This window comes from Halichoerus grypus, chromosome 7, assembly GCF_964656455.1.
Source record: "Halichoerus grypus chromosome 7, mHalGry1.hap1.1, whole genome shotgun sequence".
Classification (NCBI taxonomy): domain Eukaryota; kingdom Metazoa; phylum Chordata; class Mammalia; order Carnivora; family Phocidae; genus Halichoerus; species Halichoerus grypus.
Genome location: NC_135718.1, coordinates 129,568,184 through 129,640,059, shown reverse-complemented (window position 1 = coordinate 129,640,059; position 71,876 = coordinate 129,568,184). Strand labels below are relative to the sequence as shown.

The following is a 71,876-nucleotide window of genomic DNA, read 5'->3' as shown; positions in this document are numbered from 1 at the left end:
GAGAGAGGACACAAGCAGGGGGACTGGAAGAGGGAGAAGCAGGCTTCCCACAGAGCAGAGAGCCCGATGCAGGGCTCAATCCCAGGACCCTGGGATCATGACCCGAGCCGAAGGCAGACGCTTAACCGACTGAGCCACCCAGGTGCCCCTGTTTGTACAATTTTCATGAAGTGTAATTATTGATATGATTGGCTTTAAATGTGCCATCTTGCTATGTCTTCAGTTTGTCTCAGCTCCTCTCTATTACCTTCTTCCTCTTCTTTTAGATTGAGAATGTTTCATGATTCTATTATACCTTCTCTGTTGTCTTGTCAGTTTTTAAATTTTTCTAATTGCTTTAGACCTTTCATGTATACCAATCTTTAAATTACTACATTCTATATTCAACTAATATACAACTTTATGTAGAGGGTGAGAATCTTACACCAGTAAGACTCCCTTTAACCTCCCTTCCTGGCCTTTTTCCTATTGTTATGTTTTTAATTCTACATATATTAAAAACCTCATGCTTAATTTTATTAGTTTTTCCTTTAAGCAGTAATTATCTTTTAAAGAAAACTTTTGCTCTTCATTCCTTTGTATAGCTCCAGAATTCCATTTGGCATCTTTCCCCTTATCTCTGAAGGACCTTCTTTAACACTTATAGCACGAGTCTGCTGGTGAGGAGTACTTTTTGAACTTTTCTGTGTCTGAAGCAGTCTTTGTTTCACCACTGTTTTGAAAGATATTTTTGCTGCGTACAGAATTCGAGCTTTTTTTTTTTCTTTCAGACTTTATTTAAAGACTATTTACTTCTATTTACTTGAGAGACAGAGAATGAGTGAGCACAAGTGTGGTGAGGGGCAGAGGGATAGGGAGAAGCCGAATCACCACTGAGTGTGCAGTCTGATGTGGGGCTCGATCCCAGGACCTGAGCTGAAGTCAGATGCTTAACAGAGTGAGCCACCCAGGCACCCCCCTTTCACCACTTTAAAGACTTTACTCCAGATGCCTGGGTGGCTCAGTCGTTTAAGTGTCTGTCTTTGGCTCAGGTCATGATCCCAGGGTCCCATATCGCACTCCTTGCTCAGCAGGAAGCCTGCTGCTCCCTCTGCCTGTTGCTCCCCCTGCTTGTGTGCTCTCTCTCTCTGCAAATAAATAAAATCTTAAAAAAAAAAAGTTACTCCACTGTCCTCATACTTCCATTGTATCTGATAAGAAATATGCTGTCATCCTTATCTTTGTTTCTCGACATGTAATGTGTCTTTTCACATGACTACTTTTAATATTTTCTTTAATCTCTGGCTTGAGGAAATTGAGTAAATGTGCTTTGGTTTAGTTCCCTTCATGTTTTTTTGTGTTTGGCACAGACTGAGATTCTTGGATCTGTGGGCTTATAGTTGTTACCAAATTTGGAAAATTTTTAGCCATTGTTTCTTGACTTGAGAAGACTTCAAGTTTACATCTCAGGCTGATCCCTGACACAGAGACAGCCCATAACAATGAAAACCAAACCAAACCAAACCAAAAAACCCCTCAAATCACTAAAATAATTTTTAAAAACAGCAAGCCCTGGGAAAGGAGAGAATTAGTGAATTTGAAGATAGGACAATGGAAATTACTGGGTCTGAGGAACAGAAAGAAAAAAGATTGAATAAAAGCAGAGCCTGAGGGACCTGTGGACCAACATATAAATTGTGGACCAACATATAAATTGTGGGAATCTCAGAAGGAGAGGAGAGAAAGGGGCAGAGAATATCTGAAGAAATAATGGCAAGGGCGCCTGTGTGGCTCAGTCAGTTAAGTATCTGCCTTCAGCTCAGGTCATGATCCTGGGGTCCTGGGATCGAGCCCTGAGTCAGCCTCCCTGCTCAGTGCGGAGTCTGCTTCTCCCTCTCACTCTGTTGCTCCCCCTTGCTTGTGCTCACTCTGTCTGTCAAATAAATAAATAACATCTTTAAGAAAAAAAAATGGCTGAAAACTTAACAAATTTGATGAAAGAAATGAAAATAAACATCCAAGAAACTCAACGATCTCCAGTAAAGATGAACTTACAGAGATCAACCCTGAGATGCATTATAATCAAATGTTGGAAAGCAAAAGATAAAAGGAGAATCTTGAAAGGAACAAGAGGAAATTGACTTGTCACAAATAAGGAGCAGATTTCTAAGGAACTTTGGAAGTCAGAGGTAGTGGTATGACATACTCAAAGTGTTCAAAGAAGAAAAAACTATCAATGAAAATTCCTGTATCTGACAAAACTATCCTTCAAGAGTGTGGGAGAAAGTTAGATATTCCTATATAAAGAAAAGCTGAGAGAGTTCTGCCCTGAAAGATATGCTCAAGGTTGAAATGAAAGGATATTAGGCAGTAACTCAAATCCATATGAAGAAATAAAGATCTCAACAAAAATCAACGCACGGAAAATTATGAAAGCTAGTATTGGGGTGCCTGGGTAGCTCAGTCGTTAAATGTCCGACTCTTTTTTCTCTTTAAAGATTTTATTTATTTCAGAGAGAGAGAGAGCATGAACGGGGGGGTAGGGGTAACAGGAGAGGGGGAAGCAGACTCCCCACTGAGCCAAAGGCAGATGCTTAAGAGGCAGAGCCACCCAGGCACCCCTAAATGTCTGACTCTTGATTTTGGTTCAGGTCATGATCTCAGGGTAGTGAGATTAAGCCCCACGTTGAGCTCCTGATCAGCAGGGAGTCTGCTTGAGATTCTTTCCCTCTGCTCCTCCCCTCCATGCTTGCACTCTCTCTCAGGTAAATAAAGAAATCTTAAAAACAAAACAAAACAAAAACAAAAAACCCTAAAACTAGTATTATCTTGACAAGTTTATAACTCCACTTTTTGTTTTCCACATGATCTGAGACTAATATATTTAAAAAATTATTAGTCTAAACACTACTACTATTTAACTTTGGCTTGTAAATCCACATGTTGTTTTCTACATTAAAGAGACTAATACATTTGGAATAATTACTAGTTTGTGTTTGGGGGCACACAGTATATAAAGGTACAATTCTGTGATATTAACAACTGAAATGGGTGGGGACAAAGTTGTAAAGGAGCAGAGTTTTTGTATATTATGGAAATTAAGTTAGTATAAATTCAAATTAAAATGTTGCAACAACAGAATGTTCAACTTAATCTCCAGGTAACCCCACACACCCACAAAACCCACAATAAAATATACACAAAAGAAAATGAGAAAGGAATTTAAACATTTCACTACCAAAAAGATCAACTAAATATAAATGACAGTAATGCAGGCAACATGGGACAAAAAAAGCTATAATGCCTACAGAAAACAAAGAGCAAAATGACAGAAGTCCCTTCTTATCAATAATTAAATGTAAATAGATTAAAATCTCCAGTTTAAAAACAAAGATTGGCAGAACAGAGAAAAACACATGATCCAAAATATGTGTCTACCAGAGACTCATTTTAGATCCCAAAACACAAACAGACTGAATGTAAAAGGATTTAAGATATTCTATGCAAGTAATAATAAAAAGAGAAGGGGAGGTATACTACTATCAGAAAAATAAAAATTAAATCAAAAAAGGTTACAAGAGAGAAGAAAAGGATATTACACACATTAATAAAAAGCACCACACAGCAAAAAGACATAACAATTAGAAATATTTAGGCACCTAATAACATACCAGCAAAATATATGAAGCAAAACCAGACAGAAGTGAAGGGAAAAGCAGACAGCTCTACAATATTAGTTGGAGACTTCAATACCCCACTCTCAATAATGGACAGAACAACCAGACAACACATAACTAAGGAAACACAGGACTTAAACAACACAATAAACTAAGTAGATCTAACAGATATATACAGGACACACTACCCAACAAGAGCAGAGCATACGTATTCTTCTTAGGTACACAACGTATTTTCTCCCACCACAACAGGATAAAGTAAAAAATCAACAATAGAAGTTATATTGGAAAATTCACAAATTTGTAGAAATTAAACAAAATCTGAAACAACAATGGATGAAAGACAAAAGGACAAGGGAAATTAGACAATACTTAGAGATGAAAAAAAAAAAACAACCCAAAAAACACAGCATGCCAAAACCTGTGGGATGAAGTGAAAGCAGTATTAAGAAGGAAATTTATAGGGGCACCTGGGTGGCTTAGTCGGTTAAGCGTTTGCCTTTGGCTTGGGTCATGATCTCAAGGTCCTGGGATCAAGCCTCGTGTCGGGGTCCCTGCTCAGTGGGGAGTCTACTTCTCCCTCTCCCCCCTGGCTCATGCTCTCTCCCTCTTTCTATCTCTCTCTGTCAAAGACATAAAGTATCTTAAAAAAAAAAAAAAAAAGGGAAATGTACAGGTATAAAGGCTTACATTAAAAAAAAAAAACTCCAATCAACAGCCTAACTTTATAATTAAGGAACAAGAAAAGAAGAAACTAAACCCAGAGCTAGCAGAAGGAAGAAAATAATAAAGATTAGAGCAGAGATGAATGAGAAGAGAACAGAAAAAATAATAGAGAAAATCAATAAAAACCAAAAGCTGGTTCTTTGAAAAGATCAACAAAATTGATAAACCTTTAGTTAGATGGACTAAGAAAAAAAGAGAAAAGACTCAAATTACTAAAAACAGAAATGGAAACATTACTACTAATTTTACAGAAATGTAAAAATTATAATAGAGTACCATGAACCACTATATGACAACAAATTAGAAACCTAGACGAAATGGACAAATTCTTAGAAACACAAAACTTACCAAGACTAAATCATAAAGAAATAGAAAATCTGAACAGACCTATAACTGGTATGGAGATTGAATCAGTAATCAAAAGTCCCCCAACAAAGAAAACTCATGGACCTGATGGTTTCATTGGTAAATTCTATGAGATATCTAAAAAATACCAATCCTTCTCAAACATCTCCCCCCAAAATAAAATACAATTATATTATATATATATATATATATATATGGAGAGAGAGAGAGAGAATAGGGAATATTTCTTATGTCATTCTATGTGGCCAGCATTATCCTGATACCAAAGCTTGACAAAGACACTACAAAAAGACTACAGACCAATATCCGATACGAACACCAATGCAAAAATCCTCAACAAAATACCAGCAAGCCAAATTCAGCAGGTATTAAAAGGATTATTCACCACAACCAAGTGGGGTTTATTCCTGGAACACACTGATGGTTCAATATACAAAAACCAATCAATGTAATACATCACATTAACAAAATGAAGTGAAAAAACCCCATCCACATGATCATTTCAATTCATACAGAATAAGCATTTGACAAAATTCAATACCCTTTCCTTGTAAAAACACTCAACTAGGAATAGAAGGAAACAACCTCAATGTAATAAAAGCCATATTAAAAAAAACCCCACAGCAAACATCATATTCAATAGTGAAAGACTGAAAGTTTTTCCTTGAAGATCAGGTACAAAGCAATGACATCCACTTTCACTTTTATTCAACACAGTATTAGGCTGTTCTTTTCTGGGGGGAGAGGAAGGGCAGAGGGAGAGGGAGAGAAAGAATCTTTTTTTTTTTTTTAAGATTTTATTTATTTATTTGACAGAGAGAGACACAGCGAGAGAGGGAACACAAGCAGGGGGAGCGGGAGAGGGAGAAGCAGGCTTCCCGCCGAGCAGGGAGCCCGATGAGGGACTCGATCCCAGGGTCCTGGGATCATGACCCGAGCCGAAGGCAAACGCCCAACGACTGAGCCACCCAGGCACCCCAAGAGAAACAATTTTAAGCAGGCTCTACACCCAGCATGGAGCCAACGGGGTCTCGATTTAACAACCTGGAAATCCTACCTGAGCCAAAATCAAGAGTCAGACACAATGGACTGAGCCACCCAGGCTCCCAGTGCGCAGTTCTAATTAGAGCAATTAGGCAAAAAAGGTATAAAAGGTATCCAGATTGGAATGAAAGAAGTAAAATTATCTCTCTTTACAGATAGGATATTTCATGTAGAAAATCCTAAAGATTCTATAAAAAACCTTTTACAAATATTTTAATTCAGCAAAGTAGCAGGATACACAGTAAACACACACAAAATCAGTTGTATTTCCATATACTAATAATAAACAATGGGAAAGAAAATTACAAAAACAATTGCATTTACAATAGCATCAAAAAGTATAAAATACTAAAAAAAAGAAGTATAAAACACTTAGAAATCAACCTAGCCAAGGAGGTGAAACACTTGTATACAATGAAAATTACAAATCATTGATTAAAGAAATTAAAGAAGACATAAATGAATGGAAACATATCCCATGTTCATTGATTGGAAGACTTAATATTGTTATGGTGTCAATATTATGCAAAGTGATCAGGGCACCTGGGTGGCTCAGTTGGTTAAATGTCTGCCTTTGGCCAAGGTCATGATACCAGGGTCTTGGGATTGAGCCCCACATCGGGCTCCCTGTTCAGTGGGGAGTCTGCTTCTCCCTCTCCCTCTGCCACTCCCCCTGCTTGTGCTCTCTTTGTCAAATAAATAAATAAAATCTTAAAAAAAAATATTATGCAGGGGCGCCTGGGTGGCTCAGTCGTTAAGCGTCTGCCTTCAGCTCAGGTCATGATCCCAGGGTTCTGGGATCGAGCCCCGCATCAGGCTCCCTGCTCAGCGGGAAGCCTGCTTCTCCCTCTCCCATTCCCCCTGCTTGTGTTCCCTCTCTCTCTGTCTGTCTCTCTGTCAAATAAATAATAAAATCTTAAAAAAGAAATACTATGCAAAGTGATCTACAGATTCAATGTAATTCCTGTCAACAACCTGATGTTTTTTACAGAAATAGAAAAAAACCCATCCTAAAGTTCATATGGAATCTTAAAGGACTCTGAATAGCCAGAGTCCTGAACAGGAACAACAAAACTAGACGACTCATACTTCCTGATTTTAAAACTTACCACAAAGCTCAAAACAGTGTGGAACTGCCATAAAGACAGATATATAAACCAATGGGATAGAATAAAGAGCCCCCAAATAAACCCTTGCATATACTATCAAATGATTTTTTTTTTAAAGATTTTATTTATTTATTTGAGAGAGAGAGAATGAGAGAGAGCACATGAGGGGGGGAAGGTCAGAGGGAGAAGCAGACTCCCTGCAGAGCAGGGAGCCCGATGCGGAACTCGATCCAGGGACGCCAGGATCATGACCTGAGCCAAAGGCAGTCACTTAACCAACTGAGCCACCCAGGCGCCCTATCAAATGATTTTTGACAAAAGTGCCAAGACCATTCAATGAAGAAAGGACAGATTTTTTCAACACATGGTGTTGGGAAAAGTAGATATCCACATGCAAAAGTACGAAGTTGGATACCTATCCAACACTATATACAAAAGCTAACTCACAATGTATTGAAGGCTTAAATGTAAAACCTAAAACTCTAAACCTCATTAAAAAAAAAAAAAAGATTTATTTATTTGAGTGAGAGAGAGCACAAATGCGGTGAGGGGTAGAGAGAGCAGACTCCCCGCAGAGTAAGAAGCCCAATGCTGGGCTTGATCCCAGGATCCTGGGATGATGACCTGAGCTGAAGGCAGACACTTAACTGACTGAGCCACCCATGTGCCCCAAACTATAAAACTCTTAAAAGATAGGACAAAAGCTGCATACCATTGGATTTGGCAAAATTATCTTGGGTATAATACCACAGGCATAGGCAAGAAATGAAAATAATAGATAAACCTGACTTGATGAAAATTTAAAAATTTTAGGCATTGAAAGACACCATCCAGGGGGCACCTGGGTGGCTCAGTCGTTAAGCATCTGCCTTCGGCTCAGGTCATGATCCCAGGGTCCTGGGATCGAGCCCCGCATCGGGCTCCCTGCTCAGCGGGAAGCCTGCTTCTCCCTCTCCCACTCCCCCTGCTTGTGTTCCCTCTCTCGCTGTGTATCTCTCTGTCAAATAAGTAAAATCTTTAAAAAAAAAAAAGACACCATCCAGAGTAAAAAGAGTTCACAGAATGGGAGAAAATATTTGCAAATTATGTCTCTGATAAGGGAATAATCCAGAATATACAGAGAACTCCTAAAAGTCAACAACAAAAAACCAAACAACTCGATTAAAAAATGGGCAAAGGACTTGAACAGACATTTCTCTAAAGATATACAAATGACCAATAAGCACATGAAAAGATGCTGGGAAATGCAAATCAAAACTACAAGGAGATAGTCACACCAATTAGGTTGGCTACTATCAAAAAACCAAAATAGGGGTGCCTAGGTGGCTCAGTCGTTTACCGTCTGCCTTCGGCTCAGGTCATGATCCCAGAGTCCTGGGATCGAGCCCCGCATCGGGCTCCCCGCTCTGCGGGAGGCCTGCTTCTCCCTCTTCCACTCCCCCTGCTTGTGTTCCCTCTCTCGCTATGTCTCTCTCTGTCAAATAAATAAATAAATAATCTTAAAAAAAAAAAAAACCAAAATAACAGATATTGGTGAGGACATGGAAAAAGTGGAACCCTTGTACACTGTTGGTAAGAATGTATATGGTACAGTTGCTGTGGAAAACAGTATGGTGGTTCCTCAAAAAATTAAAAATAGAGGGGCACTTGACTGGCTCAGTTGGAAGAGGGTGCGACTCTTGATCTTAGGGTCGGGAGTTTGAGCACTGCATTGGGTGTAGAGATACTAAAAAAAAATTTAACATAGAATTACCATATGATTCCACTTCTGGGTATATACTCAAAAGAACTGAATCTAGGGTCTTTTTTTTTTAATATTTTATTTATTCATTTGACAGAGAGAGAGGCAGCAAGAGCGGAAACACAAGCAGGGGGAGTGGGAGAGGGAGAAGCAGGCTTCCCGCCGAGCAGGGAGTCCGATGTGGGACTCCATCCCAGGACCCTGGGATCATGCCCTGAGCCAAAGGCAGACGCTTAACGACTGAGTCACCCAGGCGCCCCTGAATCTAGGGTCTTGAAGACATATTTGTACAACCATGTTCAGAACATTATTCAAAAACAGCTGAAACACCCAAGTGTCTCAGCAAAATGTGGCATATACATACAATGATATATCAGCCACAGAAAGGAAGGAAATTTTAACACAGTACAACATGGATCAACCTTGAGGACATTATGCTAAATGAAATAAGCCAGTCAGAAGAAGACAACTACTGTATGATACCGCTTATATGAGGTACTTAAACTGGTCAAAATCATAGAGACAAAAAGTAGAACTGCCAGAGGTGGGGGTGGGGTGGGAAGGGGTTTGGAGGAGTTATTGCTTAATCGGTAATTTTACTAACATGTTTAAAAGTTATGGATGATGATGATGATTGTACAACATTGTGAATGCATTTAACATCATCAAACTGTTCACTTAAAAATAGTTAATATGGGGGCAGCTGGGTGGCTCAGTTGGTTGGGCATGACTCTTGATTTTGGCTCAGGTCATGGTCTCAGGGTAGTCAAATGGAGTCCCACGTAGGGCTCCATGCTGGACGTGGAGCCTCCTTAAGATTCTCTCTCTGGGGCACCTGGGTGGCTCAGTTGGTTAAGTGTTTGCCTTCAGCTCAGGTCATGATACCAGGGTCCTGGGATTGAGCCCCGCATAGGGCTCCCAGCTTAGCAGGAGCCTGCTTCCTCTCCCTCTGCCACTCCCCCTGCTTGTGCTTTCACGTGCTCTTTCTCAAATACATAAAAATCTTAAAAAAAAAAAAAAATTCTCTCTCTCCCTCTGCCCCTCACTCCCCAACCTCTAGCTCATGCATGCGCTCTCACTCTCTCTCAATTAGCCGGTCTCTCAACACGTCTATAATCAATTTGACTCACCTTTTCCTTAGGCAAAGTTATAAGTTCTTCCCCTGAGTATATATGTTCCAAATATATTCCTCTCTTACTTACTTTTACAATATACAATGAGAACTATAAAAATGCTAATAGTTTTAAAATATAAAAGCTCACTCAGAGAAATGTATCTTTATGAGATAGAAGAGATAAAGATGTTCACTGTGGCATAACATAATAGTGAAAAAGTTGAAACTAAGGAAATATTTCATAAATTATGATTTGTTAAATCAATGGAATATTATGCACAAAGCCTAAAGGACAGCAGGAAATAGCTACTATAGGAAGCAAGATTATGGATGAATTTTAAAACCTCCAAATGACATAATAAATGGTTTTTAACAATAGAATCTGGAAAAAAGGAACACTCTAGAGTTGAATCAAGGTATAAAGACTGAAGCAGAAAATATTTTTTCTTCTTTAGCCGTCTGAAGGAAATTAACAATAAGAGGAGAAAAGGAAATGCCCTTATTGACCTTCCCTCCAGCCTTTCCTGCTAATTCCCTGACATTGAACCCTAGCCAACACTTTAAAAGGCAGTCTATTACAGAAATGGAACCAGCACTCAGGTTTCCTCTAAGAGGACATGGGAAGGTTATGTATGGAATGATATTAAGTAAAACCCAAGAAAAGCTCTATTCAGTAAAAAACTCACACCTCTTTCAAAAAGAAAAACCCGAAAAATTATTACTAATCCAAAAGTTTAAATTTTTAAAAATTCCTGAGAGAAAAGATGGCATTTCCTAATAGTCACACAATGTGAGTCTTGATAAATAACATTAACAATGTGCTATAGGGCGCGCCTGGGTGGCTCAGCTGGTTAAGCGTCTGCCTTTGGCTCAGGTCATGATCCCAGGGTCCTGGAATTGAGTCCCTCGATGGGCTCCCTGCTTAGTGGGGAGTCAGCTTCTCCCTCTCCCTCTGCCCCTCCCCCTTGCTCCTGCTCTCTCTCACAAAAATAAATAAAAGCTTTAAAAACAAAAACAACAATGTACTACAGGATTTATAACACATCTAAAACTATGACAAAAGTGCACAGAAGAGGGAGGAATTGGAGGTATAAGGTTCTTACATCATACGTGAAACCATAAAATACTATTGATGATAGCTAAAGATGTATATTGCAATCCCTAGGGAATAATGTAAAAAAATTTTTTAAGATTTATCTTATAGAGAGGGGTGCCTGGGTGGCTCAGTCATTAAGCATCTGCCTTCAGCTCAGGTCATGATCCCAGGGTCCTGGGATCGAGCCCCATGTTGGGCTCCCTTCTCATTCTCCCAGTCCCCCTGCTTGTGTTCCCTCTCTTGCTGTCTCTCTTTCTGTCAAATAAATAAATAAAATCTTACAAAAAAAAAAAAAGATTTTATTTATTTAAGATTTTATTTATCTGCCAGAGAGAGAGATAGCGAGAGCAGGAACACAAGCAGGGGGAGTGGGAGAGGGAGAAGCAGGCTCCCCGCCGAGCAAGGAGACCGACATGGGGCCCGATCCCAGGACTCTGGGATCATGACCTGAGCCGAAGGCAGATGCTTAATGACTGAGCCACCCAGGTGCCCCAAGATTTATTTTATACAGAGAAAGAGAAAAAGAGTGTGCACACATGCGTGCACAAGTGGGAGGGGCAGAGAAAGAGGGTGAGAGAATCCCAAGCAGACTCTGTGCTGAGTGTGAAGCCAGACATGGAGCTTAATCTCACAACCCTGAGATCACGATCTGAGGTGAAACAAAGAGTCGCACACTTAAACAACCGCACCACCCAGGTACCCCCATGTAAAATTTTTTAATGGGGTATAGCCAATAAGCCAATAGTAGAAATAAAATGGAATCATTATAAAAATAATCCAAAAGAAGATAGAAAAATTGACAAAAAGACAAAAGAAGAGATACAACAAACAGAAAACAAGATAGATTTAAGAATTGTCAAGTATCTGAAATTTTACCCCACTTGCAAGCTCACAAGTTGGACTGACATAATTCCATGGATATTGGTAGAAGACAGGAGACATCTGGGTCACAGAAGGGCAGTTTATCACTCACATCAACAGCAGTATCCAGAATATCAGCATTTTGTACCAATTCCCCAAATTACATTTCCCAAAGAGCAATGCAACTAGGGCCACATGATACTGACAAATGTAATGGGTTGTGTTATTGCAGAAAAACCTGGTATCGGCGGAAGTAAATTTTTTTATGTGGGCAATAAGCACGCCTGTTCCTTACTCTAGAGGGAGATATTATCTATCTTCCAGGGCAGTTTGCTAAATAAACATCCGTGTAAAGATAGAAACAAAGGACAATCAGTACCCTGCTTGCATGACATACAGAAATGCAAGAGACTTATGAAGAACTGCCTCTCACCTGATGGCAGATTTCAACCAACCATATGAATAATTATTATAAAGGTAAATGATTTAAACACCCAAATTAAAAAGCAGAGACTCAGATTGGACCTCAACTATATGGTATCTACAATAAACCTGTTTTGCTCAGTAATGGAGAGAATGACTAGACAGATAATAATGACACAGAAGATGTGAACAATACTATTAGCCAATTTGACCTGATATTTATAGAACATTTTCATTTTCCCCAACAACAGCAGTACACATTGTTTTTTTTTAAGTAAGCTCTATGCCCATGATGGGGCTTGAACTCATGACCCTGTAATCAAGAGCTGCATGCCCCACTGAGCCAGCCAAGCACCCCAGCAATACACACATTCTTTTTAAGTGTATGTGGAATAGTCACCAAGATAGATCATGTTGTGGGCTACCAAAGAAACCTAACAAATTTAAGGTAACTGAAATCAGATACAGTAAATTATCTGAACACAACAGAAGTATACGAGAACACAGTAACAGGGGGATTAGGTGGACAATTCCCAAATATTTGGAAATTAACACACTTCTAAATAATTCATATATGAAAGAGAAATCAAAAAAGGAAACTGAAAATATTATGAGCTAAATGAAAATACAACATTATTGAAATTTGTGAGACACAGTAAGATGCCTACATCAAAAAATAAATGTTTTGTAATCTAAGCTTCTACCTTAAAATACTATGAAAAGATCAAATCAAACTCAAAGCAAGCAGACAGAAGAAAATAACAAAGCAGAAATTGATGAAATTGAAAATAGTAAAATGAGAGAAAAATTAATGAAATGAAAGGCTGGTTCTTTAAGAAGTTCAATAAATATATTTCTAATCAGATTGATCAAGGAAAAAATAGAGAAAATGCAAATTACCAGTATTAGGAATGAGAGAGAAGGCATCTCTACAGATCGTATAAGCATTAGAAGAAAAAGGAAATATATATAACTTTATGCCAATAAATTTGATAGCTTAGATGAAATGGAAAAATTCCTTAAAAAAACCCAGAACTCCCAAAAGTCACTCAATAAGTATAGATAACCTGAATAGTCCTCCATCTGTTTAAGTAATTGAATTAGGAGTTAGAAGTAAAAACATTCTGCCACACAAACAAGCTACAGAGGTAGGTGGACTTAAGGGATGGTAAGTTAACCATTTTTCAATACAGAGAAGTATTCTTATAGGGGAATCCTGGGAGATAAGGCTGGCCTAAAAAATAAACATTGAAAGGCTAAATCATCAACTTCTTTTTCACGTTGTGCTCCAGGCCACCCCCTGCTCCACGCCCAGCAAGGAGCCCAGTGTGGACTCCAAACTCACGACCCTGAGACTAAGATCTGAGCTGACATCAAGAGTCAGACAGACGCTCAACTAACTGAGCCATCCAGACACCCCTGCATTTTTTAAGTAAACTACCCCCAACATGGGGCTCGAACTCACTACCCTGAGATCAAGAGTTGCATGTTCTACTGACTGAGGCAGCCACGTGCCCCACACCCTCTGCATTTTATGACACTTATTCATTAGTATTTATATATGCCTACACTATTTTCTCTGTTGGATGTATTTGTAATACAGTGCCCTAAGCAAGTCTGTAGATTCCTTAAGGTGGGTCATACCAAAAAGATTTGCAAACTGGGGGGGAAAGTATAGAAACCTTCCAGATCAGATGGCTTCACAGGTAAAACATACTAAACATTTAAGGAAGGAATTACATCAATCCTATAAAACTCTAGAAAATAAAAGATGAGGGAACACTTCCCAATCCTTTGAAACTACTACACTGATACTAAAACTAGACAAAAACACTGCAAGAAAACTACAGACCAACATCTCTAACACATTAAACAAATAAGTGAATTTAGCAATATATAAAATTGATAAACTATGACTAAAGTGTTTACTTGAGAAATGTAAGGTCAGTTTATTGAAAGCAGTTAATGCAGTTTACCTTATCAGACTTGATTATGATCGTCTCAATAGAGAAAAAGGGGTAACAAAACTCAACATACATTCATGATAAAATAAGCAAATTAGACTTAATCCAGTAAAAACATATGTACAAAAACCTTGTATCTATAGCATACTTATAGTATGTTTTCTGCCTAAGATCCCCCTAGTATCAGTAACAAGACAAAGATTGTCTCCCACCACTCATACTAGAGTGGTCCCAGCCACTAAAATAAGGCAAGAAAAAAAAAAATAAAAGGCTTAGTCTGGAAAGGAAGAAATAACTATTTTTATTTGCATTTAAAAAATTTCTTGCATCCTCACTTTTTTTCAGACAAAATGATCACTTATATAAAAGATCCCATGCAATCCACAAAAAATGCTATGAGAATAATAGAGTTTAGCAAGGTTACACGATACAGGATCAATTTATAAAACCCCACTGTATTTCTGTATATTAGATGTAAACAACTGGAAATCAAATTAGAAAAAGACAGCACCATTTACAATAGCTCAAAAAACATTAGTCAGAAAGGGATAAATCTAACAAAACATGTTACAAATTATATGCTAAGAATTGAAAACACTGATGAAATAAAAGGAAAACTAAAACAGGTATCTCATGTTCATCATTGAAGACAAAAATGTCAGTTCTTCCTACAATAAACTACAGAGCCAAGCAAGCTCAACCAAAATCCCAGCAGTCTTTTTTGGTAGAAGTTGACAAGCTGATTCTAAAATCTATATGAAAATAAATACAATCTATATGAAAAAACAAAGGCCCTAGAATATATAAACTAGTTTGAAAAGGAAAAATACAGCTGATTTCAAAGCTTAGTATAAAGCTACAGTAATGAAGACAATGTGGTACTGGTAAAAAGATAGACCTATACAGCAATGGAACAAAGTAAGATTCCAGAAAAAGTGACCCACACAGATGGTCAAGTGATCAAATGATCTGGGAATATTGGTCATCCCTCAGCAAAAACAAAACCCCCCCTCAAAATCTGTATCTCACATCATACATAAAATTAACTCTGAATGTAAAAATCTAAGAATTCTAGAAGAGCTTTACACAGTGGCAGTATCGTAGCCAATGAGGTTTATCTGAGGCGCGATTATTGCTAATTGAAACTAAGAATTCTAGAAGGCATCAGAAAAAATCTTTGTGATCTTTGGTTTGGCCAAGAATTCTTAGGACACAAAAAGCATGAACCATAAAAGAAAAATGTGATAAAATGAAAACTTGAGGGGTGTCTGGGTGATGCAGCTGGTCAGGCATCCAACTCTTGATTTCAGTTCAGGTCATGTTCTCAGGGTCGTGAGATCTAGCCCCTGGGGCTCTGGGCTCAGCACTGAGTCTGCTTGTCCCTCTCCCCCACCTTCTGCCCCTGCGCCGCTCAAATGTGCTCACTCTCTCTCCCCCTAATTTAAATAAATAACTTGAAAAAAAAATGAGGAATTTGTGTTATTTAAAAACACTGCAGAGAAGTGAAAAGACAAGCCACAGGCTGGAAGAAAATATTCACAAAACCCCTATCTGATAAGGATTTTTTAAAAATGCAAAACACATAAAGAACTCTCCCAACAACAACAACAAAGAAATATGACAACCCAATTTTTTAAAAAAGATTTTATTTATTCGAGAGAGAGAAAGAGAGGGAGAGCACAGAGAGAGAGAGAGAGTGAAAGGGAGTGGCAGATTCCCTGCTGAGCAGAGAGCGTGATGTAGGGCTTAATCCCAGGACCTGAGCCAGAGGCAGACGCTCAACCGACTGAGCCACCCAGGCACCCTGACAATCCCAATTTTTAAAATGGGCCTGCACATGAACTTTATAGCAGTTAGTGCATAAGTGACAAAAACCGGAAATAACCCGAAAGTCCATTAACTAGTTTACAGATAAACAAACTGTGGTATATCCATACAATATACTACTACTCAGCGGGGCGCCTGGGTGGCTCAGTTGTTAAGCGTCTGCCTTCAGCTCAGGTCATGATCCCAGGGTCCTGGGATCGAGCCCCGCATCCGGTTCCCTGCTCCGGGGGAAGCCTGCTTCTCCCTCTCACACTCCCCCCTACTTGTGTTTCTCTCTGTCAAATAAATAAAATCTTAAGAAAAAAAGAATACTACTCAGCAATAAAAACAAACAAAATACTGATACAAGGAACATGAACCTCAAAAGCTTTTTTTTTTTTTAGAGAGAGAGAGACAGCAGGGGGAAGGGCAGGGGGCAGGGCAAAGGGAGAAAGAGAATCTTAGGTAGACTCTAGGTCCAACACAGGGCTCCATCTCACCACCAACATCATTACCTTAGCCAAAATCAAAAGCTGGATGCTTAACCAACTGACCACCCAGGTGCCCCAAAAGCATAATATATGAAAAAAGTCAGACACAAGTAACTACATACTGTAAGATTCCATTTACAGGACATTCTGAAAAAGGCCAAACTCTAGGGTCAGAAATCAGATCAGTGGTTGCCAGGAGCTAGGGTGAGTGAAATGGACTAACTATGAAGGAGCTTGAGGCAAAATTTTGGATCATGGAAATATTGTTTGACTGTGTTAGTGGCTATATGAGTCTATACATTTGTCAGATGTCAGCAAAGTACACAGGTGTAAAGTGTGAATTTTAGTATCTGTAAATTATACCTCAATAAGCTTGACTAAAAAAGCCCAAGCAAAACAGATTTCCCAAATTGTAATGTTTTGCTTAATGTCGAACAAGTTTACCTCTTCTCCACATATATTCCTTTTATTAAAAAAAGATTTTATTTGAGAGAGAGAGTGCAAGTAAGAGAGCATGAGAGAGACATCACGAGTAGTGAGCAGCGGGGAGGGGCAGAGACAGACAGACAAGCAGACGCCCTGCTGAGCAGGGAGCCTGATGCGGGGCTCGATTCCAGGACTCCAGGATCATGACATGAGCCGAAGGCAGACGCTTAACCAACTGAGCCACCCAGGCGCCCCTCCAACATATTCCTAAACAAATCTTTTAAACTATAAATTATCCTCATTTGGAACTAGACAAATAATACTTCTTATGCATTCCTAAGGCCTGAAACAGCACTTTGTATGTATTATCTCATTAAATCATTCCAACAACACTATGAAACTGAGGTCGAGAGGTTTGGTTAATTCTAAAGTTGGGATTTAAACCCAGGTATGTGGACTCCCAAGATCTTTCCTTCTATACTTCACTGCCTCCCCAAATCTCCAAAGACAAGGACTAAATTTTATATTCTTTACTGTTTAGCATGTAACATTCAATAAAAGCAGACACTGTTGAAATATAAGAAACACCTTCCAAACTGAGTATCTTATCAAGTAGGATCTAAAGAAGGCTGCTTAGTTGGACAAATACTCCCTTCCCCACTCTCTTCACACCATCTACCTTCTCTCTGGTTTAGCAACATAGTCCACCAGGAAGAGGCACTCATTTGTTTATTTCCCCCAAGTCTCCTCTGCAATTTCCTAGCCCAGCAAAACATCTCTTAACTCAGGATGGCCCTGGGGATGAGGCTAATCTGTTAATACTCCAGAGACCGCAGTTTCTATGGACAAGGAATGATGATCCAAGATCATCTTTCTCAGGAATTATTTTCATAACTAGGGAGGTAAAGATTACTGTTTTATGGAATAAAATTAGTCACATCATTTCATTTGTATTCCCCTATATAGTCCAAGATCATTACTTCAGTTGCCAATTTTCTCAACTATGGCATTTAATAATTCTTCACTGGAACAACTGATCCCCTTCCAAAAACAGCCCTGTTCTGACATTCTTCTCATTTACAATGCTTTAGTTTTAATGAACAGAAAACCAACCATGAAATTTATTCTCTCACATAACAAGTTTGGTAGTAGGCAAGTTCCAGAGGTGATTAATTCAGTGGCTCAAAAATTATCAAAGACCAAATTTTTTCCATTTTTCTACTCTGACATCCTTAGGATGCTGGCAGTTATAACTTCGTAGCAGTCTCACAACAAGCCTGTGAGTTTCATTCCAACTGCTGCTTGATAGTTGGCTGGCATGAAGAAAACAATTTTCTGATATATACTACGGAAGGCAATTTAGAAGTACCTACAGAATTATTTTTTTTCCTATAGAATTATTTTTAATGTGCATATCTTTTGATCTTGCAATTTGACTTCTAAGAATTCAACTCACAGACATATGTAAGTGGACAAAAACAGGTATGAAGATGTTCAGTACAAAATTCTTTTTAACAGCAAAAAACTGGAAACAGCCTAAAATATCCACTAATACAACAGATGATTACTTAAATTGAGAGGCCCATACAATGGAATACATCACAGCTGTTTAACACGGAAGTATGTCCAAGTTTTTTGATAAGAGTCAAGCTTCAGGGAGTATGCTTACATAAGTAAAACTTACCTATGACACCAAAGCACAGGCAACGAAAGTAAAAATAGATAAGCTAGGTTACATCAAAATTAAAAACGGATGTCCATCAAGACATAATCAACAGAGCGAAAAAATCTATAGAATGGGAGAAGATATTTACGAATTGTTTATCTGATAAGGGGTTAATATCCAGACTGTGTAAAGAACTCCTTCAGCTCAACAGCAAAAAAGTAACCTGTTCCAAAATGGGCAAAGGACTTACAACAGACATTTCTTCAAAGAGATAAATGATCAATAAACATATCAAGAGACACTTACCACCACTAACCATTATGGAAATGCAAATCAAAACCACAATGGGACATCACCTCAAAACCATTGGGATAGTTGCTATCAAAAGTAGAAAATAGGGGCGCCTGGGTGGCTCAGTCGTTGAGCGTCTGCCTTTGGCTCCGGTCGTGATCCCAGGGCCTTGGGATTGAGCCCTATGTCGGGCTCCCTGCTTGGCGGGAAGCCTGCTTCTCCCTCTCCCACTCCCCCTGCTTGTGTTCCTGCTCTTGCTATCCTCTGTCAAATATAATAAATAATCTCAAAAAAAAAAAAAGTAGAATATAAGTTTTACCAAGGATGTAGAGAAACTGGAACCCTTGTGCACTATTGATGAGAATGTAAAATGGTGTAGCTACTGTGGAAAACCCTACGATGGTTCCTCAAAAAGACTTCGGGTATATGCTCTCAAAAAAATTGAAAGTAGGGTCTCGAAGAGATATTTGTATACCTTTGTTCATAGAAACGGTAAGACAGTTCCTCAAAAAAACCTTTTTGGGGTCAGGCACCTGGGTGGCTCCAGTTAAGCGTCCGACTTGATTTCTGCTCAGGCCATGATCTCAGGGTTGTGAGATCGAGTGCCATGTCAGGCTCTGCATTGGGCCTGGAGCCTGCTTAAGATTCTCTCTCTTCCTCTCTCTACCCATCCCCCACCTCTTTAAAACAAAACAAAAAATATGTGGGTATACACTCAATTGAAAACAGGGTCTTAAAGTGCATTACTCATGACAGCCAAAAGGTGAAGGTAACCCAAATATCTACTGACAGTTCAATGCATAAACAAAATGTGTTTTATAAACAGACAATAAAATATTATTCAGCCTTAAAAACAGAGGAAGGAAATTATGACAGTCTACAACATGGATGAACCATGAGAACATCATGCTAAGTGAAAAAAGTCCATCACAAAAAGACAAATATTTTATGGTTCCATTTATATGAGGTATCTAGATCAAACTCATAGAAACAAAATAGAATGTTTGCCAGGGGCTGGGAAGGGTTGGGAAGTTGTTGAATGGGTACTTTCAATTTTGCAAGATAAAAAAGTGCTACAGACTGTTTGCAAAACAATGTGAACGTACTTAACATTACTGAGCTGTACAATTTTACCAAAAACTGAAATTAAAAAAATTTTGAATAAAAATATCATATTGAGAAACAAACCAAATTATATATACCTGTAAAGAGCTTAGAAGATTAACGGCCTAACTCCTAATAGATAGTTATATATAGAGAATACTGATAGGGAAAAGAACGACTTCTGTTTTTTTACTTTATATCTTTCTGTACTATTGGCATTTTAATTATAAACATGCACTAAGTGGGGCGCCTGGGTGGCTCAGTCAGTTAAGCATCTGACTCAAGATTTTGGCTCAGGTCATGATCTCATGGGTCAGGCTCCAAGCTCAGTGGGAGTCTGCTTGAGATTCTCTCTCTCCCTCCCCTCTCTCCCCACTTGTGTTTTCTCTCTCAAATAAATCTTAAAAAAAAAAAGCATACACTAAGCTAGGATTTTTAAATTCAATTTTTAAAAAAGTTTAGTGGATAGGGGACAGAGCCTGGGTGGCTCAGTTGTTAAGCGTCTGCCTTCAGCTCAGGTCATGATCCCAGGGTCCTGGGATCGAGCCCCGCATCGGGCTCCCTGCTCCACGGAAGCCTGCTTCTCCCTTTCCCACTCCCTCTGCTTGTGTTCCCTCTCTCGCTGTGTCTCTCTCTGTCAAATAAATAAATAAAATCTTAAAAAAAAAAAAGTTTAGTGGATAAAATTTAAACTCTAGGTACAACAGACTTAAGTTTTTTTTTTTTTAGATTTTTTTATTTATTTGAGAGAGAGAGACACAGTGAGAGAGGGAACACAAGCAGGGAGAGTGGGAGAGGGAGAAGCAGGCTTCCCGCAGAGCAGGGAGCCCGATGCGGGGCTCGATCCCAGGACCCTGGGATCATGACCTGAGCCGAAGGCAGACGCTTAACGACTGAGCCACCCAGGCGCCCCTAAACTTAAGTTCTAATGCCACTTTAAGAAAAGTTACCAACCATATCTCCTCACAAAAACACACCATAAGTAGGTTATTACTATTAGTTCTAAAAGGAATAATTAAGGAAAAGCTCCTGGTGTCATCCAGTTAAGAGGAGATGCTGCCTATTAGGCTTTAGCCCAGGAACTGCCCATGACACTTATTAGCCAATAATGCCTAAATCCAAATTAGATGAAGATCCACTCTCTAATCCTGAAACTAACAAATGTGATACAATGACAACAGCTGGTGCCTGCAAATACAAAATCCTAGGGTTTTCGAACTATTCTTACCTTTCTTCCCTACCTACTACTACTAAAACACCAGGCCTGCACCAGCACTGAACTTTTTCAGAGCCTTATTCTCTTCCCACCCCCACTTCAAGAATGTTACAAGAGAGTTAGTGGGTGGTTAGCAAGACCCCCTCAGAAACCAACAGCCATTCCAGAAAAATAATTGCTCACATACCAAGGGCTGCCAACAAGAGCAGCTTCCCAGCAGCATTTTTTAATAACCTTAATGAAGCAGAGAGCAACGCCTCCCATAATACAAATTCTGGTTGGAAAAAAGATCTACAGATTGTGGAAAAGTACAACTTAAAAAGCAAACACCACAGGCTCCAGTAAGGGAGGAAAGCAAGCAGAGATTTCTAAATACAGAGCTCAATTGTAAGAGTTCACTGTACCTTATTTCTATCATCGTTTGCTCTGTCAAAAATAGAACCTTCCATGTCTTGATCCATTGAGAATAAGCCACAGCAGGCACAGCTTTGCTTACACAGGGCAGCCAGGTCAAAAAGGCCACACAGGGAAATGGAAAAGCAGCCAGCAGGTTTTCTTAGGGATTATACTGCTCCAGCTTTTATCCTTCTTCCCAGCTATTTTGGTGCCAAGAAAGCTGCAGGGAGGTCTTTGCTCTGAAAAAGCTTTTACTAGAAAGGCTAAAGCAGTCCAGGGCTGCAACTCCCTCTGCTGCTCAAGGTTTTCTTTGCATGCTGTAGCAGGTTCAAATGCATTTCAAACTCAACTACGTTAAAAGAGCTAAAGTAGCCCTTTATTTCCAAAATGTGACCAGAAAGGCACAGGTTCAAATAGGAGAGGAACAGCTAGAATGCCAACTTCTGAGCTGGATGAATTTTTACACTTACCTACAAGTCCCCTCTATCTCATGAAGGGTTTCTTTTACTTAGTTTAAATGAAAGTTCTCCACCTCCCTCACAGGCACTTGGAAAAGCAGGAACTAGACTTCTTGTTCCCTCTTCACCCACCCTTAATAATGCCCACTACCAAAATTTAAGGCAGGCCTTATTCATCTTTCAAGTTCTAATTTAAATAGCACTTAAGCACATGGAACTGAAGCAATTTGTTTGCCAGTCTGTTTCACTGCATTTATTAGACTTGGAACCTGTGTAACAGCAGATGCTCAATGATCACTTATCAGAATTCTAACTAGAACTGCCCTGAGATCTTTTTTTAAAGTTTAGGTAAGTAATCCCTACACCCAATATGGGGCTCAAACTCATGACCCCAAGATCAAGAGTCGCACATTCTACTGACTGAGCTAGCCAGGCGCCCCAAACTAGAACCACCCTAAGGAACTGGGGAAGATCTGTTCACATAATTCAATTAGGACGTAAGCAATTACTGGGGGAGGCACCAACATCTTTAGATTAAGAATAAGAGGCAGGTGTTGCAGGTATTGCTCCAACTAACATACTATTATTCTGCTAACAATTTAGCAGCACTGCTTGTGGTCTTTTTCAGATTACCAATCTCACCAAGTCTCCATTCTGGTAACTGTTAACAGAACTCATTTTACATGTACTTTTAGGGCACTTTATTCTTTGCTTATACCCAAACACTTCTCACAGTGTGATCTTAGTGGTACAAGAAATCAGAGACCTCAGAGAGTTACTGTGAGAGTGCTAAGCAGAAACAGAAGCTGATATAGCACGTCCAGCCTACTGTGGTCAGGTCTTGTGTCCCAGCAGCCAGAATGAGAACTGCTGCTGAAGGCACGTATTAGTGCAGTAACCTCCTCTTCTCTACCACCCAGTATCAGGAGCTCACCTGTCAGGTAGAATTCCTACTCTTTGCCATGAAGAATCTATACATCAGGTTCTGGAAAAAAACAAATGCCCAGGGCAACTGCCACCCTCCAGAAAACTTAGCTGCCACTGAGTGAACGGTCTCTACCACTGGACAGAAAGAAACAATGTAAATTTTTAAATAAAAGCAATCCCACAGCATTTATTGTCCTCCGGTAATAACATAAAGGTAATCAAAATAATACGAACAAATGTTTTAGAACTACACTCACAACAAAGGACATCTAAAAAAACAAACTACATGGCCGCCTTAAGAATTTCTCACTTCACAGATCATTTCTAGTTGGAGACACTCTGGAGCAGGGTAATATTATCTCCTTTTAGCATGATCCGACCTGCAACACAAAATTAAAAAAAGAAAAAAAAAGCTATTAATAGCCATTCAGACAAGTGTGTAACCACCATTTAGCCTCAGAATTTTGGATCATATTTAAGCAATTTTGAAAATGCTTTCTCTCTTGAGCAGGTATGTGAAAATTTTCAAATATCCATATATTGAAAGGCTGTGCATATTAGAGCCTATGAACTTTTCCAGCAATAACCTAATGAAGGTAGAGAAATGTTATTTTATGAAAAAGAGTTTCTATAGACTAAGTCAAATGAATAGATCTACCCCAACATATCCCACACTGCTCTGAGTTTGTAGAAGTTGGGGAACAGATTATGTATCAAGTTTAAAAAAATGCAGCATACTGCAGCACCATTCTTAGAATTCTCAGTATATTAAAGACTCCATCCTGCAATTAATAAACCTGTTTGAGCTTTACCCAACATTTCGTAATCTTACTTGAGCAGAGAATACTTTTTTCCTGAGAATGTCCATAAATATTTTTTAATATTTATATTAAATATAAAGTTAGTTTGAGAAATGCTCATCAACCCCAATAGATTAAATGGTTTCACTTCCCGAGACTTCTGCAACAGATAATATTAATCTATTCTATAGGATAAATACTACCATGGGAATTCAACACTGCAAATAATATATAAGTAATAGGATGTCAATAAGGCTAGTTTGCCCTTCTTGGCAAGACAAGTTTAAATGTGAAAATCCAAGCTTTCACAAAAATAGCCTAAGCAGAAAGCAGCATAGCAAAACACCATACCACTTCTCAGATTCTACTTTCCACATATCTACTTTAGGATCAAGAGAATCCTCAGGGTTTGGAAAAAAGAGGCACCTGAAGCCTACCACAGATAAAAGTACTAGTGACCTGTGAACTGGGGCATTAAACAATTAAAAACAAAGTATCTAAATAAACTTCAAATGAAGAGGATTTTAAAAGAAAGGACTCAGTTTGTCTTGTTGAAGTCATGAATCCTAAAGACCCTTTGTTAACTGGGTTAAGAAACTGCATTCATTATTTAAATATTTTTGAGTTTCTACTACATGGCAGGCACTGAATTAGGCAGTGGGCTTATTAGAGAGCAAAAAAAGAAAGGACTTAGGAGCATCTGGCCCAGTGAGAGAGACATTAATAAAATAACCCCACTAATGAGTGTTTTACTATAAATTTGGGAGAACACAGCACACCCTGCCTCCCCCATCCCTACCCCAGTAAAACCAAACCAAACCCTGATATTTGACATTTGAGTCCTAAAGACATAGGAAACAGCATATACAAAGATTTACAGTGGGGTAAATGTGCAGATTCAAAGAACTGAAAGAACACGATGTGGATGAAACTCAGAAAATGAACCTGAGTGCTACAAAACAAGCAGAGGGACAAAAGGCCAGATCATGAAGAACCTTGCAGAATGCATTAAAGATTTTCTTGTCCTCCTAGCAACAGGAAGTCACTGAAGGATTTCAAGTAGAAGGACGACGAGGTCAGACTGGTGCTTTTAAAAGATAACTGCAGCCTGCAGAGCAAACTGGAGGGAGATGAGGTAGTTACAAAGAAATCAACCAGTAAACTGAATGGAGGTTGGTGCCATTCAGTAAGGCAGGAAACACTAAAATAGCTCCAAAAGAGTGTAAGGGGTGGGAAGTAAGTTTGATTTCTGACATGCTAACTTTAAGGAGTCTTTGAGACATTCAGGCAGAAATGTTGAATAGGCTCAGAGAGGTCTAGGGCTACAGAGGTAAATCTGAGGTCAATATATAGATGGTAATTGAAGGTAGAGTCTTGAGTGCCTTAGTAAATAACACCGAATGACAAGAGGACCTACAACTAAGCCTTGAGCAACTCAAAACATTTAATGGCTGGGTCTCAAAGAACGAATATACAAAAGTCTGAAAAGGAATAAACAGAAATGAAAAGTGACAATCTGAGTATAGTACCACAGAGCCAAGGGAACAAAGTGTTTTAAGGTGGGAGTGGCCAACAGTGCCAAATGCTGTTCAGAGTTTGATGAGGACTAATATTGACCATTAGATTTAACATCATTTGTCTTTGGTGACCTTGGTGAGAGCTGTCTGAGTGGAAACACAAAAGCAGAAATGGGAGTGGGGTTAGCTGTAAGTGGCAGAGGATAATTTCAAGAGTGAACTACTCCCTCACATAGTAAATTCTCAAGTGCAAACTAAATTTAAACATGAACTGAGTTGCAACTCATTCAATTCTGCAAGTGAGTAAAAATTTCCACAATTCCCAAAGGCCATCTATATTCTTACCCAGTTGTTTTCTTGACTTTGTTTTAGAATGAATCTCTTCGGCATCATCTAATACGAGGTTCATGTACTCATCAAAACCCTAGAAAAATAAGCCAACTGTCATTTTCAAGTAAAATCATACCCAACCACTCCAGATGAATACACCAACCTAGATACAGAAATGCCAACTAATTTCAGAAACTCACCTCTCCACTGATTTTTAAGCTAAAACACCACCTCCCTCCCTTTTTAAATAACAAGAAAGCCAGAATGTACTACAAATTACCTCTGGAGCCTTTTGGACTTAAGATTTGATTAGCTATGCCTAAGAGCCATGGTCTCTTTCTTTTATAACTTGTCCAATATAGTTATGTGTGTACATATATGAATTAACTTCCACTGCCACCAGTCTTCCCACGTTCCTTACAAAACACTCTTGCCACTACCCATAACGTTTATTTTTCTACCCATAAACAGGGAAGGGGAGATTATTGATGCAATCTACAATATCTAAAGGTAATATCAAAGTGTGCTAATGTCCTAACATAATACTTTTCAGCCATATTTTATGTTTCTTTAAAAGATTACTTAGGGGCGCTTGGGTGGCTCAGGTCATGATCTCGGTGTCCTGGGATCAAGCCCTATGTCAGGCTCCCTGCTCAGTGGGGAGTCTGCTTCTTCCTCTCCCTCTGCTCCTCTGCCCACTTGGGCATTCACGTTCTCTTGCTCTCAAATAAGTAAACAAAATCTTAAAACATTATTTAGAGATGGGATGCCTGGGAGGCGCAGTTAGTTGGGCATCTGACTCTTGGTTTCAGCTCAGGTCATGATCTCACGGTCCTGGGATCAGGCCCCTAGTCTGGCTCTGCACTCAGCTTGAATTTCTCTACCTCTCCCTCTGCCCCTCCCCACCTCCCTCTCTCTAAAATACCCCCCCCCCCCACACACACGCACATTATTTAGGGTATTCTGCTATCCTGAAAATCTTATTTAACTAACCCCACCCAGCTCTATTCAGGTATCACCTAATATAGAACTAACACACCATTAATTTTCACCCCACTCTAATTTTATTTCTTTTGTCCCCTCCTTCAAATACTAACACTGTTATTTAAATAATTTTAAAAAATTAATTTTCCCTCTTTTATGAATGACCCAACCGCCATCAAATAGAACAACGAGACAAGGATAGTGGCCCTGAAGAACTTTGCTTGGGTTGGGTCTTTGACTTTTTGTACACTGCTCTGGCTGGGCATTTTTGTGTAATTGTTTTCTGTGAACAAACTGCTATGAGATAAAACATCCTGGGTACTCACAATGATACAGCCCTCTATTCGCATGTTCACTTGCTCATAAAGCCACACCTGAATTCGAGATCTCTGAAAAAAAAAAATTGTTATGTTAAAAAAACAAGTAAACAAAACCCAATCACTCTGGTCAAACAATAAAGAAATATGGCTCCTAAAGAAAACCCTAAAAAGTAAAAGCCAAGAATTTTAACTACTTGAATCATATCCAAGAATTGATAACCAAGACTAATTATTTGCCAAGAAACATTCTCAATAAATGCTATATTGGGACTAAGTTAATAATTTTCCTGTGATCTTGGGACTCAATCATATTTCTTACTGCTTCTCATCTCAATGCATTTAGACTGCAAATTGACACTGTAGCACAAAGCAGTAATTTCCAATGATCAAGGGCTTCTTTCTTATCTGCTATAGCAAAATCCAGCTTCAAAACAGCTTTCTCTAAGGTTCCTGGCTTCCCTCACATTTAACAACCAGGGGAAGGACCCTCAAATCTGGTGATTAAAAATTACAATGGCTTGGGGCAACTGGCTGGCTCAGTTGGTGAGGCGTGTGACTCTTGATCTTGGGGTTGTGGGTTGGAGCCCCATGCTGGGTGTAGAGATTACTTAAAAAAAAAAAAACTACAATAGCTTGAAATTAACCTGTTTCCAACTATGTTATCACATACTAAAATTTGTCAGAGTAACAGAAACTACATTTTCTTTCCAAACTAATTTAAATACTTTGCCCTACCACCTCACAATTTGAGTTGCTAAAAATCCCCCCAAAGGAAAGCAGGCTGTCACAACAGCCTCTGAACCTATCCCTCCCCTCTTCCTTTTTTGGCATCTTTTCTATATTTAAGTCGTCCCCTCCCACCTTACTACGTGGTTTAAAGTAGACAGGATTCTTCTTCCAATGTTTCATCCCAGGGGAAAGAAAGGAGAGAGGTTCCAATGTTCTAGCCATAATTACTACCAACAAAAGTACCCAAATACCAGTCATGTCTGCCAGTAATTATTTTGAAATTAGTGATTTTGGTCTTTCAAAGTAATGATGACACAATTCTTTCAATGCTTGGGGTTGACATTTCATGACATTAGAGCTTTCCCTGAGCCCCTTCCCCTCAAATACCCCTCCAACCTCTAGTTTCACTTACTATTAATTTTTTAAAGTTATCTCGCCACGCAACGTGGGGCTCGAACTCATGACTCCAAGATCAAGAGTCACTTGCTCTACCGACTGAGCGGGCCAAGCTCCCCAGTTGTACCTATTTTTAACTCTAGAACACGCTGATCAGACAGGATGACACAAATAGCCAAATAAATTCACGTTTTACTTAAAAAGGAATTAAAAAACAACGAAGAACAGGTAACTTACGTACATTTTGCAAGTATCTGAAGATGAGGTTCTGTACCAATGGTTAAGGAAAAAATACACGCACAGAGTAGCCGATGCTCCCAGACACTGGTCGATCCTACCCCCATCTCGCCCTTGTTTTCTGAACACGAGGTGTGGTGCCCATGCAATGAACAGTGTCCAGCTAGGCACTGGCTAGGGGTTCCCGAACGGTTCTGAAGGAATCCCCGCCCACTCTTACTCTCCTGGAACTTCTTGGTGCCGACATCTTCCTCCTCCCCGAGACCGACGACTCCCACTTTCACTCAGTTCCTAATTAAAGCTGTCTTCCTTTCGCTCATCCGCGCCACGCCTGCACTTCCCACCGCAGGGGTCGGCCCAAGCCCACCTCCCACCGGGTCTTCAACTACCCGCGCTTTCTCCCGGCCACGGTCGCCCCGGGGGCTCATGGGATGTGGGTCCGCACTCCGCTCCCTCAGGCCTGCTCTCGGTCTGCTCCTTCGCCCCCCGTTTTCTGGTCCGAACCTCCTAGTCCTGACATCCTGCGTAGGATACGATGGGCTGAACCATCACCTTCTGCACTTTTTGGCCCTGGCCACGGTACGCCATGGTGGAAGCCGACAAAGACCGCACGCTACCTCAGAGAGCAACTTCCGGAATAAAGAACCGGAAGCGGAAGTGTATGGCGCCCGCGAGGCGACCTGGGGCGGCTCCTGGGAAATGCCTCTCTAGCATGGGTGTTGCTTTTCTCTGTGCTCTATATCCCTTGCGGGAAGCCAGAAGGAGGCTGTGCACTTTAGAACGTGAGTCGGTCCTATAGCGCCACCTGGAGGGAGACGGGAGGAGGCGCCGAGGGGCTTCGCTTGTGTGGCCGCCGCGGGAAGCGGCGCGGACTCCGGCGCCATCACGGCTCCATTTTCTGTGTTGGCTTTAACTGGTCACAGTGTGTGCCTCTCTCTCTGAGATGGGTTGGTCTAGTGCTTTTCCTAAGGCCTGTTTCCCTGGAATTTAGGCATGATGGGACGCATCGCCGTCTAGAGGGTATGGCGGCGAGGAGCCCCAGTTCGGGGGGGCCCCACCTGGCACTCACAGCCACAGACAATCCGAATTCAAAAGCCAGGCGCTGTGGTTCGCTGTGTAGCCGATTCCACTCCCGTCTCCTTTGTGGGGCGTTACTGTAAGGTGGCGACAGGGCCTGGCTAGCGGGAAAGCCCTGAAATCTGATGGCTGGGCCCAAATGCAACTCGCTTACGGAGTGTTTGACCAAGGGGTAAGTTCCTCAGCCTTGCCGTGTCTCGGCTTCGTTGTCACCAAGATGGAGATGACAGGGTCTTTGGTCGCGAGGTTGGAGATTTCAGTGAAGGAGTAGCATGTGCGTGGACTCAGCAAGGCCTCCGTGTTGGAACACATCGTTTCCAGGGTAACACAGCTGGAAGGGAGGAGCTGGAATCTGTTAGGTTTTGTCAGTGGCTTGAGGCCTGGCAGAAATGGCATTTGACCAGAATACCCATTTTACAGATGGAGAAACTGAAGATCGGAGTTGAAGGGATTCCTCCAAGGGGACAGGGGCAAGTGGCAGAATCATAACTTGCTTAACTGAGGTCTTCTGTTGAGGATGATATTAATACTGACCTCATAAAAATGTTGAGATCAAAGGATATGAAAGTGAGTTTTGAAATATAAAGAGCTAGAAACTGCATGGGATAATTGTTTTAAAAAAAAAAAAAGTCCCCCCCCAATCCCAATAGAGGGTTATGTTGTCCACAAAGTAAACAGGGGATCAGTTGAATTCAAAGATGGCATGGATGGAAGAAACTATCATACCTGTCTCATTTCAGATGCAGAGATGCTTAGCTACACTTGCAATTTCCTATCTCTGAAGTCATGATTCCTGAACTTTTGGGGATTGATCCCTATAACCAGTCATCTGATTATAAAACTCATGAGATTTGTTTTTTCCTTTATTTTTAAAGATTTATTTATTTATTTTAGAAAGAGAGAAAGAGGGAGAGAGAGAATCTCAAGCCGACTCCCTGCTGAGCGCAGAGCCTGATGCAGGGGTCTATCTCAAGACCCTGAGATCATGACCTGAGCCAAAATCAAGAGTGGGATGCTTAACAGGCTGAGCCACCCAGGCGCCCTTATTTTTTCTTTTAAGTGATTTTGCTTTTTTACATTTAAATCTTTTTCCATCTAAAATGTTATCCCAGTATATCCTAGAACTGATACAACTTTATAATATCTAGACGGCTACCCAGTTTTACCATTACCATTTACAGAAAAAACTATTGTTCCCCATTTAATTTAAAATGGCACATTTATAGGGCGCCTGGGTGGCTCAGTCCATTAAGCGTCTGCCTTTGGCTCAGGTCGTGATCCCGGGGTCCTGGGATCGAGCCCCACATCTGGCTCCCTGCTCCATGGGAAGCCTGCTTCTCTCTCTCCCACTTCCCCTGCTTGTGTTCCCTCTCTCACTGTGTCTCTCTCTGTCAAATAAATAAATGAAATCTTAAAAAATTTTTTTAAAAAATAAAATGCCACATTTATAATATACAAGTGTATGTATATATGTATAGTTTATATTTTGCCCAATTGATCTTTGTGTCTATTTATGAACCAGTGTCACTCTTATAAGTCCTGTATGATATTTCCTTATTTGGTAGGACTAGAAGTCGATAGAACTTTCTTAGCTGTTCTTATTTATTTTTCTTACAAACTTTAGAATTAACTTATCTAATTAAAAGAATCCTTTTGGTATTTTTACTGTGATTACATTAAACTTGAGAAAAACTTAGAATCAGTTTTTTTAAACTACCTGATGTCTATTTGTTCAAAGTTCCCTTTGAGTCTTTGGGAATTTTTCAGTTTTCTTTAGTTTTTAGTTTCTTCTTGCTAGTTTATCGAGTTTAATCATAGACATTGCCTCTTTCTTCTTAACAATTGTCTTTTCCTCAGTTGTATGCTCTCGCTGGTTTTTAGAAGAAAAAGTGATAAATTCAATTATGTAAAAATCACATAAAGTTTTGGGTGACTAAACCACCACCACAGTAAGCAGAGTTAAAGATCAGGGAGAAGTATGTTTGTACCACATCAAACACAAATGGCTAATTTTACTAGTATATAAAGAGCTTTAAAAAAATGCTTTTCTCGTCTCTATTGCTGTGAAAGAAATATTTCAAAACTTGGTAGCTTAGAACAACAACAACTATTTTGTTATAATTCATGATTTTGTGAGTCAAGAATTTGGGCAGCTCTCAGTTGGGCATTTTTTTTTGCTCCAGAAGGCATATTTAAGGGTTTGGGGTGTGTGTGTGTGTGTGGAAAGCTGGTCTCACTTGGGTCCGTCTCCATGTCTGTGCAGCCTCAGGGCCTCACACCTGGTCTCTTGCAGAGTAGGATGCTTGCTTTCTTTTTTTTTAAAGAGAGAGTGTGAGCGCATGCCTGTTGGGGTGGGGAGCAGAGGGAGAGAGAGAATCTTAAGAGAGAGAATCCACCCAGTGTGGAGCCAATGAGGTGGTGGGGGGGGGGCGCACAATCTCATGACCCTGAGATCATGACCTGAGTCGAAATCAAGGCCTGGCGCTTAACCAACTGAGCTACCCAGGCACCCCTAGGATGCTTTTCTAAATGGTGGCCCAGGCCTCCAAAAAACCAAAGCTGAAGCCAACAGTACCTTTTAAAGGCCAGGCTTGGAACTAGTATACAGTTCACACCTCAGGCCAGATTCAAATGCTGGAAAAATAGAGCCCACCTCTGTTAAAGATTAAAGAATTTGCAGCCACAAACTGACACAAAGATCCAAAATAAAAATTGGCAATGGAGGTGGGTGAACAATCAGATTATAGTAAAGGAAATATAGATGGTCTTCCAACATATGAAAAGATGCCCAACTTCACTCATTATGAGGCATGCATGTTAAACTACACTGAGAAGCCATAGACAAAGATCAAAGAGTGGTGGAAATAGAAATTATTAAACTGCACTATTAGATATTTAATCCTACAGGTAAACTTACATGTGTGATATAATGTAATCATTGCAGCATTGTTTAAAATAACAAGGCGGGGCGCCTGGGTGGCTCAGTCGTTAAGCGTCTGCCTTCCGCTCAGGTCATGATCCCAGGGTCCTGGGATCGAGCCCCGCATCGGGCCCCCTGCTTGGCGGGAAGCCTGCTTCTCCCTCTCCCACTCCCCCTGCTTGTGTTCCCTCTCTCGCTGTCTCTCTCTGACAAATAAATAAATAAAATCTTTAAAAATAAATAAATAAATAAATAAATAAATAAAAATAACAAGGCAGTGGGCGTCTGGGTGGTTCAGTCGATTAATCATCTGCCTTCGGCTCAGGTCATGATCCCAGGGTCCTGAGCTCGAGTTCCGCATCCCGCTCCCTGCTCAGTGGGGAGTCTGCTTCTCCCTCTGCCCCTCCCCGCTGCTCATGTTCTTTCTCACTCTCGAATAAATAAATAAAATCTTAAAAAAAATCATAAGAGAAAATAAAATTTACAGTGTACTGTACATATATTCATTGAAAAAACCCTGAGTATAGGCTAGCCAGGCTGGGAGGGGACAGGGTGGTGGCAGGCCTGGCCCCAATATAGTGCTGTTCTGTAGCCTGGAGGCCTTGGTTTAGCAGGGGCAGCCCCCAGGTGGGCCTGTGGGCTGTGACAAGGGCCTGGATGCGCAGTACATCTGCCCCAGTGGCCTGGAGGTATACCACAGGCCTGTGGCCATGGGCAGCTGCAGCCACACGTGAGTTCACTGGCCTCTGGGAGACCAGTGCACAGAGAACTCAGGGATCAGGGCTCCCTATGCAGTGCCATCCCTCCCCTTCGGGCTTTTGCCTCAGCCCACCCTCCTGCCCGCCAGCCTTTGGCACTCAACTTGATCACCCCGTAGGCACACAGGGTGACCTACTGCCCTGCCCGGTCCTGGGGCTTCCAGGGGCTGCTGAGGGCCTCAGAGGCCTCCCGAGGGAATTCAGAGGGTGGCAGCCCTGATGCCTCCATCAGTTGCCTTCTGTTGGGTCCCTTGGAGACCGCGTTGGGCATTTGTAGATAAATGCCTTGTGGCTTTTGCTGTCAACTCTTTTAAAAAAATCCATATATGAGTGGATCTGTGTAGTTCAAACCGGTGTTGTTCAAGGGTCAACTGTATCACCAGTTCCATAAATTCATTAGGTAGTGGAAGGTACTATGAAACTAGTTTTCCTTTTTAAATTACAACTAATCATAACATTCTTGCAAAATTTGAGATTTTCATGACACTCCCAGAGGTGTCTGTAAAATAGCCTTAATTAAGAATTACTGGTCCAGGGGCGCCTGGGTGGCTCAGTCGTTAAGCGTCTGCCTTCGGCTCAGGTCATGATCCCAGGGTCCTGGGATCGAGCCCCGCATCGGGCTCCCTGCTCCCTGGGAAGCCTGCTTCTCCCTCTGCCCCTCCCCCTGCTTGTGTTCCCTCTCTCGCTGTGTCTCTGTCAAATAAAATCTTTAAAAAAAAAAAAAAAGAATCACTGGTCCAAAGAGATATACCGAGTGGCGCCTGGCCGGCTCATTCGGTGGAGCGTGCAACTCTTGATCTTGGGGTTGTGAGTTTGAGCCCCAGCTGGGTGTAGAGATTACTTAAAAATAAAATCTTTAAAAAACAACAACAAATACCAAAGAGATATACCCTAAGAAAAGAGTCAGTTCCGGGCCTCCGAAATACTGAAGAACATCCTTCCTCTTAGCTTGAAGTTCCTTCCATCTCACAGCTTGCTGAACGGCTGTTATTTTTTTTTTTTTTTTTAAGATTTTGTTTATTTATTTGAGAGAGAGAATGAGATAGAGAGAGAGAGAGCATGAGAAGGGGGAGGGTCAGGGGGAGAAGCAGACTCCCCGCTGAGCAGGGAGCCCGATGCGGGACTCGATTCCGGGACTCCAGGATCATGACCTGAGCCGAAGGCAGTGGCTTAACCAACTGAGCCACCCAGGCGCCCCTGCTGAACGGCTGTTATTGATAAGCATTCCAAAGAATGGGGTTGCAAAGACAGGGGCAGTCTAGCAAAGATGGGTATATAGCCCCTGACACGGGTATATGGGCCAAGAGCTTTTTCATTCATTCAGCAAATGTTTATTGAATGCCTTTTGTTATGGGCTGAAGTGTGCTCCCTGAAATGCCTATGTTGAAGCTCTAACCCCCCAGCATCTCAGAATGTGACTGTAGTTGGAGATAGGCCCTTAAAGAGGTAATTAAGGTTAAATGAAGTCATATGGGTGGGCCCTAATCCAAGATGACTGGGGTCTTTAGAGAGCCATTAAAACAGACATGTACACGTAGAGGAAAGACCACATGAGGACAGTGAGAAGATGGCACCTGCAAACCAGAGAGAAGCCTCAGAAAAAAATTTTCGAACACCTTATCTTGGACTTCTAGCCTCCAGAACTGAGAGAAAATAAATTTCTGTTGTTTAAACCATCCAGTCTGTGGTATTTTGTTACGATACTAGGTACTGAGAATATATAGGTCAGTAAGAATCTGTCTCAAGTTTCTATTCTGCTGAGGAGGATGGACAGGTAAACAATTTTAAAACGGTGGGGGTAAACAAATAGTGTATGCCTAGTGGATGGGCACCAAACCCCAATTTGGGGAGAGGAAGAACAGAGTGTTGGGAGAGTAGCCTGGAGGCCATAGGATGTGTAGGAGTTAGCCAAAAGAGGAGACTTCTAGGGAGAAAGACAGCGTTAACAAAGGCAAAGGGCTGGAGAGAGATTAGTGTTCAAGGGAAGTGGACAGCTTGTAGTTTTGAGGCAGGAGGCTGGGAGGACAGGGCCTTGCATGCCATGCTAAGGGACCTGAGTATAATTGTGGAGGAAGAGGGAAAGGTTGGAAGACTTTTCAAAGCAGTGACTCAGATTTGCATTTAAAATCTTTGATTAAAAGATCAGTTTACACTTAAGCCAAGAATGGTTGACAGCAAATTGAGAGCAAGAATAAGACAAAGCAGAGCCTGAGAAAGTACCAATGGGATGGTCAGGGGTCACATCAACAAACCTTCCCTGCTGTGTTGGCCTTGTTAGCAGCTCACACCATCTCCTTTGCCAGGCAAGCTACACAAAACTCCAGCTCTGACACCTCAAGGAAGCCTTTCCTGACCAGTCTCAAACGGACTTCTCATTCCCTCCATAGCATCATCTACTTATACTTGCACCTACTTCATTCCTGATACCTTTCTCTTAAAAGTACTTCCTCTTTCTTGGGCAGGGGTTTGCATCATACTCCTCTCCCTGGTGACAGTAATGTTAAGTGATGGTTAGAATTTAGGTTCTATTTTGAGTCTCTTCAAGGGGTGGGAGTCCAAAATACTTTGTGGCAGTTATGCTGATGTATTAATTTCACATTCCCTTGTTTTTCTAAGCTCGGCCACCCTCCTTGAGATTCCCAACCCAAAGAAGGGACCTCCTTCACCATATACACCTGTCAGGTAAGGATTCCTTCCATTTTGCTTCGCTCTTCCCTTGAAATTTCTCCTCCCTTGTTTCCAGTCTTCTTGATCCAGCCAATTCCCTATTTCACTTATTTATTCAATAAACAAGAGGCTATTTGAATATTTTTTCTTCTCTTTCTTCAGAATCTGACTGGCTCTGCTTACTCTTACTCTTAACTCTGCAGGCTGTTGTCTTACTCCTGAGGACAAAGCAGACATGGAGTCAAAGACCCAAAAAACCCAGGGAGAGGCAATGCCAAGTTTGAATCCACTGCTGCTTGCTCATCACCATAGATTCAGCCTCTGTAACACCTTAGCAGTTAAATACAACCTAAGTACTTCCCTCTTAGGCCCCCAGGAAATCTTGTGACTGACTCCTTAATTTTTGCTGATTCTTTGCTCATTTTATTGTACAATGTTAAGAAAATGGTCAAGATCAAGAATTTTCTTTATGCTCATGCCCTTAACATCATTTTGCAAATTCAATTAAGTTGAAGCACAGTTTGGAGAATAAGTTATTAATGCAGTCAGATGTGTGGGTTGTGGGAACTTGCAAAGATTTATCAAGCAGCTTCCTAAAATCAGATTTAAGAAATAAAGAGCTCTTGAAAGTCAATAAATCAAACCCAATTGCACATAGGAATATACTTTCTGACACTACAGTGGGGATATAAAGCAGTGATCTTCCAGTGCAGCATAGCATGTTGTATCAAAATGGATATGTGAGTTAAGAGGTACATAATACTCAGTAAATGTTAATGGTTTTAAATATTAGACAGCAACTGGAGACCACCCATTTCCTGTTGCTAAACTGACAAAAAGCAATCAATTTTAAAGAATTGCCGAAATATTCCGGCAAAATGAGGCCACAATTTTAGAAAATTAACACTGTACTTTGATCAACATAGATTAAGCTTTATTTCTGAAACAGTATTAGTTATCAGTCTAACTCTGTGGTGGTTTCAAAGATTGGAGAGGTGAAAATAAACTCTGTTTTGGTCATCTGAGAGGACCTATTAGAATTTGAAGTTAAGGTCAGAGCTTTAGGGATCATTTATCTTGAGACAAAAACATGAGTCATAAACTATCTTGAAACTTCGGCTGTGGCCAAACTGCAACATTTGGACTTTTTTTTTTTTTTTTTAAGATTATTTATTTGTCAGAGAGAGAGTACAAGCAGAGGGAGGAGGCTCCCTGCTGAGCAAGGGGCCGGATACGGGACTTGATCCCAGGGTTCTGGGATCATTACCTGAGCTGAAGGCAGATGCTTAACTGACTGATCCATCCAGGGGTCCCCATTTGGGCCATCTTCTGTTAAAATTGAAAACCATCATCACTTAAAACCCAATACACAATCTGATTTTTTAAAAAAGATTATTTTAGAGAGAGGGCGTGTACACACAAGTGTGCACGAAGGGGGTTAGGGGCAAAGGGAGAGAATATCAAGCAGACTCCCTGCTAATGGGGGAGCCAGCCTCCCAGAAGCCACCAATCTGTTTGCTTTTTGTGAAAAGTTGAACTTTAGACTACTATTAGAAAAAAAAAATCTGTGTTGTTGGTAGCTAACAAATTTATGTGTATTCCCTTAAAAATTGGCATACTACTTAACACTTGGGACTTCTCTGTATGACTTCATGCTTGGAAGTTCTTAAATGAATCCATCTAAGATCACTTCTAAATCCTCTCTCCTTTAAGAAAGTTAAATGGCATTGGGGTCCCCGGGTGTCTCAGTCATCAAACGTCCGACTCTTGATTTCCGTTCAGGTCTTGATCTCAGGGTCGTGAGATCAAGCCCTGCATTGGGCTCCGTGCTCAATGGGAATATGCTTGGGATTCTCTCTCCCCCTCTGCCCATCTCCCCACTGGTGTGCACATGCCCTCTAAAATAATGAATCTTTAAAAAAAAATTAATGGCATTACCTGAGTTACAATGATAAAGTCCTCCCCATTTAATAATATTCCTTCTTTCCTAAAGTATATGCAGCTAAAACAGCATACTTGTGGGTAAGTTTGGCAATACGTCCTTGTGAGAAGTTTCTAAAGCCACACAGTATCTGTGAAATTGGAGCATTTACACAAGAGGCCAACAGCATTCTGACTGGACCCCCCCATTGAGGCAGATCCTAGGCTGAAGTGATGTATGACCACTTAACTCATGAAGTCCAGACTTTCCTACACCAGTTTTATTTAAAACACAAATAAGTATTTCTCTTTCTTGTAATGGCAAATGGTTCAAATAATGCTGAACATGAATCATTGACTAATACAAGGACTTTAAATATGAAACAAAATTATTTTTAAAAAAGCAAAAGAATAAAGGTTATATACAAAAGGGACCTGGAATCTTTAAGCTGATTCCAAAAATGAAATGAGTAGAAAATCTGTGAAACCAGAACATTCCACCCTTGCTTTGGAGAAGGGCTATTATACAACATTCAGTCAGCTGAAGATGGACTGGTAGAGAGGTGTCTATACATAAATTTCAAGTCATTTTTGCTTGTGCAGAATCATCCAGATCTTCCCAAGACTGAATGGGCAGTCCTGTGGCTTTCTTCCTTTTCCATATTCCCAACAAGGCTACATGAGGTTCAACTCTTGATGAGCCGCTTACAACAGCAGTTCCTTAGGAGCCAACACGACAGGTGGATCAGATTTCCCTGTGAGAAACCAAACTGGCCACCTACGGCAAAGTATCAAAACGGACAGGTCCTTCTTTCCTCTTCCTTCTGATTATGTACAGTATGTCTCCTTTCAAGACTCTTATCCCCATCGTACTTGTTCCTTCACAAGTCTAAACCTTGAGGTGATATGAAGGAGACTGACATCAAGAAAAGAAAATTCAATTCAGAAACGAAGAAAACTGGAAGGTATACAATACACCCCCAGAGCATCTCAATCATCCCCGCTACAGTACAGTTCGGTGTACTGCTCCAGTCCAGAGATAAATATTGGCAGCTTGGAGGAGTTCATTTGTTCCCCTCTGGTGGTTAAAGGGCACCAAATAAATAACTGGGCAAGAGGAGTTTGCTGGGAGAGTTAGAAATAAAAAATTAACCAATTTTAATCCCTGTGAGAATTCAATGCCAGTAGGAGGCAAGTATTGAAGAAGAGAAAGGACAACTTTCATGCTAAAAAAAGAATTCCTCTAATCATTATGTCACCATCTCTTATTAAGAATCCAGGGAATCCCAGAAATAGAAAATTAGTTTCAGAGGACCCCTGAGGCACTTTAAAGCCTTAAAAAATTACAGTAATAATAAATTAGCTATTGCTCTTCAGAGGCTGACAGAGCAGCAGAAGCATGGAAATCAGGTTGAAAAAGTTATGTCCAGATTACAAGCTTCCGGAGCTGCTCAGCCTTCTCTAAAGCTTAGTTGAATCTCCAAATACCTTTAAAAAGACATACAATTTAACGCAGACAGAGTGGATCTTTTGTTTAGTGGTAGTGTGAAATTTGGTCCTCACTGGCAGCAGCTGGTCTTCATCCTTTTCAAACTCAGGTTACATTAATAAGTACATTAAGACAATACATAAAAGAAATACTAGAGCAAAGAGGAAAAAAGCCCAAACTGACAAACACCTCAAGGAGTCACTAAGTTCTCTTGCACCCTTTGACTTGGATCTCCCTCTCAGTTTTTCTGTGGAGAGGTGTAAGACAGAACATTTTTCTCATAGATGCTAAACCACGGCATCGAATGGACAAAATGGTTATCAAGGGACTTCAAAAATCTGACCCCAAGGAATCCAGGACACATACAGGTAATTCAGAGGTATACTTCTGATTGGGGGCAAATTCTAGACTAAAGAAATGATCATCTTGGGTAAATGTTATAATAGATGAAACTAAGTCCAGTTTTTTTTTTTTTTTTTTTAAATGTTCTACTGCCTTCAGCTATCAATCATCTCTGATAGCTCAAGCAGAAGGTCATCTTCATCTTTCCCAGGATCCAAGTCGATCTCAGCTTCTAATTTGCCTCCTGAAATCTCCCATATTAGTTTCTCAAAATCATCCTCCACAGAAAGCGGGGGCTTTCCTGTTGAGGTGGAGCTGAGTCGGCGAGTTTTCGTGGCCATCTGAGATGAAGAAGGGCCAGATACTTCCGGTGGGGAGGAATTTGAAGAGGACTGGGTTGGAGGCAGCACAAGACTGCAAGGGAAAAAACCCAAAATATTATTAGAAAACTGCCCTTTGTTAATGGTTGACTGAATGGTCCCACATTGGTCTCAGGAACACAAAGAGTTCGCGAAGAGTTACTTCTGATAACAACATAACACAAGAATTATTTTACTGATTTGGGACGAGGCATTTTCACCTGTTTAGTGTATGTGCTGCCGAAGCGAGCACCATTTTCACCCGTTTAAAGAACAATTCAGATAGATACTGAAAACATTGCAAAAATAATGCAATCAATATATAAACAGTGGCACCAAAGGAGAACAGCAACCTTGCATGCATATCATGTTTTCTTGTAATTAACTGGAAGTTTAGCAGATTTAAGTTCGCTATTAAGTTGGTCTGAGTGGCTAAGTTGGACACGTTTGAAGATTTATTTAGCAGTGTCATTCTCTAGAGCACATAAATAATAATAGTGGCCTAAAGTTTGGTTAAGAAGAATTGCAAGGTTTACCTGTCTCTAGGTTTTTCCATCTCAGGCACAGTGACTGACTTGTCCTCAGAAAGGAGTGGGACAACCGCCTACAAAAGTAAAAGGAAGGTTAACTCAGTGGGAGTCAGGCTTTTTTTATTTGAGCATATTCATTTACTTTGCCACTTTCTTAGAACCATGGTTATCATTCTTTAAGCCTGGAAATCCGAGAATAAATAATCCAAAGGCTGAGTGTAGAAATAAACAAAATATCTTGCCACCCAAGAATTAGCTTAAAAAAAAAAAAAATTCCATTCTGCCACTCCACAAATGTCTAACTGTGAATGTAGAATACTGTAACAACCTAAACAACTAAAATGCTTCGGAAATGGCAAAAGTAGCACACAGAGCTAGCAGAGTGACTCTTCCCTGCTTTCCTCCCACACTGACCAAAGCACCATCTAGCTGCATCTCCTTCTTACCACGGCTGCTTTTTTGGTGGGGCTTTCCTGGAGGACGCCGCTGGAGCTGAGTGGCTTCACAGCAGCGATGACAGCAGGGTGGGCCTCCACTGCCTTGCGTTTGGGGGCCAATTTGGGGGATGAGACGACTTTAACCACAGATGGCTTCACATTGACTTTGGGTTTAGCTACAAGGGACAGAAAATATCTGATTAATAGCTAGAATAACTCCTCTTTTACATGGAGAATAACTTTAGGATATCAAAATTCCTTCACAATACTAGAAATAAACACCCCCCCAAACTGAAAGTAATCCATAAACAATGTGCACTACAATGTGGTCATAATGTACATCTATACTCAATTCCTTTCACTGGCTCTTGAATTCGCTACTGTTCTTCCATTCCCTGGTGTTTTTCTTCTTCAAAACCAGAGGAAAGATGCACCACAGAGAGCTTTTATTCCCCCACTGAGGTATAACTGACATATAACATTGTATTAGTTTTGGGTATACAACATAATGACTTAATATTTGTATACATCGTGTCTACATGATCGCCACAATAAGTCTAGTTAATCCATTACCATACATAGTTACAATTTTTTTGTGTGAGCACTTTTAAGATCTACTCTCCTAGCAACTTTCAAATACGTAATATAGTAGTTAACTACAGTCACCATGCTATGTTACGTCCCCATGACTTAGTTTAAAATATGGAATGCTTCCTGAATTTGTGTGTCATCCTTGCACAGGGGCCATCCTAATCTTCCCTGGAGCATTCCAGTTTTAGTATATGTGCTGCCAAAGTGAGCTTTAGACAAAGCTTTTTATTTTTTTTACTTCTATTTTTCAAAGATTTTTTTTTATTTATTTGAGAGAGTGAGTGAGCAGGGGGAGGGGGAGAGAGAGAGGGAGAAGCAGACTCCCCACTAAGCAGGGAGCCCGTGACCTGAGCACAAGGTTTACTTGACTAAGCCACACAGGTGCCCATAGACAAAGCTTTTTAACAGCAATTTTAAATTCTGAGAAAGGAGCTTTGTCTTTTTAAGTAGAATTATCAGAAATACTACTTTCCACCTATGTGAAAAGTATACAACACAAATGGAATTTAACTTAATTGTTGCTAGGGAGTTACTGGAAACTTGGTAATTTTCAAATCCTAAAGCAAGATACACTAGAAAAACCACTCACCTTTACCCCTTTTTTCCAAGGTCTGTGCTGCACATTTCACATTCAATATTGAGTCCCCAATGCCTGAGGTTTCTACCTCTGCCTTTTGGGATGGCTTTGTGGGAAGCCGCTTGGTCAGGTGCCGTGTGAGGCCTGGCACTGTAGTGAGCACCGGCTTCTCTGCTATCTGAGTATTGTAAGAGTCTACGTCTCCCCGGAGGGGTGTCAAAACTGATTTTTCCTTCTGTGAGGTGCCCCTCTCCAGCTGTTTCTGCATGTGCTTCTCTCTCATGGTCTCACACCTCTTGACTTGAATTTTGGTGATGCCAACTCCTGTGGTCTCTTCTGAAGCCTGTGGGCAAATTTAAATGACAGATTTAAAATTTCATACCTCTAACAAACAATCTGTATGATAATTATTATTTGTAAGTTACCAGGCTTTATAGCGCAATTAAAACAACAACAACAACAACCACGGAGAAAAAACTTGGGGTGCCTGGCTGGCTCAGTTGGTAGAGCAAGTGACTCTTGATCTCGAGGTTGTGAGTTCGAGCGCCACGCTGGATGTAGAGGTTACTTAAAAAATAAAATCTTAAAAACAAAACGAAACAAAAACTTGTTTAAAAGAAAAAAGTACACCTGAAACTAATATAAATATGTCGAAAATAATATAAATGTCAATTTTATCTCAATTAAGAAAATCTTGTTTAAGTTACTGGGCTGACATCCATGTCAAGCAGAGTTTAACACGATCCAGAACACAAGAGCTTTTGCTCTTTGATATTAAACAGAAAATACCAAACTGAAGATGAAAAGTTAAAGATGTATGGAACAATGAAAACCCCAATTTTATAGGCTTAGACAATCATGACCCTAAGTCAAATACAAATGCCTCCTAAATAATCAGACACTTGCACAAAGATTTATGGACAAGGATGTTCATTACCTTAACTGTGTAAAACAAAATACAAATGTCCAGAAGCAGACTATATTGATATAATAGAACATTATGTCATGGTCAGTAAAAACAAACATCCCGAAGAATTATGAATATAGTAAAATTAAAGCAGGCTGCAAAATGATACACTATAGAGTTCTCAATTACTTTCTTTTTTTTTTTTTTTTTTTTTAAGATTTTATTCATTTATTTGACAGAGAGACACAGTGAGAGAGGGAACACAAGCAGGGGGAGTGGGAGAGGGAGAAGCAGGCTTCCCGCCGAGCAGGGAGCCCGATGTGGGGCTTGATCCCAGGACCCTGGGGATCATGACCCGAGCCGAAGGCAGACGCTTAACGACTGAGCCACCCAGACGCCCCTCTCAATTACTTTCTAAACATGAGTTAAACAATGAACAAGTTCACATACATATGTACATAAATAAAAGGCTTGAGAAAAACCCATGAAAAAAGCTAATGGTTGTTATGTCTGGGCTGCAGAATTACAGGGTTTTTAATTCTTTTAAAAAAAAAAGTCCCCAAGTTTTGTAAAATGAGTGCCATTATGCTTAGTTTAAAAAACGTTAAATGGCTGAATTAAAAAAAACAACTTTTAAGGGGGCAGGGAACACTGTAAGTGCAGAAAATTCTCACAGAATAGTATAAGCATAATGAAAGACTGTTTACCTAATTTATTATTGAAGTGTTAAATAGAAATTTATTATGCTAAAACTAAAAGGCACACTTTATCATTCATCTGGCCTTTGCTTGCCATGAACAAAACTATGAAATGATCTTAAATAAACTCACCTCTTTAGCCTCTGTTCTAATAACACTGCTCTGGGAAGCAACTTCACTTCCTTCTTGAAGTTTCTTCTCTTCTTTTATACCTATATTCACATTAAACACATCATTAATTATTTCATTTAGGCTGCAACTTCAGGAACAGTTTAAGTAAAACTTTTCTTAATGAAAATAAAGATAGGACAAATAAAATTGTAGATGAAGCCCATTCGCCCTCATAAAGTTTCAAAATGTACCTTAAAATATCAAAGGTCTATATAGCACTCCTGTAAAGAAAGAGTTTAACTTCATTTGATCCAGTGGTTTTCAAAGTGATCTGAGTGAAGTTCTCACAGAACCCCTACTATGAAAACCCTGTGGAGTACTGCCCTGTGAAATCTGATCCGGGGAAATGGTACTACAGACCAAGCTGTGGGATTTTTGTGTTTTGTTTTGCTTTTTAAAATTTATTTATTTGACAGAGAGAGACATAGCGAGAGAGGGAACACAAGCAGGGGGAGTGGGAGAGGGAGAAGCAGGCTTCTTGCCGAGCAGGGAGCCCGATGCAGGGCTCGATCCCAGGACCCTGGCATCATGACCTGAGCCGAAGGCAGACGCTTAACGACTGAGCCACCCAGGGCCCCCAGACCAAACTGTGGTGTTACCTGTTTTTTTTGTGATTCGGAGAAGCCGCCTTGCCCCTGGGGTGGCCTCAGGCTGAGGCTGGGAGCTGGTGCTGCTCTCAGAGCTCTGCTGTACCCGCAGCGCCTTCTCCTGTTTAATTTCCTCCAGCGTCTTGATGTGCACCTCCTGCATAGACTTTGTCCTCCCTGCGGGCTCCTCTGATTGTCCTTTGCTGGTAACTATAGGTGGCAGAACCACTGTTTTTTTAATTTCACTCTCTGTCTTTAGCTTGATGCAAGTTACATCCTTTTTGCTTTTTTGCCTCTCTGCTTCCTGCTGCCGATGTTTCTTTTCAGCCAGGACCTCAGAGAAGGTTTTGATTCGGATAGTGGAGGGGCTTCTTGTTCCTAAAGCAGAATCATCAACTTTTGAAGGTCCTTCTGTCTTGAGTTTAGGTTGCAATTCTCCACGTTTCTGACTAGCTTTTTCAAGAAGAATTTCTTCTAATGTCTTCACATGGATCTCACCAACTTTAGTGACTCTCTCTGTTTTCATGGGGGGAAAAAACAATCACTGTATTTAGCATTCACCTCTTAACAACGTATGCTCTCTCTATTCTTGGATCAGGGCAGAGTCCTAATAGAGTGGTATCATGTAGGCAGGTAATTAAAATGATCAAAGTATATTAGTTTCAATTTCAGTTTTAAAATACTGCACGTTTCAGGTAGTGGCCCTCAATGAAAACTCTTAGGTGGCAAAAATTACTGATTTGTTGGAGTTCTATTCAGAAGCTTATTCCTGAAGAATCTCAAAGCCATTTATTAGCTGGAGACATCTGTCATTGTAAATCTTAACAAAATGGCAATAAATTAATTCTTCCATTCACTTATAAACAGGTGCTGGACACTGTGCTAGAAATATAATGATAAGCAAAACACAATCTCTGCCCACATGTAGTTTACAGTATGGTAATAGTAACTTTGTGGGTTCTTTTTTTTTTTTTTTAAGTAAGCTCTAAGCCCAACGGGGCTTGAACTCATGATCCTGAGATCAAGAGCTACACTGCATGCCCTACTGAGCCAGCCAGGCACCCCAACAATGATAACTTTGATAAAGGAAGTATAATACTATGTAGGAGGAAGAACCCCAACCTTTGTCTAGAATTGGTTAAGGGAAGCTTTTCAGAGAAAGTAATGTTTAAGTGATATTTGAAGGATGAATAGGAGCTAAAACAGGTAACAAGACAGAAGAAAAATGGGAAAGGCTCAAAGATTGGCATGCCACTGAAGTGCGATTTTTAATGATATGTTAGTCATTCTACATCTGTTTAAAGAGCAAATTTCACATCTGACAGATATGCTTGTCGTCATTACTAAAAAGCTAAAAGAAATAGTGAAGTAATGTGGGAAAAACAAGAAAAATATGGAGATTGTACACACGCATTTGAACTGAAGGACAGTTTTTTTGTGTTTTTTTAAGATTTTATTTATTTGTGAGAGAGAGAGAGGGAGAGAGCATGAGCAGGGCGAAGGGGGAGAGGGAGAAACAGGGAGTCTGCCCCAGGGCTCGATCCCAGGACCCTGAGATCATGACCTGAGCTGAAGGCAGACGCTTAACCGACTGAGCTACCAAGGGGCCCCTGAATGACAGCTTTTAATGAAGGATCCAAAACAAAAAATATCCTTTAACAACCTTAAACACATGTTTGGTTTCACCTTCTCATTTTTTGAACATGCTGTCCCTTCTACAGAGAGTATGCCCTACTGGTCTCATTCTCTTGCTGCCTAGTTTTAACTGAGTTCGGTTTAGAACCTGATACCTGCCAATCTAGTTTATTTCTCTGATCACAGCACTGCAACTACCTGCATTTCCAGCCATACTAGATACTTCATGAAAACGGACTATATGTAGTTATCGGAAATATTTTAATATAGTACCTGTATATAGGAAGCACTCAAACAGATACTGAATTACTTGCTTAGGCTTTTTAAATAAAAATTCTTCCATTTAAAGATGGCAGACTGATCTCAAAATTTCCACTCCAAGGAAGTGCGTGAATGGTGACATGAAGATCTTGTTTCCCCACTCTACCAAAATTTTATCAAAACAATAGAGAAGACATTAAAAACAGAATAAACCCACAACAGTAGTGGAAAACAAGGCTGCCACTGGCACAGCATAAATCGAGGGATTTCTGAGATAAGACAGCAGCTATGTGAATTTACAGAAAAACAGAAAAAGAACAAATGAAACTATAGGAGTGAGATCTGTTCTTCCCAGCAGAGCCAAAGAAAACTGCCAAACTAGTAGGAAAAGAACAGTGGGCAGAAATGTAAGGATGGCCTACAGAGCCGCAGGACCAGTCATGACTTTCTCCTGGAACTGCTCCCTGAAAAGAGGAGAATCTGCTGGGGAGGGGAGCAAGTTAGGAGGTTGGGGCTGGAGGGAGAACAACAAAAAATGCTAAGCAGAAAAAGAACAGGGGAGAAGAGGAAAAAGGAGAGGTAGGGAAGGAAAGAAACTTTCTTACTGTGGCAATGGTATGGGCCCCTAGCCTTCCAGCCTGCAACCCACACAAGCTGACTTTTAGCACGCCCTCCCCGCCTCAGGCAGCCCTCACTCGTGTCTCCCAGTCTGGAGAGAGGACCACTTGGGAATAAGACCTTTAGAACCTCCAAAGGAAGCCCAAGAGCTATGAAAAAACCACAACATTAAAAGTGGACCAAAACAAACAGAAGTGATGGAGATGACAAGATAATACACACTTTTTTTTTTTTTAAGATTCCAATTAGAAACTCCAGGGCAGCCCGAAATCAGGCTGTGAAACAGGGAGAAACCAGAGAACAAAAAAAAGGTCTTGGAAGATAAAAACACAGGCACACAAATAAATCCCACCAAAGGAACTGAATAATAAAAAAAAGACAATCAGCCATCTAGAAGAGGCTTGGCAAACTATAGCTGATGGGCCCAATGTGGCCATGGCCGCACAGTGGAGTAGCTGTGGAGACTGCACCACAACACCTAAAATATTTACTATCTGACCTTTCATAGAAAAAGTCTGTCAATTCCTGACCTAGATAATAAAGTCAAGCAAAGACCATAAAGGTGAGACAAAAATCAAAACCAAAGAAACAAACAAAAAGCCAAGGAGCAGAGAGCATGAAGGCAAGGTTAGAAAACACGTGAAACCTATGTCCTGAAATTCCAGCCTCTGTCTGGTACGAATGCCACGGAGAAACCAAAAGAAGAGTGGGAAGACATACTCAGGGAAATGGGAGGAATGTTTTCTAGAACTAAGTCCTCAGATTTGAAGGGCCCACTGAACACTAGGCTGAATCAACCAAAAGTGCCATGTTTAGACCTACTGTACTAAAGTCCCAGCACAGCAGGGAGGAATAAAGAGAAAATTATAAAAGCTTCTGAAGAATAAACCCAGGTTCTTTATAAAAGAGTAAGAATGTTTAACATCAGACTCTCTTTTTATGATGCTGGTAAAAATCTTAATATACAAACCAGATAAGGATAGGATGAAAAAAAAAAAAAGCACAGGCTAACACCATTCATAAACATAGACATAAAAATTAAAAAGCATAGATATAAAAATTAAAAAGCATTAAACTGAGGGGCGCAAGGCTGGCTCAATCAGAAGACCGAGGTATAAAAGAGCAGGATGGCTGGAGTACAGGTTCATTTTACTATTCTTTAAACTGTATACATATATACACTAAGTGGTTAGATCTTGCAATTTAAAAGGTTTAAAAATTAAGAGTACAGGAAGAGTACAGAATATAGAAAAGAAAATTATTTTGGTGTATTTTTTGCAGTGTTTTTCTAAGGCATATATTTTTATCTTTACAAAACTGAAATCATACATACGGATGTTATTCTGAGTAAGTTTCTATAATAAAATAAACTTCATCACCCCCACAAAGTAAGATTCTTACCCTAAATCCAAAGGTCAAAAGCAATGTGTTCTTTTGTAACCTTTCTTCATTCAATATAATGTGAGAAGTTTTTCAAATCATGACTGTTCAAAATATGACTTATGACAATAATTATTTTTGTACATAACTACCTTAGTTGAATTTTTGTTGGATATTTAGGTAGTTTCTAGTTTCTTACTACTAATGCTATGGTGAACTGATCATTTCGCCATCTTTTTTTTTTTTTAAAGATTTTATTTATTTATTTGACACAGAGAGAGACAGCGAGAGCAGGAACACAAGCAGGGGGAGTGGGAGAGGGAGAAGCAGGCTTCTTGCCAAGCAGGGAGCCCGATGTGGGACTCGATCCCAGGACCCTGGGATCATGACCTGAGCCGAAGGCAGACGCTTAACGACTGAGCCACCCAGGCGCCCTTTTTTTTTTTTTTTTTTTAAAGATTTTATCATTTCACCATCTTTTAAGAGAATTCATGGGGCACCTCAGTGGCTCAGTTAAGCGTCTGCCTTCCGCACAGGTCATGATATCCGGGTCCTGGGACTGAGTCCTGTGTTAAGACTTCCTGCTCGGCAGAGAGTCTGCTTCTCTCGCTCTCTCCAGCCCCCCCTGCCCCTCTCCACTACTAGTTCTCTCTCTCAAATCTTAAAAAAAAAAAAAAAAGAATTCATACCAGTGAGTCATATTACTTAAAAAAAAATAAATAAAATAACAAATAAAACCACAAAAGACACAAGCCCTAACTTAACTGCAACAGGAAAATAAATCAGAGAAAAGGTAAAGATTGTTATGGCAAGGAAAAAAATATTAGAAGCTGGTCTCAGGGTTTACCTACCTCCTGCCTCCTCACTGTTGGGACCAGCTGACATGCCTAATCGCTCCTTCAGAGACTTGGAAACATGAACTGTAAAAAATATGTATTTTAAACACCAAAAGTTGAACAGAGACCTTTTTTTTTTAAAGTTCACAAATTAGGTTTATGTTTGTCTTCTAATGAAAATACTTAAAAAAGAAATCTCTTAAGGTCTTAAAATTTTTCTTTTCCACAGAACAAGACCTATGTGAATCATGGATTCCCTAGAGCACTTTGGAAGGCTTTAAAAAAAAAAAATATTTTTTTAGATCTGAAAAGCAAAAACTTGAATTCAGGGAAATAATTTTGTTATTGTACAAACTTCTATAATCTTAATGGCATCAAAAGGCCCCCCAATCTATTTAAAATGTGCTTTTTATTTATGAAAATTTTTAATATGATCGATAGGCAAGGAGAAAAAGGTTATGACTGCAAAGAAAAAGAGTAACTTGGGGGGCCTGAGTGGCTCAGTCGGTTAAGCGGCTGCCTTCGGCTCAGGTCATGATCTCAGGGTCCTGGGATCGAGCCCCATGTCGGGCTCCCTGCTCGGTGGGAAGCCTGCTTCTTCCTCTCCCCCTGCTTGTGTTCCCTCTCTCGCTGTCTGTCAAATAAATAAAATCTTAAAAAAAAAAAAAAAGAGTAACTTGTTTGCTCTGAGAGACCCAAGAAAGACCCTGAACAAAAACATCTACTCATTAAAGTCTCTTTAGCTAGGGGAAAAGTGGAAGTTTCTCATCTTCAAAAGAAGTTAAAACTAAACACAATAAAAAGGAAAAAAAACCCACCTATTCTTTCAGTAATTAACACCAATGTTTCACTGCCAAGTCATAAAAGGAAAACAAAGTCCAACCTTGACTTCTTTCTATAAGTAGAACTTCAACCACGTAATCATTCTAACTCCCAAATATCTCTCAATTTAGTCCACATCTCTCCATACCAACTTTTAGAACACTAAATCTATGCCACTAACTCCTCTCGTTTAGATTTTATTAACAGCCTGCTAACTCATATCCTGGACAGCACACTCGTCCCCTTCTAATCTTTCTCCGTATTTTAGGCAGGGTGATGGTTCTGAAATGCAATCTGAGCTTTTGATCCTTGTTCATAACCTTCACATGGTTTGCTACAAAGTCCAAACTCTCTACCATGGCTTGAAAGGCTCCATATGATCCACTTCCTTCCTCCTCTCCAGTCAATATGCCCTTTACCCCAATTCTATGTTTCAACCATACTCAGTTCCTTGAGTATATCCTGCTTTCTTAGCTCTGTGCTTTCTCTGCCTCAGCATAGCCTCTGATCCTTCAGCTTCACCTGCCTAATTCCTAACTCATGTTTCAGGTCTGCTTCAACATAATTTGCCTTGGGAACCCTTCCCTGACAGATGGTAAGAGAAGTGCCCTTCCTGTGTGCTCCGATAACACTGTGTACTTTTTCTATCACAGAATTTATCACAATATATATAAGTACTCCTATCTGCCATTATACTATAAGCTCCTGAGCACTGTGATGTTATTTATTTTATCCAGTGGCATCTCCCTAAAATCTAGCACTAGAGTAAATACTCAAATGTTTGTTGAATAATGCAAACACAAGATAATCTAATTTACCTGAACAAAAAAGAATGACGAACCATACCTGTTAACATTACAAGAGACAAGTATCATGATTACACACACACACACACACACACACACACACACACACACACACACACACACACACACAGAGTATATTGGAACAAAGGTACCTTTCTTTGGTGCTTTGTCAGTGTTAGTTTCTGTAGCTTCCACTTTCTTCCCCAACCTCTGTGCAAGGCTACGCTTTAATGGAGGATCACTGTCACCACCTACAAATGGAGACAACTTAGTTCAAGAGTTCAAATCAGTCTTCAAGAAGGTTAAGAAATACAAGCAAAACAGACAACGCAGAATGTCAGTTTTCTGCATTTATATAGTGTGTTCATTCACTAGTGTCCTTACAGAACTCAATGTTAGAGAATAAAAATGTCCCAGAAAGAAGAAATAAGGAAAGGGACAAAAAGTAGAATGCACAAATCAACATCTATCAAATAATTGACTAAAACTACAAATGGAGAATGATAAGCCCCGAGTAAAGCCAAAATTCAGAATTAGGAATATGTGAAAAAAACTTCATATACAAAAAAACATCTTAAATGGCCACTTGCTAAATTCTAGGGGTATCTGTGGTTAAATGCACCCGGAATGTTCCTGGCGGACAGGAAAGGAATCATTATATTTTCCTGTGACATGAAAACTTGGAAGACCAAATAGCCCCCTCTCTTCAATTGTAGATAAGAGATCTAAGGTTATGAAAAGTTCTATCTTACTCAAGTCACCAATTAGTGATAGAACCTTACCAAGTTTCCTGACTGGTCGTTTATTATATTATACTATTCAATATGAGCTGTTTAAATGTCACAAGTTAAAAACTGTTTTTCAGATTGCTTGACTAATGATAATCTTTGCAGCGTCCCATTAAAAATCTGAAAGACCCCACACAGGGTATGATTTTCTCTCTACTCTCATTTATAATTTAAATTTAAATGTGAGACCAAAAATCACAAAGTTTACATGTATGTAGACATTAAAAAAGCTGTATTTTTTACCTAAAACTTCTCAGGCAGTGAAAATGGTATCAAAGAAAACACAAAACAGGTAAGATTTCATATTTGCAAGCACATTTTAAGAAGAGTATGAAGGAATAGCTGAAATCAGAGAAGACTTTCAAAATTCTTTTGAGACAGACACATTAGGGTATGTACATGACAATTCAATAATACGATAAAACGCTTCCCTAAACATAAAATAGCATTAATAAACTGAGGGACCAAATTTATATTAACTGGACACTTTTTTCCCTTGAAAAAACTCAAATTTCGATTTGTCCAAAGAGACAAAGAGGTATCTTCTTTACTGTTTTTTCAATGTAGTACCTTCTAAAAAGCTGGTTACAATCTACTTAAATTGTAACACTATAAATTTCTGTAAATCAATAAAAGGTATAATGCATGTGAAAAACAAGGAAATTTTATAAGTTCTTTCCGCCAATTCAGAGGGACCAGCAAATAGATCAGTATCAACAGGACACTGTATAAAGTCAGTTTTGGAGGACATTACCATGTTAATGCACAAATAGAAGAAAACAAAAGATCTGCACAAAATTCATCTCACCTACTGAAAATTTTCGTTTTCCCAGTCTCTCAGTGAGACTCAATCTTACCAAGGGTTCGTCTCCTGAAATGGCAAAAACAGAATTTCTCTACTATTATCCAATTTTTCTGTATTCAGTAAATAATAATGGGTACAAAATATGCTCTGATATCATGAGCCCACCCAGAAAGTCTCTTGAAAATCACATCTCAAGACTGTCACATGGGGGGGAAAAAAAGATTCAGTCTATTAAATAATAATTTAAACAGCCAAATGCACAGCCCAAAGGGATCACTAATACACTAATTATTAACAGTAGCCAAGTATATGAAAACAGGTGTGTTCTAATCAGTTGCTTAAGAAACCCAAGCTATACTTTTGTTTGTGCACTTCGATATGCTAAATGAAATCACACTCTATTGCTAACTCTCATGTGTAGAACTTTGAAAACCAGCATAAAGTGAGCTCTCTTTCCCCTAATTCTTTGTTGTTTGAACAGCACATTTAAATGTATCTGTATACTACAATTACTTGTGTCATATTTCTTACCGGGTTTAAAACTATTAAGGGAAAAGGCTTATATTTTCTATAATTTAGAGTTTATTATAGTTCTTTGCCCACAATGGGCAGTCAATAAATTTACCGAATGGATACATATAAAGAGTAAATGTAAAAATTAAATATACCTAAATGTGAGAGCTGCTTGAGCAAGAATTTCAACCTTTCAAGTAAGCATCAAATGCACTGAGTTTTCTTTTCATCCTTCTATCTGACCAACATACCAAAGTCTTCCTGCAAATCCATCAAAGGTACACTACACCCAAGGACTTTGCTCTCCCAGTTATTAAAAAGTGGTAGCCTGACAACTCTCAACCTAGACCTACCTATACCTCACCTTGTTTGCTGGAAAGAGTTACTGTCCTCACTACAGTCCGAACATTCTCTTTTTCAGGACCTGGAATGGGCTGAGGTTGGAGTAAAAGACTGGAAACTCCGGAAGAACCTTCTGAATAAAGCAAGTCAAAGAAGAGCAAATAATTTATGGCAAATTAAGCTATTTTAAGCCAAGAAATTTTGTTTCTGTGATCAGTTAAGTTCAATACAGACCACTGGATAACAAGCCAGTCTTTCTGTTCCTATTTGCCTATAGTGAATTGATTGGGGTGGGGTGGGAGAGAGGAGATAATCCCTGTTTCTTATCTGCTTTGGATACAAGGTAAAAATAAAATATAAAATTTTCAGTGACTTAGGCATTCAATCTACTTTTATTTACCAAGAAGGCTAACATTCTAAAGTTAACCTGAAGCACACCAGCTACCAAGTGTGTCAATTCAGTCTTTTATTTATTTATTTATTTTTAAGATTTTATTTATTTATTTGACAGAGACACAGTGAGAGAGGGAACACAAGCAGGGGGAGTGGGAGAGGGAGAAGCAGGCCTCCCGCCGAGCAGGGAGCCCGATGTGGGACTCGATCCCAGGACCCTGGGATCATGACCTGAGCTGAAGGCAGACGCTTAACGACTGAGCCACCCAGGCGCCCTCAATTCAGCCTTTTAAAATCTAATTTAATCATCTGCAAAACACAACTCCAAGATTCCTACAGAACAAGCTTTAGCAAGCGAATACTTAGAACCAATCATTTGATCCTTTCTAAATAATTCATTTCACACTGTATCTGTAATTTTTAGGGTTGGAGATATAGACTGACCAGGCAGAGGCAAGCTCTAGAAGAAAATTCTAGCAGCTCCTAAGAAGAATTCATCTACTACAAAATAAAGTTTTTTCTATGATTTTTTTTTAAGATTTTTATTTATTTGACAGAGAGACAGCGAGAGAAGGAACACGAGCCGGGGGAGGGGGAGAGGGAGAAGCAGGCTTCCCGTGGAGCAGGGAGCCCAATGTGGGGCTCGATCCCAGGACCTGAGCTGAAGGCAGATGCTTAACAACTGAGCTACCCAGGCGCCCCTCAGTATGATTTTTATATGTTGTTCTTTGGAGCTGTATTTCTGAAGATAAAGCAGTTCTTTCAAGTACTAAAAAAGCAGCCCTGATTTAAATAAGTCTGTGTTTTACTTCAAACAAGCCACAGAAGTCAAAATCTATGTGCTCATTTTCTATGTGCTCATTTTGGCTGCTGCCAGTGTCCTTAATAAGTGTCCTTGTTACTCTTCTCCAGCAAAATTCAACCATCCATGTCAAAACTGATGACTTACCACCTTGCTTCTTGGATTTTTCCTTCATTTTCTTTGACTTAATTTCCTCAAGAGTTTTTATTCCAAAATTCAAACATTCACCTGAGAAATCCAAATAGAAATCACATGAGGAACTAACACCTCGTGCCCTTTGCATTTTATTTGTGCGTAAGCACTCAAATGTTTTCTGAATGAGTAAGAGAACATGTGTCAATATGGGTGTGTGTACAGTGGCGTCAGGGGACAGAGAGGTGGTGGTGATCGTGATCTAAATTTCAAATGTATTTAAAATAGTTTGGGCACATTCAACAGTGCTTTCAGATTTATGAGCAGGAAGCAGCATCAATGTAGCCTCTTCTTACCTTGCTTCAAATTGACCCCAGGTTTCCGGGCAGAGGCTGTCCGTAATCCATTATGAACTTCGGGAGGCGGTTGCAGGATGGGTGTTTTGGTTTCATCACCTTCCTCAGAAAACTGATCTATGTATCGACATATGAGGCAAATTTACAATTAACAGCAGGCCTCAAGCTTTAATCCTGATTCAAATTCATTGAGTGACCCTGACCATTTATTTGCCTTAAAGCAAGAGCTAAAACTTACCATCATCATCTTCATCATCATCTGCAGCATTGATTACAACTGGTGGATGGGTGGGGCTAGGAACATTTTCTGAACTTTCTACTTTCATAACACTTCGCAGCTGAGGGGAGGGATTAGACTGGACAGACAATTTGTTCTGTTGAACTGTGAGCTGGTTAGCCTTCACTTCCTCTTCTGGTGACTCAGGCACAGTGGGCAAAACAGCTAGACATACGACATCAGTCATAAATTAAAAATAGAAGATAAAGTTCCAATTCATCAAAAATCTTCAATCACATATGCTAAGTTTGGTGCTTTTCCTTATGACAATTCATTTCTTTTTACCTGATTTCTCCATTTTCACAATCAGGTTCTAAACTCCCAAAGAGGGTAAAAATGGCTTTTAGCTAATAACTCTTCACTGTACACAAACATGTTCAAAGTAGGTGTTCAAAAGACAGAATAATCTGGAGGCTAGATGCATAAAATTGTTTGCAAACTCTAGACATTTAATTTTAATATTGAAATTTGAGGCTTTTTGCTCAGCAAAAAAGTAGCTGTTAAAAGACATAGTAGATAACACTTCTGAACTAAACCAGAGAGGAGCAAGCCTACTTTTTCCTCTTAAATAGAGGAGAGAATATGTAGCATCAAATTTTAATCACATAAGATGTGGCTTTTAAATGGCTGATCATTCCAGTAGGAAATGTTGAAGATGTTGGAAATAAAAACTAGCTTTTGGGGGAGTGTAAATTTTATTTTAGATTATAGCCTAGAGTCGGGTTGGCAAACTTTTTCTGTGAAGCGCTAGACATTAACTACTTTAGGCTTTGTAGGCCTCTGTGTCTCAACTCTGCAGAAGGAGCACAAAATCTGGCCATAGAAAATATGCAAATGAATGGGCATGGCTTCCTTCCAATAAAACTTTATTTTATAAAATAGGTGGAGGACCAGATTTGCCAAACCCCGGCCTGGAGAATCCAGTTTCTTTTGGAAAACTCACTGGGTCTGATAAGAAAATGGGAAATGAAGCTATAGTAATCTAAACTGTCATGCCAAGAAACATTCGGGAGGCAATATGGCTTTTGGTAACAAGTCATTTAACCTTTAAAATTAAAAGTTCAGTTCCCTCATCTGTAAAGTGGAAATAAAACTACTCTCTCCCAAGACTAAATGGCAATGTATGTAAAGTACTCTGTACAGTGTACATAGCAGGTGTTCTTAACTTGTAACTATTCTTTTAAAATTAAAAACACAACTCACTTTTGCTTGGAGGTAGGAAAAGGCCATCAACATAACGTCCTCTATTGTGATGGAAAGCGCAGTTTAGTTTCTGACATCCCATTGGCTGATTTTCCCAGTAACAAGGAATCTCACTACGTTTTTTCTATAGGAAGAAAAAACACATTGTTTTCAAATAAAAAATGAGGTGTGACCTGTATTAATTTGGTCATTTATTTTCTTTTCTTTTTTTTTTTAATTTATTTGACAGAAAGAGAGAGAACACAAGCAGGGGGAGTGGGAGAGCAAGAAGCAGGCTTCCCCCCGAGCAGGGAGCCCGATGTGGGGCTCGATCCCAGGACCTTGGGATCATGACCTGAGTTGAAGGCAGATGCTTAAGCGACTGAGCCACCCAGGCGCCCCTGGTAATTTGTTTTCTGAATGAAGTTCATTCAGGCTTCAAAACTTGGGAGGCATGTGAACTGATTGTGAGCAGGAGGAAGAGGGGTTGCTGAAAGTGACACTCCATGCTTGAGGGAGAGATGAAGGGAGTAGGGAGTAGCTCATGTACTGTGTTGGAACCCCTAAATGCCTATATTTAATTTAGAAAAGCAGGACAATGTATTAGTTAAGATTTTAGAACCAAAGATAACATTATGTTATGGCCATGTGAGGTTGGACAAATAATTTAATGCCTCTCAGCCTTAGTTTCTTCAGCCATAAAATGGCAGTAACAGGAGCTATCTACTTGGTTTCTTATGAGGATTAAATGAAATAATGTATATGAAACACTTAGCACATAGAAAGGACTCAATAAACTGTAGTTTATTTAAAACTGAGAGCTCACAGCTTTGAGGAAAATTTTCCCTTTCGTGACTTCTCAAAGTAAGGCACAAATAACACACTAAGGATGGTACTTTTCCTTCCCAAGCTACCTCACTCTTATGAAGGGAAATGAGGAAAAAGATACCCTCACACTTAGAATAAACTGCTGGATCATAGGGCATATGTCCAGCAGAAATACATACATTAGTTCTATACATTAGATGTGTATAAAGAATGGCTGAAAACAATACTATTTATAATAGCTCCAAAATGTAAACCCAAATGTACATCAATACCAGAATGGATAAATACATTGTAGTTTATTCATACAATAGCATGTTATTCAGTACTGAGAAGGAATAAACCATCCCTATGCTTAACAGGACAGTGCAGAAGGAAGAAGCCAGACACAAAAGAGTGCACACTGTGTGATTCCATTGATGGGGAGATCAAAGCAGGCAAAATTTCTCTATGGTAGAATAGTCAGGATAGTGACTAGCTTGGAGGCAGTGGATAGTGACAATCAAGGGACAAAGGGCGAAGACAGATTTGGATCTGTTGGATTATGCTGGATCTGTCATCATAAGCAAGCTGAGGTTTAAAATTCTAGGAAAGCATAGCAGCATTACAAAAAAAATCACAAAAAAATCCTCAAATGTATCAAAAAGGGCAAAGATGAAAATCTATTATATTGAGAGATTGAACACTTGATAGTACACCGTGTCAGTAGGGATGTGGAAGAACCAAACAGTACCATGTACTGATAATGGAAATGTAAATTAGCTCAACATCTCTGAAAGGAGGTTTGGTAAAAAAAAAAAGGTATTCACAAAATTTATGTCCTGAGTTTATTGCCACGTGTATGATCACCTATTTTTAAAAAGTACAGCAAATTCCTTTACCTTTCAAAGAACTGGTCTCCTGGCACACCCAAAAGGTTAAATGTAATAATAGCTACCACTGTTTTTTTAGATAAAAATTACAACAATTATTCAATTACTCCTTCCTCAAGGCAGAACCTAATGCCAATCTTTCTTGCTTCTGGGTCTGTCTTTGCTTAAGTTTTTCTTTCTTTCCTGGAAGCAGTTTTCAAATTACTGAATGACTTCTGTAATAGTATCCTCTACATACAGGAGTCACATGACATTTATTGTCAGTGCCCTATTTCACTGACAAAATCTCCTAATCTTTCCATACCAATAAAATTTCCCTTTTAAAAATCCACTTACTGGATTTTGTTTCTAAATGAAAAGTAATGCACAAATAATGAAAACCACTTGGAAAATGGTAATAAATGCCTGCCATGCTATTACCCAAAGAGAATCACTTAAGTATAGAATTCTTGGACGTAAAAAAAAAAAAATTATAGGTGTGCCTGGCTGGCTCAATTGGCAGAGCATGCGACTCTTGATCTCGGGGTCATGAGTTCAAGCCCCACGCTGGGCATAGAGCTTACTATTTAAAAAAAAAAAAAAAAAAAAAAGAATAAAGAAAAAAAATTTTAAATGCCTACATCTACACTTAAAAGAAAGGTATTCCAAATAATTGCATATTTTTCACTTGGCAACACATCCTCCATAATAACACTCTCCTATAGAATCATTTCTTTAAATGTTCAAAAGGTTGAATACAGCACATGGTCCAAAGATATATAGCTGATTCTCACTATCTGAAGTAGTTATGTTTATGAGGTCACCATGAATACTAAATTATCCAATACTGAACCACTCTGCTCCTAAGGGAAATACAGAGTTAGAGTCAGGTTCCTGCAAGTTTGTCACATTTTCATCAATCAATACATAAACTGGTTATATGTGTGTTTGTGTTTAAAGACACCTCATTTAATATATATTCATTAATACTGAACTCTAAGGCCAAGAGCACTGTAATTCACAACTGAATGAAGCTTATCTAATACGTGTGTTTTCTACGTAAGGCACGTAAGAGCTTTCTTGCACTTAGGGACATTACATGGCACTTCAGCATCTCACTTGGGGGCCATTTTAATCAGCCACAAAAAAGACAGAAAAGGACAAAATGCAAAAAAGATGGCATTAAACAGACCACAAAAAGGACACCTGCTTATAGTATGAGAACTGAAACAAGGCAGCAGGGTGTCACCTTGTCTGATCTCAGCCGGGGTAAGTCAGGCGACTCAAATTTCTCAGTGCTCTGCACATGTCTGCAGATGGCCCGTGAAAGCACCGCAAGTACTGATTTGGGGGTTACGAATACATTTTAGCAAGTAGGCAAATTTGCAAACATGGAACTCATGAATAATGAAAATCAACTGTAAACAGAAGGGGTTACAGTAAAAAGGCTCCTTTCCATTCCTGTCCCCACTCCCTGACAGCCACTGCTGTCAAGTTTCTCCTTTATGCTCCCAGAGATTTGAAAAATACACATGCAAATGAAAAACAAATTCTTCTCCTTTTTTTACACAAATGAGAGCATATTATGCACCTTATTCTGCCCCTCCCTTCTTCACAGACAATATAGCCTCATCTTTCCATACCAATAAAGTTGCCCTTTAAAAAATTTTTAACAGCTACCCAGCACTTCGCTGTATGAATGTAGCAAATTTGTTTTAAATGAAGGTTATTTCACATATTTTATTATTATAAATTATGCTACAATGAGTAATTCTGTATATATCTGCTTTTGCACGTAAAAGCAAAGACGAGACAAAGGTAGGAAAAGCATACAGTATTTTTGAAAAATGTAGCCAAGTAAGACTGTGCAAAAAAGAGTTAACTGAGTAGCCCTGAGACTGCTACCTTAGATACCCAGCTTGCAAAGTTGGCCCTTGGAATGTTCCTAGTCTGTTAACTGATTACAGTGCCTAGACTGTGCAAATAATATGTCTTGTGCTGAACACCGGCCATCCTTCTGGGAGTCTAGAGTTTTGGTATATGATAGGTAGAGGGTGCTTATGTGACCAGCCCCATTAAAACCAGTGGATGTTTGAGTCTCTACTGGGCTTCCTTAGGCCGAGACATCCCACATACAGTGCTGCATTTTCATTGCTGGGGGAAGTGTGTACTCTTTGTGAACCCTCGTGGGAGGGAGATCATAAAAGCAATCCACACATGGATTCCTCCAGACTCTATGTCTTTTTTCCTCTTATGATCAGACAGTGTTATCTCCCCATCACTGTAATAAAATTTTTTAAATATTTATTTATTTTAGAGAGAGGGAGAATGAGCACCAGCGGGAGAGGGACAGAGAATCTCAAGCAGACTCCCTGCTGAGCTCGAAGCCAGACATGGGGCTCGATCTTATGACCCTGAGATCACAACCTGAGCCAAAACCAAGAGTCAGATGCTCAACTGACTGTGCCACTCAGGGGCCCCTCACCGTAATAAATCTTAGCCATGAATATAACTATATGCTGAGTCTCAGGAGATTCTAGGGAATCTCTCAATGTAGATGTTCTTAGAGACCCTGACATACCTTCTAGGGAGTTGTGCCAAATTATACTCTGCCAACAATATAACAATTTGAATTTTCAAAAGCTGCAGAGAATTTCTCTGAATTTATTCAGTGAATTCCCTGCAATTTGGAAGACAGGCAGCACAGAATGCAGTTAAAAGGCCATTAATCTGCAGCCCACCTGGAGTAGCTCCATGAGCCCAGGCATACAAACTGCAGTCAGTCCCTTCCTTCCTTCCCCACCTCCCTCAAGCAATTGGTCCAAGGGTATTAGGTGAGGCTGAGAAATGAGAGGTAGGCATTCCTGCTGGGAGAGGGAAGGGCACATGGCCCAGACCAGGGTGTTGGAGCCTGACTGAATGAGGAAGGCACCATGTGACAAGGTGGAACTGGCTTAGGTGTAAGAAATCATGAGGGGTTGGGAGGACATCTGTGTAGGAGCTTGGCCTGGCACAGTGTTGGAGCCTGAGCAGGGTGAGGAAAGCTTTTGTGAAGAGATCCCAATGTAGGATGAGGAGCATATATTTATGGAGGGTCAGCCTAGAATGGGCAACAATGACTAAGCGGGGTAAGGAAGGCAGGGTCTTCCCAAGTGGGGGCCTGGTACAGAGGTAGAATATATTCCAGGGTGAGAAAGAGCTGGAACACATTCCAGGGTGAGAGCAGGGTGAGAAAAGTAAGCATCTCACATGGGAGGGCTGCCGCACACAGAGGAGCAGAGTCCAAAGGTGCAAAAAGGGCATTCATGGGGAGAGGAGTCCAGAGTAGGATGCTGGGGTCCAAGCATGGTGAGGATGAGGTCCTCATGGTGGAGCAGGGACAGAAGCCTGGTACAGGGTTGCTGGAACCAAAACAAGATAAGAAAGACGTCCCTGTAGAAGAGCAGCCTCACGTGTGATGTCGGAGCCTGAGGGGAAGGAAGAGGCTGGGAATACAATATTGGCTTACACAACAAGAGGACTGATAGAATCAGTGATACTAAGGACAAGTTTCTCACTTTTGGAGAAGAGAGTTACAAGTAGGTAAAAGGAGAAGCCTAAACCCCACAGTGCCAGTGAACTGAAAGCATCTATGTGAACTCATGATTTTCAATACACAGACATAGAGAATAAATGATGATGTAAATGTTTGTATGTAAATCCATTTATACACTCTTGTTCTGTCCACTGTAGGCCTGGAAGCAGTGAGACTCCAGGAGCTGCTGAAATCTTATTTCTATACATATCATTCTTCACTAAAAGGAACCAGGGCTCCTTAGAGAAATGACTGATTCCAGGACTGGAGGAGGAAAAATACAGGATGAACCTGAAAAATCTTGTCAGGCCAGAACGCAAAAAGGTGTTCAAAGAATGATGAAAACATCAAAAGGACACAAAAATCAGCTTGAACAGCTCTTACTGGGCAAATCTGGGTCAATATGAGGATTAAAAATGATAGTAATGGAGTACAACACACTGAATAAAAAAGGAAACCATGAATTCACAAACATAAATAAGTGGAAAAAAACAAAATTTGGTGAGAAATGGGGAAATGACAGGGTATCAAAGTACCTCTCCACAAGATGCGTATTAGTTACAAAAAGAAAACCTGTATAGTGAAGTAATTTGGTAAAAACCACCTCAACGAAGTGATCAAAGTTAACACCACCAGTAATGGGATAATTAAAATTGTATAACTGTGCCACCTAATGGTGTGCACTGAGAAGAATTATGATATTCCTGCCAGAGGTACATAACTTGAACTTAGTAATGAGGAAACACCAGACAAACCCAAATTGAAGGACATCCTACAAAATAACTGTCCAATAACTACCAAAAGTGTCAAGGCAAATGAAAAGTAAAGAAAGACTGAGTAACTGTTTTAGATTGAAGGAGAATGAGAGAGCAATGACAACTATATTCGACAGTCCATTCTGGACTCGTTCCTTCTGCAATAAAGGACATAACTGGTAATGAATGGGATCTGAGGATTACACGAAGGTAATCTATCAGTGTTAACTTCCTAATTTTGATGGCTGTATTACAGTTATCTAGGAGAATATCTTTTTTTTTTTTTTTTAAGATTTTATTTATTTATTTGACAGAGACAGACAGAGTGAGAGAGGAAACACAAGCAGGGGGAGTGGGAGAGGGAGAAGCAGGCTTCCTGCCACCAAGCAGGGAGCCTGATGTGGGGCTCGATCCCAGGACCCTGGGATCATGACCTGAGCCGAAGGCAGACGCTTAACGACTGAGCCACCCAGGCGCCCCGAGAATGTCCTTTTTTGTAGGAAATATTCATGAATGTATTTGGGAGTGACAGGGAATGTAGTTTACTCCCAAGTGGCTTAGAAAAATGTTTTATAATGTACCTGCATGTTTTCTCTAAGTTTGAGACTGTTTAAAATAAATATAGAAATATAAATACTCCCCAATGATACACATATAATTTTTACACTTTAGATACATTACCAAACTGGCTCCCAGAAAATGAAACCAACTCATACTCCAAAATATCAAGATATTGAGCATTGTAACAAAAATTTCACTACATCATTAAAAAATGTAACCTGCACATTATATATAAGGTATCATTCTTAAGCAGGCTCCATGCCCAGCGCAGAGCCCGACATGGGGATTGAGCTCATGACCCTGAGAACATGACCTGAGCCTAAATCAAGAGTCGGATACTTAACCGACTGAGCCACCCAGGAGCCCCTTTCTCCCTATATTTTTTATTGGCCCATCACAACACCAGACTGCTTATTATAACACAAACTAAAAACTTACATCAATCTCCATGTGCCGAAACCTGCACACCTGTCGAAAACAGCGCCCCTCTTGCCATAATGTGCAAACAGTTTCATTTCCTAGTGCAGCTTCACAGTGACGGAAGGGACAGCTGTCACCCTGTAAATGAAAAGAATACAGAAAAGAACTGTGGTACCAAAACAGATCCTAGGTAAAGTGTGCACTGTTAACAGCTTCCTGGCATCCAGACAAACACAAAGGAATAAGGACAGACAGGCAAGGTAGAAAACTGAGGTGGAAGACAAGAACAACCTGAGGTCAACAAATTTATAATTTCCTATGACCTATTTCTTGACAGTATCCTTCATTTGATTTCACAAGATAAATGACATAAGCGGAAATGGGGCTGAAAAAAATAAATGGGAGTATTTAAAGTGGTACTCTTTATTACACTAAAAAGTGTATTTTATAGTTCTTCAAAACCATTTCATACATCTTGACTTTTGTAACTAGCTTTTGATGGAAAATCACAAATAGATTAGGATTTAGGTACAATTCCATGCTTCATTATATACCTCTACAATGGCAATATCTGAAACAAAATGCTATATATGCTCAGAGCTTTGCTCAAAACCGATCATTTTAAACATGGCACTGAGATGATTTCAGAAGTTTTTCTAACAACATATACATTTATAGAATTAGTCACAAAGGAACGGAAAAGTGGATAGATGTCCCAGTGGAGCTGCAGAAGAATCAAGCAGAAAAACAGGAAGTTTTGACACAGAAAAAGCAAAAATGCTACAAAAGCATATTTAGAAGAATGGCTTTATTACTCAGCAGGAAATCTGAAGAAAAAATCAAATTCAACCCACAACAGTTTCTACAAGTACGATACAACCCACCCATTCATTTAATACAAAGTAAATAAAAACAAACTTTACAAGCCAGGCCAAAGTGCTCCTAATTTGAATCAAGGGCACCCTGAACAGGGGTAATTATTGATAGGTAATTATTAATTATTAACAGGTAATTATTATCAATAAGAGAAGTGAATGATGACTATATGCTGTGGACTTTTTCACTTTTGTAGAATGTGAAGAACATACAATGAAAAGGAAAAAAGGATGAACAATGAATTCTCCTAGGAGTACTATTCTCTACTAAGAAAATGGTAGCAGATAATAAATGGTTGAGCAAAACAAAACATAAAAACTTAGTATATTGGGAAAATCTTATCAAATCTCATTAGAGAAATTACAGAAAAAACTGATTTTAAAGATGCCAATTCTTACTTTGGTACATGTAGAATAGAAAAAAAAATAGCAGTCTTCTCCTTGATTAGGCATGCTGGGTAGATCCTTAGATTGGAAGTGGCTTCTTGAAAACAAGCCACTGCTTCCTCAAGGCGAGGACCAGCTCCAAGTCCTCTTGAAATGGGTTTAATCTTCCAAAAGACAACTCAATCAGAGAAATCGTCTTTAAAATGCAATCCTAAAATGAGGAGACATGAATTAAAGTATTTCAGATAAATTCTTTCAACTTCCTCTTCCAAATCACCTCAGAGAGCACATTGTTAAAACCAAATTTTAATTATATTATGTACTTGCCTATTCAGAGCTTTGTGAACCCTGATTAATATTTTATTCTTATGTGAACATTATACATTCTCATTTATAATGTAAAACTTTTGTTAAGGGCAGCCATGCCCTTCTTTCATATTCTCTATGGAGCTTGTTACATGGCTTCAACATAAGATTAAATAAGCACTAACTCCATAAATGATCTACATTTTAGGTCATGAATGGGACTTATGTTATTTTACACAGGGTATTTGCTAAATCTACATTGCCAACAAACTAGATTTTTTTCATCTGACAAAAGTTCCAATATTTTCACAAGCATTTTTATTTCAAAAGTATGTAATTTTAAGTAGGTGGGAAAAACTGTCTCACTAGAATAATTGAAACAATTACCCCTGGATACATCTGTAGAACTAGCTTATGTAATAGCTTATGTAATGAAGATGGCCAAGGAGCAGAAGTCGTCCTTGGGATTCTTCCCATAAAACAGTGCTTACAAAAAACCACCAACAGCCCCCACCGTCAGCCCTTGCCACACCCAGGCCCCCACACTGAAGTGTTCTAGAAAGCTTCTACAGAAGTAACAACACATGACAAGAGCACATGCCAGAATTTGGAAAGGGTTTCTGCAAACTCGTACATCAGAAGACCAGGTTTCAGAAACACTGATTGACAACTTGGAATCAATTAAATAAAATTCAATCATATCTCCCACTAATAACCCTAATCCAAGCAAAGCAGGCCACAATAAGAACCAGCCTTGAAGTCAGCAACCTAGGTCAGGAATTAAGAGTGTGCCACTGAACATATACTAAAACCTTTAAAATTTGCAATACCCTCTGACTCACAATTTCATTTCTAGAATTTATCCTGAGGTAAATATTCAACCAATATGCAAGGTAATAATACACAAGAAAGTTCACTACCACTTTGCTTCTAATAATGAAAACACATCCAGACACCTAAATGTTCAGAAACTGGGGTCTGTTTTAAAAAATTACGGTACATCCAAGCAATGTGATAATATGCAGGGTATTATAGATTCTGGTACCAGGAAATGGGTATGGCTGAAAAAATATCTAAAAATGTGGAAGAAGCTTTGGAATCAGGTCACCAGGAGAGGCTAGAAGAGTTTTGAGGCACTTGACAGAAAAAGCCTAGAAGAAACTGCTACTAGAAAATCCGAACATTAGAGGAGTTTCTGGTGAGGTTTCTGTGGAAGCATTATTAAGAGAATGAAAAGACAAGTCCCAGACTGGGAGAAAATCTTTGCAAAATACGTAACTCATAAAGGACTGGTATCCAAAATATACAAAGAACACTTAAAACTCAACAAGAAAACAAATTAATTAAGGAATGGGCAAAAGATCTAAACAGACACTTCATCAAATAAGACACACAGATGGTAAATAAACATATGAAAAGATACTCAACATCGTATATCATTAGGGAATTGCAAATTCCTTTTAGAATGGCCAAAATCCAGAACACTGACACCATTAAATGCTGGTGAAGATGAAGCAACAGGGTTTGGAAGAACAAGACCAAAATGTTAGCAACAGTTACTACTAGAGTGGTTGGTAGGATTATAGGTGGCTATTTACTGTTTTATGCTGATAATAACATTCAATTTTCTAATACAAGGCAACAATATATAATAAAAAATTTAAGTCTGCCTTAATGGCTTGTCCATCACTGATCCACTACAGAATGGGACAAGGGCTAGTCCTTTAATAGCACCTCACTGATCCACTAGTAGGACTCCCCTGACCCCAAACACAAGGAATGCATTCTGTAATGGAGGGTACACCAAAAGGTAATTAAAAAAACTGCCTCAAAAAACAGAAAACCTGCCTGAAACAGGATCAAGTTTCTAAGGGATATTCAAATAATTACAATGACACATATGCAAAAAGGAAAAGTATTAATCAGAGGAGAATGAAAAAGTTTTACAATAGAAAAATATTTTAGAAAGGAGGGGGGAAAAAAGGCTTAGGGATCAATTTCATTTTTGAAACAATATCCCAAAGAACAAATATGAAACTGGTGCTTGTTTCAGGAACCCCCAACTTACTAATCAAACAACAAAATGGTACTTATGAAATAGTAACAAAACAGCATGAATTGCATGTTAGGGTTTTTTTTTGTTGTTTTGCATTTTAAAAAAAATTAGGCTCTGCAAAACTCCCTCAGAGGTAGGCAGAGCATGAAGACTGAATGCTGAGCAGATGGACACAGCCTTGCTAATGTTTCAACAGAACAGTAACTTCATGTATCTGTTTTAAACACTTAACTTCTTTATCCTTCTATGGGGTGGTGGTGGTGGTGGGGGGAAGAATGTAACTGTTATTCAAGAAAATGGCCTTCCCCAGAGATTTAGGGAAAAAAAAAAACTGACAGTAATCACTACTACCCCAAGTTTGCAGACTCAAAACCAAGATGCATACTGATAAATTTTTTTAAAAAAGATTTTGAGACAGAGCTCGCGAGGGAGGGGCAGAGGGAGAAGCAGGCTCATGGCTGAGCAGGGAGCCTGACACAGAACTTGATCGCAGGACCCCGAGATCACAATCTGAGCTCAAGACAGCTAGCTGCTTAACTGACTGAACCACCCAGGTGCCCCCATACTGATAAATTTAAGTTTTAAAAAGGAAAAACAAAAGTATTCATGATGCCAAGAAAATATGAATACTTTTCAATAGCAAAACTAGGAAGCCAAGATAAGTAATTGGTCCTCTCCCCTCCCACCCCTGAATTAATGTAGGAAAAAGGATAAATTCCTTTAAAATTGCCATGTTCTCAGTAAGCTTTAAAGGATACAACCTGAGGGGCTCCTGGGTGGTTCAATCAGTTAAGCGTCCAACTCTTAATTTCAGCTCAGGTGAGGATCTCCGGGTTGTGAGATCAAGCCCGATGCTGGATACCACACTGGGTGTGGAGCCTGCTTAAGATTCTCTCTCCCTCTTCCTCTGCCCCTCTCTACCCCAAAAGGATACAGCTTGATACAAATGAGTATCTGCTATGAGAAAGAGAGAAAACAAAAGAAAGTTCAAAAAATAAGAAAACTCAAATTTCTAGCCTCTTCCCCCAAAGAGATTTTTAAAAAAATTATTTAGAGAGAGCGTGCATGTATGTGCAGAGGGAGGGGCAGAGGAAGAGGGAGAGAGAGAAAAGCAGAAGCCCTGCTGAGTGAACCCAATGCGGGGATGGATCCCAGGACCCCAAGATCATGACCTGAGCTGAAATCGAGCTGGTCGCTTAACTGACTGAGCCACCCAAAAGAGATTTCAATACAAGTAAAAGAATAAGCTGATGAAAAACACAAAAATTCAATTTTAAAATATTGTCAGGATATCTACCTCTTAGAATGCAGAAAGATGTCAACACAAGAGAAAAGGTATTTAAGATGGAAATAATTCCAGGAGATTTAGTTTCTATACAATGGAAATTCTAAAAGAAAGGAATGAAATTGGTAGAGATAAGAATAAAATAATACTACAACAAAATTTCCCTGAACTGAATAAACCTGAGTCTTTAAATTAACAGGGGTTCATGAGGGATGCTTGGGTGGCTCAGTGGGTTAAGTGTCTGCCTTTGGCTCAGGTCATGATCCCAGGGTCCTGGGACTGAGTGCCGCATCAGGCTCCTTGCTCAGTGGGAAGCCTGCTTCTCCCTTTCCCACTCCCCCTGCTGTGTTCCCTCTCTCGCTATGTCTCTTTCTGTCAAATAAATAAATAAAATCTTTAAAAATAAATAAAGCGGAGATTATGACCTTAGATTTGGCCTTTCAAACTACATTTCAAGATCTCAGGATTTGGAAGAAGTTTTAGACAAGGTCTCAAAAAGTATACCATCTATATACTCCATGTATTCTTGAAAAAAATTACTTAAGGAAGTATTCTAAGTTGAGAAAAAGAACTTCACTTCCACTATTTCACTGCTTTTTAAAAAAGTTTTAAAACAACTGCTTTGGATATCTTATTTATGATACAGCTGATAAATCCAAAATAAAGCAAATTGAACCACAGTATATTAAAAAAATAAGATCACATAATCAAAAAACATTTATTCCAGGACTAAGAGTGGTTTAACATTAAAAAAATTCATTGCATTAGGGACACCTGGGTGGCTCAGTTGGTTGAGCATCTGCCTTTGGCTCAGGTCGTGATCCCAGCATCTTGGGATCGAGCCCCACATCAGGCTCCCTGCTCAGTGGGGAGCCTGCTTCTTCCTCTGCCTGCCGTTCCACCTGCTTATGTGCTCTCTCTCACAAATAAATAAAATCTTTTTAAAAAATTCATTACATTAACAAATGTAATGAGTAAAGGGTGGGTAAAAACAAAAACTCTGGTATCTTAAAACCTTTTTTTTTTTAAGATTTCATTTAGTTATTTGATAGAGAGACAGAGACAGAGAAAGCGAGTATGAGCAGGGGGAGGGGCACAGGGAGAGGGAGAAGCAGACTCCAAGTTGAGGCTGACATGGGGCTCCATCCCAGGACCCCAAGGTCATGACCTGAGCCAAAGGCAGACACTGAACTGACTGAGCCACCCAGGCGCCCCAGGTATCTTAAAATTTCAAAAAGGAAAACATGGTTTAAAAAAAGGATTTAAAAATGGTATTTTTTTTAGATAAATTGGCTTTAAAAAAAGGTAAAATGCAGCATTTACTCCTGATAAAAACTTACTATAATTACAAGGAACCTCCTTAGCATACATGCACTCAATCATCAGAAACCATCAGCACAAGCAATATGGTAAAACACTGGAAGTGACCTCATTCCAGACAAACAAAAAAGGAGCACTTGTTGTCTCCACTATCTGTCAATACTGTTTCCGAGTCTAGCACATGAAGTAAGGAAAGGTATAAAGACTAGAAAGGAGGAGGCAAAAAAAATTTAGTACCTACAGATTATATGCTTGCAAACTAGCAAATCTAGCAATCAATTAAAACATATTTAATAAGGTATTTTTAAAAATCAGTAAATTTCCCATGTGCTAGCTTGGTAACAAAGTCCCATTCACAATAAAGCTGTAAAACATACAGGAAGAAAACGAAGAAGTATACAAAACCTACATTAAATTAAAAACTGAAAAACTATGAAACTACCAAGGCACTGAAGACCTGGATAATGGAGAGAGAATGGAGTAGAGGCTTAAAGCAGTTTACTTCTCCAAATAATGTATACATCAAATGAATAGTTTATTATTGGAACCTGATGGACTATAAAATCATCTAGAATAACTAAGATAAAAATTTTAGAAGAGAGGACCTCACTCTCCTTGATATTATAATGGATGTGAAATATACCATTTAATAATATTCTCAAATGACTTTAAGATCAACAGAATTTAAACAAGTCCACAAATGTGATTTGTGAAAAAAGTAGCATTTGAAATTAACAAAAAAATTTCATCTCCCACTTAAAAAAAAAAATTTCTACTTCATACAAAAAGGTTCTAAGGGAATAAAAGCAAAGATGGCAAAGAGGCTTTAGCTCACTAACTAAAGCACTATACTAAGAAAGATTCTGGGAGTGCCCAGGTGACTCAGTTGGTTAAGCGTCTCCCTTCGGCTCAGGTCATGATCGCAGGGTCCTGGGGATTGAGCCCCGCATCAGGCTCCCTGCTCATCGGGGAGTATGCTTCTCCATCTCCTTCTGCTCCTCCACCCTGCTCATGCTCTCTCTCTCCCTCACTCTGTCTCAAAAAAAAAAAAAAAAGATTCTGAATTCATAACTGTGCTCAGCAAAAAGGAAAGCACTATTTGACACCTTTACTGACCATGCTTATGGGAAGGAGAGGCAATGCCATATAACTACAATCCCTAGATTAATTTTTTTTAAGTTTTTATTTAAATTCCAGTTAGTTAACAAACAGTGTAATACAAGTTTCAGGTGTACAATAGTAATTCCACACTTCCATACAACACCCGGTGCTCACCACAAGTGCACTCCTTAATCCCCACCACCTATTTCACCCATCATCCCACCCACCTTCCCTCTGGTAACCATCAGCTTGTTCTCTACAGTTGAGAGTCTGTTTCTTGGTTTGCTTCTCTTTTCCCTCTGCTCTTTTGTTTCTTAAATTCCACATATGAGTGAAATTATAAGGTATCTGTCTTTCTCTGATGGACTCATTTCGCTTATCATTATACTCTCTAGCTCCATATATACACACACATCTTCTTTATCCATTCACCAACTGAAGGACACCTGGGCTGTTTCCGCTGCAATGAACATGGGGTGCATGTAACCCTTTGAATTAGTATTCTTGTGTTCTTTGGATAAATACCTAGTAGTGTGATTGCTGGATCATAGGGTAGTCCTAGATTACATTTTTAATATAAAAAATATAACCATCCAAGTACTGCAAAAAAAAAAAAAAATGCATGATATATTTTTTATAAGCTCAGATTGAAAAAAAAACTTTTCCTAGCATGATGCCATAGTTAAAAATCATAATAAAATTGACAGATTTGACTACATAAAATGGAAAACACTTATATAGCAAAAGATCAGCAACATGACCAAAGATTAGTATTTTTACTAAAAAGGGTATGTCAAGAACTTTTACAAATCAAAAAAGACATCATTAATTACTCAGTATATTGGTACAACCTCTTTAGAGAATTGTAATAATTCTACAAATTTACATCTGAGAGCTGGTTCTTGGGAAATAGCTCACAAAGGGCTGTTATTGGATGTGGGCTATTTTTATTTTTAATGGCAAAACTCCAAATGTCTATCAATGAGAGATCTGTTAAACTACAGCACTTCCATATAAAGGAATACTATCTTGTCATTTAAAAAAAAAAAAAAAAAAAACAGATGAGGCACAGCTATGTGCATGGAACTATGTCATGGATAAACTACCGACAGTGCTTTCCTAAGAGGAAATGGAATCACAGGGAGATTCCACCTCGGTATATTATTTTTACCTTTTTTATAAAGTGCATGTACTATCAAAAAAGGGGGGAGGGAAGGAAATGTTTCCATCCCCAAACCAAAAGCTTGTAAGTAATTACAAGAAAAAAATATCTTGACAATGGTTTTTTAATTTCTTACTGATCCAGGAAAATTATGCCTTAAATTACAAAAATATTCACTCCTTTAATGAGAAAAAACCCATTCCCACACTTACATTAGCTGGTTGCT

General features: G+C 39.5%; 2 protein-coding genes, 2 long non-coding RNA genes and 2 other non-coding genes across 8 annotated transcripts; 3 read left to right on the top strand and 3 right to left on the bottom strand.

Annotated features, from left to right (window-relative positions):
• Positions 1-15,178: 15,178 nt before the first annotated feature.
• Positions 15,179-15,320, top strand: LOC118527681 (U4 spliceosomal RNA). Its single transcript, XR_004913226.1, has one exon. It is a non-coding gene; the product is annotated as a U4 spliceosomal RNA (small nuclear RNA).
• A 7,720-nt stretch (positions 15,321-23,040) lies between these two features.
• SNRPE (small nuclear ribonucleoprotein polypeptide E) lies at positions 23,041-28,855 on the bottom strand. The gene is made up of 5 exons (XM_036079549.2): positions 28,729-28,855; positions 28,199-28,225; positions 26,839-26,901; positions 25,544-25,622; positions 23,041-23,261 (listed from the first exon to the last, which is right to left on the bottom strand). The coding sequence occupies exons 1-5, from the start codon at positions 28,780-28,782 to the stop codon at positions 23,206-23,208; spliced, it is 279 nt and encodes a 92-aa protein (XP_035935442.1). The 5' UTR covers positions 28,783-28,855; the 3' UTR covers positions 23,041-23,205.
• A 148-nt stretch (positions 28,856-29,003) lies between these two features.
• Positions 29,004-36,259, top strand: LOC144382615 (uncharacterized). The gene is made up of 3 exons (XR_013449928.1): positions 29,004-29,443; positions 35,566-35,631; positions 35,820-36,259. It is a non-coding gene; the product is annotated as an uncharacterized LOC144382615 (long non-coding RNA).
• A 1,536-nt stretch (positions 36,260-37,795) lies between these two features.
• ZC3H11A (zinc finger CCCH-type containing 11A) lies at positions 37,796-64,572 on the bottom strand. Of its 3 annotated transcripts, XM_078078282.1 has the most exons (16): positions 64,433-64,572; positions 63,177-63,296; positions 56,194-56,317; positions 54,952-55,155; positions 54,714-54,830; positions 54,373-54,453; positions 53,053-53,163; positions 52,179-52,241; positions 50,735-50,833; positions 48,970-49,038; positions 44,237-44,740; positions 43,599-43,678; positions 41,874-42,204; positions 40,703-40,869; positions 40,263-40,330; positions 37,796-39,781 (listed from the first exon to the last, which is right to left on the bottom strand). In XM_078078282.1, exons 1-16 carry the CDS (start codon positions 64,484-64,486, stop codon positions 39,523-39,525), a joined length of 2,451 nt encoding a protein of 816 aa, XP_077934408.1. In that variant the 5' UTR covers positions 64,487-64,572; the 3' UTR covers positions 37,796-39,522. The 3 variants fall into 3 exon arrangements, with proteins under 3 accessions (XP_077934408.1, XP_077934409.1, XP_077934410.1); XM_078078283.1 differs by lacking the exon at positions 48,970-49,038; XM_078078284.1 differs by lacking the exon at positions 53,053-53,163.
• Positions 41,390-41,494, bottom strand: LOC118527682 (U6 spliceosomal RNA). Its single transcript, XR_004913227.1, has one exon. It is a non-coding gene; the product is annotated as a U6 spliceosomal RNA (small nuclear RNA).
• LOC144382616 (uncharacterized) lies at positions 50,334-53,402 on the top strand. Its single transcript, XR_013449929.1, has 2 exons — positions 50,334-50,371; positions 53,110-53,402. It is a non-coding gene; the product is annotated as an uncharacterized LOC144382616 (long non-coding RNA).
• Positions 64,573-71,876: the final 7,304 nt, after the last annotated feature.

Excerpts from the sequence above, each read along its gene's own strand:
- ZC3H11A (XM_078078282.1), bottom strand. The coding sequence starts at position 64,486 with ATGCCTAATCAAGGAGAAGACTGCTATTTTTTTTTCTATTCTACATGT. Across the intron at positions 56,318-63,176 it reads TTCGGCACATGGAGATTGAT|AAAAAACGTAGTGAGATTCC; the intron begins GTAAGTTTTTAG and ends TTCTTCCTATAG. Across the intron at positions 54,454-54,713 it reads TGGGGTCAATTTGAAGCAAG|GTGAATGTTTGAATTTTGGA; the intron begins GTAAGAAGAGGC and ends TGGATTTCTCAG.
- SNRPE (XM_036079549.2), bottom strand. The coding sequence starts at position 28,782 with ATGGCGTACCGTGGCCAGGGCCAAAAAGTGCAGAAGGTGATGGTTCAG. Across the intron at positions 25,623-26,838 it reads GAATAGAGGGCTGTATCATT|GGTTTTGATGAGTACATGAA; the intron begins GTGAGTACCCAG and ends TTATTTTTCTAG. Across the intron at positions 23,262-25,543 it reads AAAGTCAAGAAAACAACTGG|GTCGGATCATGCTAAAAGGA; the intron begins GTAAGAATATAG and ends TTTGTGTTGCAG.